Source organism: Dendropsophus ebraccatus, chromosome 2 (genome assembly GCF_027789765.1).
Source record: "Dendropsophus ebraccatus isolate aDenEbr1 chromosome 2, aDenEbr1.pat, whole genome shotgun sequence".
NCBI classification, from domain to species: domain Eukaryota; kingdom Metazoa; phylum Chordata; class Amphibia; order Anura; family Hylidae; genus Dendropsophus; species Dendropsophus ebraccatus.
In genome coordinates this window covers 202,655,832-202,719,716 of record NC_091455.1, presented here as the reverse complement: position 1 = coordinate 202,719,716, position 63,885 = coordinate 202,655,832, and the positions used below count along the sequence as shown (strand labels likewise).

Here is a 63,885-nt window from a genome sequence, read left to right as displayed (position 1 = left end):
TGTATACATATAAAGTATACCTTTATCTGTGTGTGTGTGTGTGTAAATCTGTGTCTGTGTATATGATTTGTACTGCACCTGTGTGTATGTATGTGTTGTGCACTGTACCTGTGTGTATGTATATAATGTATACCTTTCTGTATATGATTTGTACTATACCTTTGTGTATGTATGTATGTATGCATTGTGTACTGTACCTGTGTGTATGTGTATGTATATATATATATATATATATATATATACATACTATACCTGTTTCTGTGTATATGATTTGTACTGCACCTGTGTGTATGTATGTGTTGTGCACTACACATACATACCTTTCTGTATATTATTTGTACTGTACCTGTGTGTGTGTGTGTGTGTGTGTGTATATATATATAATACCTTTTTCTGTGTATATGATTTGTACTGCATTGTGCACTATACCTGTGTGTATGTATATAATGTACACTTGTGTCTATGCATATTATTTGTACTGTACCTGTGTGTATGTATGCGTTGTGTACTGCCCCTGTGTGTATGTATGCGTTGTGTACTGCCCCTGTGTGTATGTATGCGTTGTGTACTGTACCTGTGTGTATGTATGCATTGTGTACTGTACCTGTATGTATGTGTTATACACTATATACCTGTGTGTATATATAATGTATACAGCCAGTGTGCTCTCCTCCTCGGCGATGTTACACCCCGGGGTCACATACATTATGATACATGAATCCCTCCATTAACTTCTCCTTATCTTTCGGCTACAGATCCCTCATCCCGTTTGTCCCTCGTCTGTTGTTAATTGGTCGGTAAATAAGAAGCTCAGCGGCCGCGGCCGGATCATCTCCGTCCTCCACATGAAAGTGTCTCCTCCGCCCTCCAGGAAATGAGATTCCACTGAAGCCTCGAAAAGTCAAATCCATCAACCTCCTAAGAACGACTGATAGAAAGTGCGGAAATCATCATAAATGGAACTGAGGAACGTTCTGGGATGAGGCAAGAGGATAACGCAGCTCACACTCTAAGGCCCTGTTCACACCACAAAATCTGCATCAAATTCAATGACAAGTCCCAAGCACATGACTGGAGTGTCTGCACCCGGCTCACATGCTATGGAGAACGTCCGTACAGATGTGGTGCTAATCTGATGAGGAGAATCTTCTGCAAAACCACAACGCCCAGCAGGCCCTTAAAGATGCACTGTTTTAAAACTACAACTCCCAGCATACCCGAACAGGTACTTTGTTGCAAAACTCTAACCCCAGCATGTCTGGACAGCCTGCCTGCTGGAGTTGTGGTTTTGCCTCTGGTTGAAGGTGGTTGCACTGTAATCTGTGTAATATCACATTCTGACACTAGATGGCGCAACATCTGCATGTGAAAAAACCCCAGGACATGAAAGATCTGACTCCGCTGCTACACTGTACCAAACCCTCCGTCCACAGGAGACTTAGAACACAGCATACAGGATAGCACAGGCTGCGGCTTGCTGTATGGGCCATCGCCTCAGTATTCAGAGTAAATTTCATGAGGTTTTTATAAGTTGCATTTAAGATTTCTCTTTGTCTGAGAAATATAGTTCTGACCCTGGAGAAGACCACACCTGACCCTGGAGACGGGAGACGACCACACCTGACCCTGGAGACGGGAGACGACCACACCTGACCCTGGAGACGGGAGACGACCACACCTGACCCTGGAGACGGGAGACGACCACACCTGACCCTGGAGACGGGAGACGACCACACCTGACCCTGGAGACGATTACATCTGACCCTGGAGACAACCACATCTGTCCCTGGAGACGGGCGCCAATCACATCTGACCCTGGAGACAGGTGCTGATCACATCTGACCTTTGAGACGACCACATCTGTGCCTGGAGACGGGCACCGTTCACATGTGTCCCTGGAGACAGGCACCGATCACATCTGTCCCTGGAGACGGGCACCGATCACATGTGTCCCTGGAGACGGGCACCGTTCACATGTGTCCCTGGAGACAGGCACCGATCACATCTGTCCCTGGAGACGGGAACCGATCACATGTGTCCCTGGAGACGAGTGCTGATCACATCTGTCCCTGGAGACGAGTGCTGATCACATCTGTCCCTGGAGACGGGCACCGATCACATCTGTCCCTGGAGACGGGTGCCGACCACATCTGTCCCTGGAGACGGGTGCCGACCACATCTGACCCTGGAGACGGGCACCAATCACATCTGACCCTGGAGACAGGCACCGGTCACATCTGTCCCTGGAGACGAGTGCTGATCACATCTGTCCCTGGAGACGGGCACCGATCACATATGACCCTGGACACGACCACATCTGACCCTGGAGACAGGCACCCATCACATATGACCCTGGAGAAGGGCACCGATCAGATCTTACTCTGGAGACGGGCACCGATCACATCTGTCCCTGAAGACGGGCACCGATCACATCTGACCCTGGAGACGGGCACCGATCACATATGACCCTGGACACGACCACATCTGACCCTGGAGACAGGCAGCCATCACATATGACCCTGGAGAAGGGCACCGATCAGATCTTACTCTGGAGACGATCACATCTGACCCTGGAGACGGACGTCGACCACATCTGAACCTGGAGACGAGTGCCGATCACATCTGACCCTGAAGACGATCGCCGATCACATCTGACCCTGAAGACGAGCACCGATCACGTGTCCCTGGAGATGATCACATCTGACCCTGGAGACGGTCGTCGATCACATCTGACCCTGGAGACGAGCGCTGATCACATCTGTCCCTGGAGACGACCACATCTGACCCTGGAGACGGACGCCGATCACATCTGACCCCGGAGACAGCCACCGATCACATCTGATCACTGTTTAGAACGCATCCTTCCCCTGTGCACATTCAGCGGTACCGCACAAGAAGGATACAGCGTGAGGGGCGAGGATCACATCTGACCCTGAAGACAATCACATCTGTCCCTGGAGACAGGCGCCAATCACATCTGACCCTGGAGACAGGTGCTGATCACATCTGACCTTTGAGACAACCACATCTGTGCCTGGAGAAGGGCACCGATCACATATGACCCTGGAGACGACCACATCTGACCCTTGAGACGGGCACCAATCACATCTGACCCGGGAGACAGGCACCGATCACATCTGTCCCTGGAGACGGGCACCGATCACATATGACCCTGGAGAAGGGCACCGATCAGATCTTACTCTGGAGACGATCACATCTGACCCTGGAGACGGACGTCGACCACATCTGAACCTGGAGACGAGTGCCGATCACATCTGACCCTGAAGACGATCGCCAATCACATCTGACCCTGAAGACGAGCACCGATCACGTGTCCCTGGAGATGATCACATCTGACCCTGGAGACGGACGTCGATCACATCTGACCCTGGAGACGAGCGCTGATCACATCTGTCCCTGGAAACTACCACATCTGACCCTGGAGACGGGCACCGATCACATCTGTCCCTGTAAAAATGAGCGCTGATCACATCTGACCCTGGAGACAGACGCCGATCACATCTGACCCCGGAGACAGCCACCGATCACATCTGATCACTGTTTAGAACGCATCCTTCCCCTGTGCACATTCAGTGGTACCGCACAAGGAGGATACAGCGTGAGGGGCGAGGATCACATCTGACCCTGAAGACGACCACATCTGTCCCTGGAGACGGGCGCCAATCACATCTGACCCTGGAGACAGGTGCTGATCACATCTGACCTTTGAGACGACCACATCTGTGCCTGGAGACGGGCACCGATCACATATGACCCTGGACACGACCACATCTGACCCTGGAGACGGGCACCGATCACATCTGTCCCTGGAGACGGGCACCGCTCACATGTGTCCCTGGAGACGAGTGCTGATCACATCTGTCCCTGGAGACGGGCACCGATCACATCTGACCCTGGAGACGGGCACCGATCACATCTGTCCCTGGAGACGGGCGCCGACCACATCTGACCCTTGAGACGGGCACCGATCACATCTGACCCGGGAGACAGGCACCGATCACATCTGTCCCTGCAGACGGGCACTGATCACATCTGTCCCTGGAGACGGGCACCGATCACATCTGTCCCTGGAGACGGGCACCGATCACATCTGTCCCTGGAGACGGGCGCCGACCACATCTGACCCTGGAGACGGGCACCGATCACATCTGACCCGGGAGACAGGCACCGATCACATCTGTCCCTGCAGACGGGCACTGATCACATCTGTCCCTGGAGACGGGCACCGATCACATCTGTCCCTGGAGAGGGGCACCGATCACATCTGTCCCTGGAGACGGGCGCCGACCACATCTGACCCTGGAGACGGGCACCGATCACATCTGACCCGGGAGACAGGCACCGATCACATCTGTCCCTGGAGACGGGCACCGATCACATATGACCCTGGACACGACCACATCTGACCCTGGAGACAGGCACCCATCACATATGACCCTGGAGAAGGGCACCGATCAGATCTTACTCTGGAGACGATCACATCTGACCCTGGAGACGATCGCCGATCACATCTGACCCTGAAGACGAGCACCGATCACATGTGTCCGTGGAGATGATCACATCTGACCCTGGAGACGGTCGTCGATCACATCTGACCCTGGAGACGAGCGCTGATCACATCTGTCCCTGGAAATGAGCGCTGATCACATCTGACCCTGGAGACGATCACATCTGACCCTGGAGACGGACGCCGATCACATCTGACCCCGGAGACAGCCACCGATCACATCTGATCACTGTTTAGAACGCATCCTTCCCCTGTGCACATTCAGCGGTACCGCACAAGGAGCATACAGCGTGAGGGGCGAGGATCACATCTGACCCTGAAGACAATCACATCTGGCCGGTCACCCTCATATGTCTATGTTGCCATGAGACGTATCGCCTACATACATGTGACAGATGGGAGGGGCGCTGTTCACACTTGGCAGATTTGTTGCAGAAATGTATACAACTGTAATACCTATCCATTCATCAGGAGACATTTCCCCATGTGTGACCTCTCCTCTATGGACCCCTGACCCCTGGCCTCCTGCAGGTCACAGTCACTGGCCCCCATAGCTGAGGGGGATCTGTAGGGAAGACAGAGGGGAAAGTGACAGGTTAATATTCCAGGGCTCGGTGTCACCTGGCTCCCCGCCCGCCGCCGCTGGTGCAGAGGAGGAATGTGAGCGCTGCACCCTGGGAGCCGCCACAACTTCCTGCTGTACAGGGGGAGCAGCCCAGAAGTTGTGGAGACTTGTCGCACCTCACGGAGAGCCACACAGAGGAGCTGATGGGGGAGGAGGTGAGTCCTGGGGAATGTATACAGTGTATACTGTGTTATACAGGTGTATCTACTAGGTATTAGATAGATGTAGGTCTACTATATACTATATGTAATACAGGTGTATGTGCAGAATCTGCTATACATTATATTGGTGTATGTACAGTATATTCTATGGCACAGGTACAGTATAAGCTATGTTATATACAGTAAGTGTATGCTATGTATTATATAGGTGTTTGTACTGTATATGTTATGTTATAGGGGTGTATGTGTTATAGGTGTATATACTATGTTCTAGAGGTGTATGTACAGTATATACTATATGTAATACAGGTGAATGTACAATATTAAACAGTTGTATGTACATTATATACTATATGTAATACAGGTAAATATACAATATCATACAGGTGTATGTACTATATGTAATACAGGTAAATATACAATATCATACAGGTGTATGTACTATATGTAATACAGGTGAATATACAATATCATACAGGTGTATGTACTATATGTAATACAGGTGAATATACAATATCATACAGGTGTATGTACTATATGTAATACAGGTGAATGTAAGATATTATACAGGTGTATATACTATATATTATACAGGTGAATATACAATATTATACAGTTGTATATACAGTATATACTATATGTAATCCAGGTGAATATACACTATTATACAGGTGTATATACTATATATTATACAGGTATACAGTATTATATATTTTCACTACCAGTCATAGGTTTTAGCTCCATTTTTCCAGTCATTTTTACATTACTTGGTTCTATTCCAGCAAATAACTTAAAATGGTTCAAACTTAATTTAAGAACATAAAAATAATTTGTTGTTTTGTTTTTGTTTGTTTTTTTTAACCTCGAATTTGTGATTAAACCAGGAAGACCTGAAGGAGCGCTGCTCTGCAGCACAGAAAGCAAATAATAGTTTAACATTGGATGCAGACTGTTTCTTCAGGTGTCTGTGACTGTGAGCCAGTTTCACTTTACACCATGTTTGATAAATCTCCTCCATAGTGTTCTAGCTTCCTCCTCCAATGCAGAAGGTGGACAGGGTCTTTCTTCAACGGGTTATCCAGCCATACAAAAACATGGCCACTTTCTTCCAGAGAAAGCACCAATCTTGTCTCCAGTTCAGGTGTGTTTTGCAAGTAAGCTCTAGTCACTTCAATGTTGCAAAACCTCCACCTGAACTGGAGACAAGAGCGGTGCTGTCTCCGGAAGAAAGTGGCCATGTTTTTGTAGCGCTGGACAACCCCTTTTAGGACGGAGCACCTCACTGTCGTAATGGATAGAGAAAGCCAATGATACAAGACCAAGAAAGCCGAGGTGGCTCTCAGTGGTTTCCTATATCCAGAAAAGTCACTTGGTAACAGGAAGAGATCTGGAGACCAAAGGCCGATACACAGGTGGAAGATCTAGAAGAACGCTGCTGCTAAAGGCCCTATTCCACGGGCCGACAGGAAGAGCAAATGAGGGATGTCAGCGCTTGTTTGCTCCTTGTTCCCCGCTCACTGCCGCCACTATTCCACGCGTCTGCAGTGAGACGGTGAGTATGAGGGGGGGGCAGCAGATCGTTGCTGTATGAGTCGTTTGTTTTTCAGCATGTTGAAAGACAAACAACTACAACGATCAGCTGACATGAACGATGTTGGCTGATCGATGCACTCTATTCCACGGGTGATATCTGCCAAATACGGTCGATAATCGTTCTGTGAAATAGGGCCTTTAGAGTCGTCTATGGCCGGGGTCACTCATGCAGTTTTCGTTGCTGTACACATCACTGTAGAGAGTCCTCGTCCGTGTCTCTGCTGCAGTACCGCACTGATGTACCTACTACGTCATTTAGCTATTTGGTCGCCCGTCCGTGCAATGACGGCTATTGGTACATTATTCTAGGTCAGTCGGACTGATCGCCCTTTGGGTGCGTCGTTAATTGAAAAGTCCATCGAATTTAATAGTAAAAACAGTGAAAAAAGAAAAACTGAGTGTGTAAAACTAAAAAATAACGTCCGGTGTTTGCAATAGACGTCCAAAAATAAGTGATCATTTTGACGTCCGTGCAGACAGTGTCCGTTATTTAATACACTGTAGGGGAGATTTATCAAACATGGCGTAAAGTGAAACTGGCTCAGTTGCCCCTAGCAACCAATCAGATTCCACCTTTCATTTTCCAAAGAGTCTGTGAGGAATGAAAGGTGGAATCTGATTGGTTGCTAGGGGCGACTGAGCCTGTTTCACTTTACACCATGTTTGATAAATCTCCCCCTGTGTGCGTAGACGTCCGTCATCCTATTCACATGCATTGCATTGAAGTGCGTTAAATTGCGGCAAAAACGGACGACTTTTTGAATAGAAAAAGCAAACACCTTTTAACATTGTGTGAACATAGCCAATCAATTGCTGACACCTCTCTCTACTGGATGGGAGGCGGCTCTATGGATTTATTATATTATATTCAGTATAAACTGCTGTACCAGGGATTCTGCTCACATTGGGATCTGATTACAGGCGGGTGAATTATTGATACCGCTGTGGCTGGGTATGTGATGGACTTCTACTAAGGTGTCACCAAGGGACTGTCCTGGCCGATATCCATGATCCGGGACACAGGAGTCCTATACAGTATATAGTATATACATTGAGGGACAGTTACTGGTTATGTATTAGCCATTGTATAAATGACACATTGAGATCTTACATTTATTGTTTTCTCTATGTTGATCACGTTATTCTAGTTTTCGGTCCCAAAAATCTGATGTTTTCTTTCTTTTCTTGTGCCGCCACCTTAGTGTAGATATTCTTAGGATCAGTGGTGGATTCTGGGAATACTGTTGGACCAACACTGCAGATATCCTAAGTCTCCCGCGGTTTATCCTATACAACCTGTAAGTGATAATGTTAAAAAAAATATTTAACGGGAAAAACAGCAAATGCCATAACATAGACTAAGTGTACAAAACACCACCTGACCGAGAGGAACGGCTGAGAAGAGAAAGTCTCCGACGTTATATTGACAGCAAACATGGCTGACACCTTTCCCTGCCCTGAGGCTGCACATTCTGGAAACGAGACGACAAAGTCATATCTGATATAAAGTACTGATAGATTAGATATGTCATCTATAAAGTACATACACAACCAGTTATACTGCACTATACACAAACCTACTGCTAATGGCCTATGTTCACTGATGTAACTACTATAATACTGCTCCTATATACAGGAATATAACTCCCATAATACTTCTCCTATATACAAGAACATAACTACTATAATACTGCTCCTATATACAAGAATATAACTACTATAATACTGCCCCCTATATACAGGGATATAACTACTATAATACTGCTCCTATATACAAGAATATAACTACTATAATACTGCTCCGATATACAAGAATATAACTACTATAATACTGCCCCCTATATACAAGAATATAACTACTATAATACTGCTCCTATATACAAGAATATAACTACTATAATACTGCTCCTATATACAGGAATATAACTCCCATAATACTTCTCCTATATACAAGAATATAACTACTATAATACTGCTCCTATATACAAGAATATAACTACTATAATACTGCCCCCTATATACAAGAATATAACTACTATAATACTGCTCCTATATACAAGAATATAACTACTATAATACTTCTTCTATACACAAGAATATAACTACTATAATACTGTTCCTATATACAGGAATATAACTACTATAATACTGCTCCTATATACAAGAATATAACTACTATAATACTGCTCCTATATACAAGAATATAACTACTATAATACTGCCCCCTATATACAGGGATATAACTACTATAATACTGCTCCTATATACAAGAATATAACTACTATAATACTGCTCCGATATACAAGAATATAACTACTATAATACTGCCCCCTATATACAGGAATATAACTACTATAATACTGCCCCCTATATACAGGAATATAACTACTATAATACTGCTCCTATATACAAGAATATAACTCCTATAATACTGCTCCTATATACAAGAACATAACTACTATAATACTGCTCCTATATACAAGAATATAACTACTATAATACTGCCCCCTGTATACAAGAATATAACTACTATAATACTGCTGCTATATACAAGAATATAACTACTATAATAGTGCTCCCTATATACAAGAATATAACTACTATAATACTGCTCCTATATACAAGAATATAACTACTATAATACGAATTGGAGAGAATGGAACCGCTGCACATCCCATCTATGGCTGATACTAATGCCGCTAGGCCTATATTAAAAATCAACACCAGAGTGTCTGTATATGAATTGATCAAGCCATATTGCCCCGTGTACCACCGCGCAGGTCCTCTGGTCCACACGGGTCCCTACGCTAACTCCACACCGTGTCGGTCAGCGACCGCCAACCCCGCAAAGCGTGCACGTGCAGGAAAGGGAGGCCATGGAACATCCCTGCAACCCCAATGTCACAGGACCAGACCCAAAAAGCCCCACCAAAGCCCAGCCAGCACCACCGGCGGGGAAGGCTGCCCCCAAACGACACAAGTATGGATATGGTATTACACTTACCATTGCTGCTCTCACAGAATGGGGAAGACATAAGGTCCAGACATGTGAGCACAGGCATATCCTGCTAATTTTGGTCATGTGGGTCTTATAAAGGAATGCTAGCTGTTCAGAGAGGGAGTGCACATGGTTTTAATCCCTCCTGTTTTTTCCCATTCTGTTTGCTGCAGCTATGGTGAGTGTAATACCTTATCCAGACTTGTGCTGCTTGGGGGCGACCTTCTCCACCGGCGGTGCTGGCCGGGTTCTGGTGTGGTGTTTTTGGGTCTGGTCCTGTGGCACGGGGGTCGCAGGGCCGTCCCATGGCCCCCGTTCCCTGGCTGTGCACGCCTGCAGGGTTGGCGGCCACTGACTGGCACGGTGTGGACTTAGTGTAGGGACCCATGTGTATCAGATACCGGCACGAGGTACATGGGGCATTATGGCTTGATCAATTCATACACAAAATTCTGATGTGTTTTTTATTTAGCCTAGCGGCACTAGTATCAGCCATAGGTGTGAGGTGCAGCACTCTTTTTCTTCCCTGAACCGCATAACTACTATAATACTGCTCCTATATACACGAATATAACTACTATAATACTGCTCCTATATACAAGAATATTACTACTATCATACTGCTCCTATATACAAGAATATAACTGCTATAATACTGCTCCTATATACAAGAATATAACTACTATAATACTGCTCCCTATATACAAGAATATAACTACTATAATACAACTTCTATATACAGGAATATAACTACTATAATACTGCTCCTATATATAAGAATATAACTACTATAATATTGCCTCCTATATACAAGAATATAACTACTATAATACTGCTCCTATATACAAGAATATAACTACTATAATACTGCTCCTATATACAAGAATATAACTACTATAATACTGCTCCTATATACAAGAATATAATTACTATAATACTGCTCCTATATACAAGAATATAACAAAATATTAGTATTATAGTAACTATCACCATTTTACCCCCCTCTTGTCTCAGGTGTATAGTAGTTGTAGTGGGATGATATTATTAGGATGGCGGTATTATTTCCTGGTATGCTCTTCTCGCTTCTATAACTTGTTCTACCGGTGTTTTCTACAACGAATATAATGACGATTGTTTCCAGTTTCCCCCATTGTTGCTCATCCTGATCAGTGACTATATTATAGCTATTACTATGTTGTTGTTTTTGTTTGTTTTGGTTTCTTCCTTTGCTTTCATTTTGGATACATTTGTTTTATAGTAACGCTCTATGGTGTATTCTTGGACTTCTGCAGCTGCTCATTCACTCCGTCCTGTGTGGAGGCGGCTAGACAGCAGCGTGATAAGGGATTAGTGCGGTTTTACTTCCTGATAAAATTAACATCTAATAAAAATAACAATAATAACACTGTCACATCTGATAACAACAACAATTAGTAATAATAAAGCTTGTAGATGATGGTTACAGTGAGATCGCAGTTGTGTAGCAGGTTAGTCATGTATGTACACCCAGGCCTGTATTTAGAGTTCATGCTGCCCTAGGCACTGGCTGGTTACATGCATGGTATATACCCTGGCACTTGGGTGCCGCTCTTCTTGTTGCCCGCTCTTCTCATCAAACAGACGTGATGGAGGAAGGAAGGAGGCCGGGACGTCTTAGTTTGGGGACCGGTTCTGTCCACTGTCGGACTGGGGTACCTGGGGCCCACCAGAGGAAATGATCCTTGGGGCCCACCAATATAGAACCAGTAAGACACAACACGCTGACCCCGTCCTCTCCTGGATTCATCTGTATCTGTGACGAATCCCTACATTTATACAGCCCTCGGGGTATGATGGGAGTTGTAGTCTCTGAGAGGACAACCCTGTAATAAATCACTTTGTGCAGAGGCTCCTGGTGGCTGCAATCTGTGGGTGACAACCATCAGCCCTGAAGGTCCAGCAATACATCTGTCTACACTGCACTACAACTCCCAGCATATCCTGAGGGCTGCAGACTGTCAGTACATGCTGGGAGTTGTAGTGCCTGCAGCTGTTGTAGTTGGGTCCTATACACTGGATGCTTTGTGGCATATAAGAATACATAGATCTGTGGGGGCTCAGTGCAGGGAAGTGACCCCAGAATATCACTAATAGGGGATAGGGGGAGATGTTTTTGTTCTATCCCCTATTAGTGCTGTTCTGGGGTCACTTCCCTGCACTGAGCCCCCACAGATCTATGTATTCTGATATGTCACAAAGCATCCAGTGTATAATGCACCTAGGACCCAACTACAACAGCTGCAGGCACTACAACTCCCAGCATGTACTAAGTCTGCAGCCCTCAGGATATACTTGTATTGGTTTCTAGTTTAAAAGTTTGCGCTATTGCACTGTAGAGCAGCTGGGGTGGCAGGGGGAATAGATGGGGGCAGGGGGAGCAGCTGGGGTGACAGGCAGGGGGTGGGGCAGCTGGGGTGACGGGGAGAAGCTGGGGTGGCAGGGGGAATAGATGGGGGCTGGGGTGACAGGCAGGGGGAGCAGCTGGGGTGACAGGCAGGGGGGGGCAGCTAGGGTGACAGGCAGGGGGGGGCAGCTGGGGTGATGGGGAGAAGCTGGGGTGGCAGGGGGAGAAGATGGGGAGCAGCTGGCGTTACAGGGGCAGTGGAGCAGCTGGGGTGGCAGGGGGAGCAGCTGGGGTGGAAGGGGGAGAAGATGGGGTGAAAGGGGCAGGGGGAGTAGCTGGGGTGGCAGGGGAGAAGATGGGGTGGCAGGGGAGAAGATGGGGTGGCAGAGGGAGAATATGGGGGAGGGGGAGCAGCTGGGGGGCAAAGGGAGAAGCTGGGGTGACAGGGGGAGCAGCTGGGGGGGCAGAGGGAGAAGCTGGGGTGGCAGTGGGAGCAGCTGGGGGAGGGGGAGCTGCTGGGGTGGTAGAGGGAGAAGATTGGGGGAGGGGGAGCAGTTGGGGTGACGGGAAGGGGGAGCAGCTGGGGTGACAGGGGGAGCAGCTGGGGTGGCAGGGGGAGAAGATGGGGGAGCAGGGGGAGAAGACGGGGCAAGGGGAGTAGATGGGGGGCAGGAGGAGCAGCTAGGGTGACAGGCAGGGGGAGCAGATGGGGGGCAGCTAGGATGGCAGAGAGAAGATGGGGGCAGCTGGGGTGAAGATGGAGGGAGGGGGAGCAGCTGGGGTAACGGGCAGGGGGAGAAACTGGTGGGGCAGGGGAGAAACTAGGGGGTGCAGGGGGATAGACTGGGAGGTGCAGGGGGAGAAGCTGGGAGGTGCAGGGGAGAGGGAGCAGCCAGGGGACAGAGGCAGGCTGGGCAAGTCCCCCACCAATGCAGCTTTGGGTCCGGGGTGAGCTTCCGGCACAGACAGCCTACATGACAGGCCGCAAGCTCACGGCTGCAGCCCCACGGTCCTGAACCTCTCTCCTGGTTGGCAGCACAAATGTGACGTCATTGCGCCGAGCAGGAGAGAAGTTCAGGCACCGCAGGGCTGCAGCCGTGAGCTTGCGGCCTGTCATGCAGGCTGTCTGTGCCGGAAGCTGCACCCCGGACCAGGATGAGTAATGTAATGTATGTACACAGTGATCCCACCAGCAGAATAGTGAGTGCAGCTCTGGAGTACAATACAATATTTGCATATAATTATCAAATTTAAGAACATGGAAATTATCATCTGATCCTTTACATTATATTGTTGGATGTTTTGCAGTGTAACGTCCGGCCTCATTTCACAATCCCGGTGACGGACGATCAGCTGACGCAATCATTTGTGATGAGTTTTTTCCCCAAATTTGTAAAGAGCAAAAATCTAAGGTCATCAATAAATCTCATAAATGTCATTAGGAAATACACATAATAACATGTATATAATGATATGGAGCATGCTGGTATAACCTGGGTATCCACTGTATATAGTAATGTGGAGCATGCTGGTATAACCTGGGTATCTCCTGTATATAGTTATATATGTACAGCTGGTATAACCTGGGTATCTCCTGTATATAAATATATATGTACAGCTGGTATAACCTGGGTATATACTGTGTATAATTATATATGTACAGCTGGTATAACCTGGGTATCTCCTGTATATAATGATATATGTACAGCTGTTATATCCTGGGTATCTCTTGTATATAATTATATATGTACAGCTGGTATAACCTGGGGATCTCCTGTATATAATTATTTATATGTATAGCTGGTATAACCTGGGTATCTCCTGTATACAGTAATATATGTACAGCTGGTATAACCTGGGTATCTCCTGTATATAATTATTTATATGTATAGCTGGTATAACCTGGGTATCTCCTGTATACAGTAATATATGTACAGCTGGTATAACCTGGGGATCTCCTGGGTATCTCCTGTATATAATTATATATGTACAGCTGGTATAACCTGGGGATCTCCTGTATATAATTATATATATATGTATAGCTGGTATAACCTGGGTATCTCCTGTATACAGTGATATATGTACAGCTGGTATAACCTGGGTATCTCCTGTATATAATTATATATGTACAGCTGGTATAACATGGGTATCTCCTGTATATAATTATATATGTACAGCTGGTATAACCTGGGGATCTCCTGTATATAATGATATATGTACAGCTGGAATAACCTGGGTATCTCCTGTATATAATTATATATATGTACAACTGGTATAACCTGGGTATCTCCTGTATATAGTGATATGCAACATGCCGGTATAACCTGGGTATTTCCTGTATGTGTATTATGTGCCGTAACTTTACATTATATTATTCTATTACAAACATGAACAGGAAAAGAGGAAGATGCATTAGGTTCAGTTACAACTGTTATTACAGGGGATTTTCCTCTGCAGTAATCTGACTCCTCTGCCAAGTTAAAGGGCTATTCTCGTGTCAGCTAACATAGTTATACTTGTATAGACATGGCATTACCATTCTGCTGCTCACCTCTAGGGGGAGCTCAGGTGCTTACTGCAGACTGTCTACACAGGGAGCTCAATCACAACACTGTATACATGGAGCTCCCCCTAGTGGTGGCTGCAGGCAGACAGCATGTTATCATGTACTTGTATGTCTCTGCAGAGGATTTGGAGCTCTGTGTCAGGCAGATAGCGTTAAGCTATAATAATATCCCACAGGATGCTGGACCTCCAGGTCTATATAGTGATTCAGTATTAAGGCCCTAGTTATAATAACCAGTTACATTCACCCTTTGCCACTATTATCAGCGCTCTCGCCCGGTGTAAGGGTTAATGCCCCCCCCCATCCAGTTTATTTTGTGGTGTACACTTGTCGCTATTATTTAGTAAACAATGATGCTGTGGGCGTCTCTATGTTGGGGGGAGGACGCGGGGGCTTTGTCGGAGACAGGCGTCCTTTGTACCATCGTCATGGTTTGAGCCTCTGGGAATCTAATTCTGGACGACAGGGATGAGTGCTCGCTGCTACTTGTGTGAACGGCTCAATATAGTCCGTGGGGGGGCAAAATATGGAGCTGGGGGCAGATAATAGAGCCACACACAACCAGATATCACCACTAAGGAGAATTCTGGGAAAGTCTTTACTAACTTCCAGGATCATAATTCCAGTACAGACAGTACAGACCGACACACAGAGCACAGACCGACACACAGAGCACAGACCGACACACAGAGCACAGACTGACACACAAAGCACAGACCGACACACAGAGCACAGACTGACACACAAAGCACAGACCGACACACAGAGCACAGACTGACACACAGAGCACAGACCGACTCACAGGAGGCAGACCGACACATAGAGCACAGACCGACACACAGAACACAGACCGACATACAGAGCACAGACCGACACACAGAACACAGACCGACATACAGAGCACAGACCGACACACAGAGCACAGACTGACACACAGAGCACAGACCGACACAGAAAGCACAGACCGACTCACAGGTGGCAGACCGACACACAAAGCACAGACCGACTCACAGGTGGCAGACCGACACACAGAGCACAGACCGATTCACAGGAGGCAGACAACACACAGAGCACAGACCGACTCACAGGAGGCAGACAACACACAGAGCACAGACCGACTCACAGAGCACAGACCGACTCACAGGTGGCAGACCAACACACAGAGCACAGACCGACTCACAGGTGGCAGACCGACTCACAGAGCACAGACCGACTCACAGAGCACAGACCGACTCACAGGTGGCAGACCAACACACAGAGCACAGACCGACTCACAGGTGGCAGACCGACTCACAGAGCACAGACCGACTCACAGGTGGCAGACCGACACACAGAGCTCAGACCGACTCACAGAGCACAGACCGACTCACAGGTGGCAGACCGACACACAGAGCACAGACCAACTCACAGGAGGCAGACAACACACAGAGCACAGACCGACTCACAGAGCACAGATCGACTCACAGGTGGCAGACCGACACACAGAGCACAGACCGACTCACAGGTGGCAGACCGACACACAGAGCACAGACCGACTCACAGAATACAGACCGACTCACAGGTGGCTGACCGACACGCAGAGAACAGACAGACTCACAGGTGGCAGACCGACACACAGTGAACAGACCAACACACAGAGCACAGACCGACACACAGTGAACAGACCAACACACAGAGCACAGACCGACTCACAGGTGGCAGACCGACACACAGTGAACAGACCAACACACAGAGCACAGACCGACACACAGTGAACAGACCGACACACAGAGCACAGACCGACTCACAGGAGGCAGACCGACACACAGAGCACCTAACAAACCACTACAGGCTGACACACAGAGACTGAAAATACACTGACACACACTACAGTACTACACACTGACACACTCTACAGTACTACACACTGACACACACACACACTACAGTACTATACACTGACACACACTACAGTACTACACACTGACACACACACCACAGTACTACACACTGACACACACTACAATACTACACACTGACACACACACTATAGTACTACACACTGACACACACACCACAGTACTACACACTGACACACACTCTCTACAGTACTACACACTGGCACACACACACACACACTACAGTACTACACACTGACACACACTCTCTACAGTACTACACACTGACACACACACACACTACAGTACTACACACTGACACACACTCTCTACAGTACTACACACTGACACACACACACCACAGTACTACACACTGACACACATTACAGTACTACACACTGACACACACTACAGTACTATACACTGACACACATTACAGTACTACACACTGACACACACTACAGTACTACACACTGACACACACTGTAGTACTACACACTGGCACACACTACAGTACTACACACTGACACACACACTACAGTACTACACACTGACACACACTGTAGTACTACACACTGGCACACACTACAGTACTACACACTGACACACACTACAGTACTACACAATGACACACACTGTAGTACTACACACTGGCACACACTACAGTACTACACACTGACACACATACACTACAGTACTACACACTGACACACACACCACAGTACTACACACTGACACACACTGTAGTACTACACACTGGCACACACTACAGTACTACACACTGACACACACACCACAGTACTACACACTGACACACACTACAGTACTACACACTGACACACACTGTAGTACTACACACTGGCACACACTACAGTACTACACACTGACACACACACACTACAGTACTACACACTGACACACACTGTAGTACTACACACTGACACACACACACTACAGTACTACACACTGACACACACTGTAGTACTACACACTGACACACACACCCTGACCTCTGCTCACCCAGTGTTAGCTGGTGTATGAAGGAAATGTCCCAGTCCCAGTGAGGACTGACACAGGAGGGCTGTGATACAATGTGTGTACAGTGAGTGATGATGAGAGTTATTCCTCTATCATGTTAGGTTACTTCTCTATCCTCCCAGATCACAGGGGATGGGGGCTGCTCTTGCTGGGAACACTGGGAAGGTGAAGTAACATGGAGCCACAAGTGTCAGCCTGAGCCCCTCCTCCCCCCATACACAACATGTGCAGGAGACATCAGATACTGAGCTGCACTGCACCCTGGCCCCCAGGGGCCCCTCCTCATCCCGGGCAGCAGAAGCCGCCGGCACACACAGGGTTACACAGCCGCCCGGCTCTGGCTCCTAATTCCTGCCGGGAGGAGGAGGAGGAGGGTGCGGGGAGAGCGGAGGAGAGAGGCCGGGAGCACGGGAGAGCCTGGGGGAGTAAGTGGCATTACAGTCTATCAGGGTGGTGGTTGTTACAGTGTATCAGGGTGGTGCTGTGAGTGCTACATTGTATCAGTGGTGTGGTGGTTGTTACTGTGTATCAGGGTGGTGGTGGTTGTTACTGTGTATAAGTGTTGTGGTTGTTACAGTGTATCAGTGTTGTGGTTGTTACAGTGTATCAGGGTGGTGGTTGTTACAGTGTATCAGTGTTGTGGTTGTTACAGTGTATCAGTGTTGTGGTTGTTACAGTGTATCAGTGTGGTGGTTGTTACAGTGTATCAGTGTTGTGGTTGTTACAGTGTATCAGTGTGGTGGTTGTTACTGTGTATAAGTGTTGTGGTTGTTACAGTGTATCAGGGTGGTGGTTGTTACAGTGTATCAGTGTTGTGGTTGTTACAGTGTATCAGTGTTGTGGTTGTTACAGTGTATCAGTGTGGTGGTTGTTACAGTGTATCAGTGTTGTGGTTGTTACAGTGTATCAGTGTTGTGGTTGTTACAGTGTATCAGTGTGGTGGTTGTTACAGTGTATCAGTGTTGTGGTTGTTACAGTGTATCAGTGTGGTGGTTGTTACAGTGTATCAGTGTGGTGGTTGTTACAGTGTATCAGTGTTGTGGTTGTTACAGTGTATCAGTGTTGTGGTGTTACAGTGTATCCATGGTGTGGTTGTTACAGTGTATCAGTGTTGTGGTTGTTACAGTGTATCAGTGTTGTGGTTGTTACAGTGTATCAGTGTGGTGGTTGTTACAGTGTATCAGTGTTGTGGTTGTTACAGTGTATCAGTGTGGTGGTTGTTACAGTGTATCAGTGTTGTGGTTGTTACAGTGTATCAGTGTTGTGGTGTTATAGTGTATCCATGGTGTGGTTGTTACAGTGTATCAGTGTTGTGGTTGTTACAGTGTATCAGTGTTGTGGTTGTTACAGTGTATCAGTGTTGTGGTGTTACAGTGTATCCATGGTGTGGTTGTTACAGTGTATCAGTGTTGTGGTTGTTACAGTGTATCAGTGTTGTGGTTGTTACAGTGTATCAGTGTTGTGGTTGTTACAGTGTATCAGTGTTGTGGTGTTAGAGTGTATCAGTGTTGTGGTGTTACAGTGTATCAGTGTTGTGGTTGTTACAGTGTATCAGTGTTGTGGTTGTTACAGTGTATCAGTGTTGTGGTTGTTACAGTGTATCAGTGTTGTGGTTGTTACAGTGTATCAGTGTTGTGGTGTTAGAGTGTATCAGTGTTGTGGTTGTTACAGTGTATCAGTGTTGTGGTTGTTACAGTGTATCAGTGTTGTGGTTGTTACAGTGTATCAGTGTTGTGGTTGTTAAAGTGTATCAGTGTTGTGGTTGTTACAGTGCATCAGTGTTGTGGTTGTTACAGTGTATCAGTGTTGTGGTTGTTACAGTGTATCAGTGTTGTGGTTGTTACAGTGTATCAGTGTTGTGGTTGTTACAGTGTATCAGTGTTGTGGTTGTTACAGTGTATCAGTGTTGTGGTTGTTACAGTGTATCAGTGTTGTGGTTGTTACAGTGCATCAGTGTTGTGGTTGTTACAGTGTATCAGTGTTGTGGTTGTTACAGTGTATCAGTGTTGTGGTTATTTCAGTGTATCAGTGTTGTGGTTGTTACAGTGTATCAGTGTTGTGGTTGTTACAGTGTATCAGTGTTGTGGTTGTTACAGTGCATCAGTGTTGTGGTTGTTACAGTGTATCAGTGTTGTGGTTATTTCAGTGTATCAGTGTTGTGGTTATTTCAGTGTATCAGTGTTGTGGTTGTTACAGTGTATCAGTGTTGTGGTTATTTCAGTGTATCAGTGTTGTGGTTATTTCAGTGTATCAGTGTTGTGGTTGTTACAGTGTATCAGTGTTGTGGTTGTTACAGTGTATCAGTGTTGTGGTTGTTACAGTGTATCAGTGTTGTGGTTGTTACAGTGTATCAGTGTTGTGGTTATTTCAGTGTATCAGTGTTGTGGTTGTTACAGTGTATCAGTGTTGTGGTTGTTACAGTGTATCAGTGTTGTGGTTATTTCAGTGTATCAGTGTTGTGGTTGTTACAGTGTATCAGTGTTGTGGTTGTTACAGTGTATCAGACCTGATAAGTCCTGGAAGACTTGAGATTTTTAAGTAGAAGTAAACTATAAATCTATATAGCTTTCTGACACCAGGTGATTTGGCTGCTTTTATCTTCTTTGGTATGGTGGATCTCTATACGCAGGTTGATTAGCACTCTGTTTATTTGATCCTGTGCTGCCCGCCTGCCATTCTGTCGCAGTACACTGTGATGTCATCAGAGACCCCCCAGGTTTGGCTTCTGTCCCAGGAGAGTGGGCGCCTCAATGGCCATAAATCAGGGACTGGCATTCTAGTATAGATATTAGGGGGTCAGACTCCTGAGAAACAGAATATCCCCCATCCTACAGTGTTCCTTATCACTAATCCCCGCCCTCTGCGTACACCTTCCTCTGAGTGTAAGCTCTGCAGTACCAGCTGCCCCTTACTGACCCTGATTCTGGGGTAAACTAGGGTTTATTGGTATCAGCCATGTCAGGCTGGGGGGAGAGGTGACTGTAGGACAGGTATATACTATCTATTACTCTCTGGTATCAGCCATGTCAGGCTGGGGGGGGGGGTGACTGTAGAACAGGTATATACAATCTATTACTCTCTGGTATCAGCCATGTCAGGCTGGGAGAGGTGACTGTAGGACAGGTATATACAATCTATTACTCTCTGGTATCAGCCTTGTCAGGCTGGGAGAGGTGACTGTAGGACAGGTATATACAGTCTATTACTCTCTGGTATCAGCCATGTCAGGCTGGGGGGGGGGAGAGGTGACTGTAGGACAGGTATATACAATCTATTACTCTCTGGTATCAGCCATGTCAGGCTGGAAGAGGTGACCATAGGACAGGTACAGTATATACTATCTATTACTCTCTGGTATCAGCCATGTCAGGATGGGGGGGAGAGTTGACTGTAGGACAGGTATATACATCTATTACTCTCTGGTATCAGCCATTCCAGGTTGAAGCCCTTTAAATAGAACCCAGCAATAGTATATGTAGGAAGTCATAGACTGGGTTTCTCTTGGCACTACAAGTCTCAGTATGTTTTGTGGCCGATGTTCAGACCTGTTCCTGTTCACACTGTATCACTTCCCTCCTCCTGTGCGGGCATCATTGCACATTGTGGAAGTGTGAGGGGAAGCAACAGAGCCAGATCTGAGAGGTTGCAGCTCCACTGGCTTCTGGGAAAGCTGAGTGACAATGTACTGTGCTATATAGCGTATATACTCCACCACCCAGATCCTGCAGTGGACACCAACCTCTGTTATATACCGCATGACTGGGATGGGGTCCTGGCTCAGGTTCCTCCGCACCAGACTCCCCTATACAGTATGCCTTTATGAGCCTGACTGTGTTCACAGATAAATAGGAGATAGATAGATAGATAGATAGATAGATAGATAGGAGATAGATAGATAGATAGATAGATAGATAGATAGATAGATAGATAGATAGGAGATAGATAGGAGATAGATAGATAGACAGATAGGAGATAGATAGATAGATAGATAGATAGATAGATAGATAGATAGATAGATAGGAGATAGATAGACAGATAGGAGACAGATAGATAGATAGATAGATAGATAGATAGATAGATAGATAGATAGACAGATAGGAGATAGATAGACAGATAGATAGACAGATAGATAGATAGATAGATAGATAGATAGATAGATAGGAGATAGATAGATAGATAGATAGATAGACAGATAGATAGATAGATAGACAGATAGATAGATAGGGGATAGACAGATAGATAGACAGATACTCTGGTTACGTCAGCCATCGGGGGTGAAACATTTCCTCACAGTCTTCATTGCCAAATTTCCTGTCTTTAGGTTTCTCTCCAGTATCTTCTCCCTGTCAGTCACATCTGTCATGTTGCGGTCGGTCAGCAGGTAAGTTCTTCCATTACTGTTATATGATATTTGATAATGTTACATGATTCCCTTTATGTATAACAGTGGGGGGGGGGGGGGGGGTCTGTTATATTGGGGTTTGTAGACTGTTATATGCTGGGGATCAGTAGACTTATATACTAAGTCTGCCATTCTGTTATATGCTGGTTATAGCCCTCTGAAAATACTGTTCGTAGAGCTGTCAGGACCCCATGGTCTCACCAGATCCCTTCCCTGCTGGTCTGGTCTCGAGCACCTGTATCACTACTACTAGCATCACCATCACCACTACTAGCATCATTATCACCTCTACTAGCATCAAAATCACTACTACTAGCATCAAAATCACTACTACTAGCATCACTATCACCTCTACTAGCATCACCATCACCGCTACTAGCATCACCATCACCACTAGTAGCAACACCATCACTACTACTAGCATCACCATCACTACTACTAGCATCACCATCACCACTACTAGCAAAACCATCACTACTACTAGCATCACCATCACCACTACTAGCATCACCATCACCACTACTAGCATCACCATCACCACTACTAGCATCACCATCACTACTACTAGCAACACCATCACTACTACTAGCATCACCATCACCACTACTAGCAACACCATCACCACTACTAGCATCACCATCACTACTACTAGCATCACCATCACCACTACTAGCATCACCATCACCACTACTAGCATCACCATCACCACTACTAGCATCACCATCACCACTACTAGCATCACCATCACCACTACTAGCAACACCATCACCACTACTAGCATCACCATCACCACTACTAGCATCACCATCACTACTACTAGCATCACCATCACTACTACTAGCATCACCATCACCACTACTAGCATCACCATCACCACTACTAGCATCACCATCACTACTACTAGCATCACCATCACTACTACTAGCAGCACCATCACTACTACTAGCATCACCATCACCACTACTAGCATCACCATCACCACTACTAGCATCACCATCACCACTACTAGCATCAACATCACCACTACTAGCATCACCATCACTACTACTAGCAACACCATCACTACTACTAGCATCACCATCCCCACTGCCAATACCACCAGCATTACCACCATCAGTATTACCAGCACCAAACACCAGTATCAAGAGCACCATCACTTCTTCCAGTACCACCAGTATCACCGGCACCACCACCACTAGCATCACTACTACTACAAGCATCACCATCACTACTTCCAGTACCACCAGTATCACCGGCACCACCACCACTAGCATCACTACTACAAGCATCACCATCACTACTTCCAGTACCACCAGTATCACCGGCACCACCACCACTAGCATCACTACTACTACAAGCATCACCATCACTACTTCCAGTACCACCAGTATCACCGGCACCACCACCACTAGCATCACTAGTACTACAAGCATCACCATCACTACTTCTAGTACCACCAGTATCACCGGCACCACCACCACTAGCATCACTACTACTACAAGCATCACCATCACTTCTTCCAGTACCACCAGTATCACTGGCACCACCACCACTAGCATCACTAGTACTACAAGAATCACCATCACTATTTCCAGTACCACCAGTATCACAGACACCACCAGCAGCCGCATCACTGGCATCATCACCGCTGCATCTCTAGTAACCAGTTGTTTCTCACCTCAAGGTCCCTACAATTATTCAGCAATTGGTTGATCTTTGGCGCCGATCCCTGACAAGGGTGGAGAAAATAATGTTATAGCAGCTCAGGCGTGTTCCTGCAGATCACAGGGTGTAGGTGCGGTGGTGGGACAGATGCCAGCTGTAGTCTAATTAGACCCCATCGCTGCACCACACATTTAATTTCAGATTTGGTGCAGATATTGTATCTTCATATTACAGGGGAGTCTTTTTATAGTCTGGTAATTTTACAGTGGTGGGTTATATTACAGGCAGGGTCATATTACAGTATGATCGTATCACAGGGGGGTAAAATTACAGTATGATCATATTACGGGGGTCATATAATGGGGAGTCATATTACAGCATGATCATATTACAGGGAGTTATATTACAGTGGGGTCAAATTACAGGGGGTTATATTACAGTGTGATCATATTACAGTATGGACATATTACCGGTGGAGTCATATTACAGAGGGGTTATATTACAGTGTGATCATATTACAGTATGGACATATGGGGGAGTCATATTACAGGGGGGTCATATTACAGGGGGGTTATATTACAGTGTGATCATATTACAGTATGGACATATTACGGGTGGGGTCATATTACAGAGGGGTTATATTACAGTGTGATCATATTACAGTATGGACATATTACGGGTGGAGTCATATTACAGAGGGGTTATATTACAGTGTGATCATATTACAGTATGGACATATGGGGGAGACATATTACAGAGGGGTTTTATTACAGTGTGATCATATTACAGTATGGACATATGGGGGAGTCATATTACAGGGGGGTCATATTACAGGGGGGTTATATTACAGTGTGATCATATTACAGTATGGACATATTACGGGTGGAGCCATATTACAGGGGGGTCATATTACCGGAAGGTCACATAACAGAGGTCATATTACAATATAATCATATAACAGGGGTCATATTACAGTATGACCATATTACAGGGGGCCATATCACGGGGAGTCATATTACAGTGGGGTCAAATTACAGTAGGGTAATATTACAGCAAGGTCACATAACAGAGAGATCATATTAAAATATCTTCATATTACGGGGGTCATATTACAGTATGATAATATTACAGTGTGATCATATTACAAGGGGTCATATTACAGTATAACATCATCACTGGGAGTCATATTACAGTGGAACATATTACAGGGGGTCACATTACAGTATAATCATATCACGGGGGTTATATTACAGTATAATCATATTATGGGGGGTCATGTTACAGGATAATCATTTCACTGGGGGGGTCATATTACAGAGGGGTTATATTAAAGTGTGATCATATTACAGTATGGACATATTATGGGTGGAGTCATATTACAGTATGATCATATCACAGGGGTGTTATATTACAATATAATCATATCACAGGGGGAGGGTCATAGTACAGTATGATCATATTACGGGGGTGTTATATTTCAGGAAAGTCTTATTACAGTATGACCATATTACAGTGCAGTCATTATACAGGCGGATTGTATCCTTCTTTATGAGGAGTGATATTACCAATCTGCCCTACAATAAACAGTCAGCAGGAAATCGCTTACATCACCCATCGCTCTGACATTGCCCGCTCTTTTTCAGAAATCCTGTAGATGTGGAAATAAAGTTGCAAAGCTCATGTTAGGGTCCTTTCACACCTGGCAATCTGCGGCTGAAAACAAGCGCCGATCAGCGAGATCACCTTTACACAGTACAACTAATCGAGCGGCGGGCAGCATAAAACAATCTCTGTATTGTTCGTTCGGCCATTTGAATACATTGCTATTGGCTGTTTACACAGGAAGATGTGCAGGCTGCTCCTTGGCTGATTACTGCCACGTTTACAAGGGCCGATTACCAATCAAATAGGCGTTTCTAGCAACCCATTGCCGATACTCGGCCCATGTAAAAAGGCCCCTTAAAGCGGTGGCGGACATCTCTACAGGGTCACAACTCATGCTGGGAAGGGCAGGCAGATTTATGGTGCTGTCTAAGGCCCCGTTCCCACTGAGCATAGGTAGCGGAATTCCGCTACCTTTGCTCAGTGGGAACGGGGCCTTACAGTAAGAATATCTATTGTCAGCAATAGCAACCTATCGAAGATCCAATTACAACCAATCACAGCTGAGCTTTCAAATATTAAGAAGCTCAGGTAAAGTAAAAGCTGAGCTGTGACTGGTTGCTATGGGAGCTGTGACTGGTTGCTATGGGAGAAGTGATTGGTTGCTCTGAAAGCTGCGATTGGCTGCTATGGGCAACAAAGACAGAGCTACTATTTGACAGCACCATAACTCTCCCTCGAAGTTTGTAGTATATTTTGAGCCATTGTTTCTGTAGTGACGCCTTCTCTGTGATTTCAGGGCAGGTTCTCAGTGTCTCCCCCTGCTGTACATTATGACCAGTGACTGCAGCTCAGCTGTGATTTCTATAGACATTTATGGGGGTCTTCTGCCTCGTCCCAGACTGTTTCCTATGCTTTACACTGCAGCGACCCTCCCATAGGCCTCAGGTATGGTCACCTCCATCTTAGCTGCATCGATCCTTGGAGTTTTTAGCTATTTTGCGCTCTGTCTACTTCACCATTGTTAATAATATATGAGATTCCAGACACCTATTTCTGGCCTGTATTTCACCTGCGTCATCACCGGGTCTGTCTCTGGTATCCGGCAGTGCGGTCACTCTGGAGTGATTGTGGTACACATGTCTGGATGTGGAATATGTGTGTATGAGGAAATATTAAAGGTTTCCTACTTCTATATAATGACTGGAGTCTTGGGATATACATTGCCCGGCTTCTGTACTGTGACCTGCGGTCGCTGTATCGTAGTCTGCTGCCTCTGTATAGTGACCCGCTGCCTCTATATAGTGGCCTGCTGCCTCCGTATCATGGCCTTCTGTCTCCATATAGTGGCCTGCTGTCTCCATATAGTGGCCTTCTGTCTCCATATAGTGGCCTGCTGCCTCCGTATCATGGCCTTCTGTCTCCATATAGTGGCCTGCTGTCTCCATATAGTGGTCTGCTGCCTCCATATAGTGGCCTGCTGCCTCCGTATAGTGGCCTGCTGCCTCCGTATCATGGCCTGCTGCCTCCATATAGTGGCCTGCTGCCTCCGTATAGTGGACTTCTGCCTTCATATCGTGACTTGCTGCCTCTGTATAGTGGCTTGCTGCCTCCATATCGTGACTTGCTGCCTCTGTATAGTGGCCTGCTGCCTCCATATAGTGGCCTTCTGTCTCTGTATTTTGGCCTTCTGTCTCTGTATCGTAGCCTGCGGCCTCTGTATTGTGGCCTGCTGCCTCTGTATAATGACCTGCTACCTATAGCATGCGGCTTATGCCTGTATCCATGCTTTCCAGGACTCCCTCGGGCGGCATTTATTGTCGCCAGACGTTGGAAGTTGAATGCTGTGTGTTTGGTTACGTGGCCAAACCCAGACTTTTTTCCAATGTTAGGGTATGTGCAAACTACAAAATCCCGGCAGATCATCCCCGCTCGTGGACGCTGGTGGCTGCGCGCATCTCCGCTGCTGCCATAGGTTTCATTCTGTGATTTGCCAGATTCAGCTGTCCGCCTGAAGAATGAGCCATCAGTGGGGAGAGTGCGCGGAGAATGATCTCGGAGGGATAAAGCTTTCTACCTACGTATGTGCATAGGCTCAGCCCCACATTGCAGCTACTGTATGTAAGAGAAGACCCCACCATGTGCAGCAGCCAATAGTGATGAGACTGTTCTACTAGCAAAACCCTGCAGCCATTGGTCCTCACATTGGCCAATATCGCATCCATGTGCAGTAGCTGCAACCACAGACTGTATAATGGTATAATGATGATAAGATGGGTTCCAGTCTGATCGAGGTTGTGTTTAATTTGGACTGTACCACCTGAAATCACTCAGGGACATGGCACAATCCATACTCTGATACTATTACCTGGCGTGGTTGATTCCAGCAGTGCAGGGATTATCATCATAATCTATGGGGGAGGGGGGGCACAAGCTGTTTGGGGGATGTGCTGCGCCCAATCCTATTGATCGGCAATCATGGGATTGGTGGTGTATACTCTGTGCTTTACATAGCAGACCAGCTGCAGGAAAGTCACATCATATTCTTAGATTTTTTTTAAATTATTTTTCTCAATATAAGAAAAAAGGAATTTGCTATTTTTACAATGATGAGTGATGTAGATTCTCAGTAGGGAAGTAGAGGAGTATGGAAATACCAGCGCTCAGCACCCATCATCGTTAGATTCACATCCTCCACCACCGCCAAGGGCAGCACATTGCTACCACCTCCCTTCCGGGACATGATACGGTATAATAACACTGACCATGAATGGAGCAGTATAGGACCGGGACTTGTGCTTTGTATCCGCCTTTATAGATGTAGTATTACTTGTCGCCCAGCGGCTGGAAGACTAGTCATATAAGCGCTAAATAAATTTCCTACCCCTGGTATACATGGCCGCCGCTGGTACACTGTTGTGTTTGCAACAATAAACTGGCAGTGTTCTGACATTGATAACAGGACAATGGGGTTTCTTCTTCTGTCTTCCTGAAGGTCACTAATATATGACCCATGGTGAACACCGCGACCAGACACCACCAGCCATGTCCATGCCCAGCAGGACCTCGATCCCCAGGAGGCTGGCCCGCCGCAACTTAAGTGGGAAAGATGCCAAGAGGCCGATAGATGAGTCTACCATTAAGGTAAGGAGACATAGTACAGACTCTATAGAGAGTCTGTGCTCAGGAGCCCAGATATGGTGTATGAGTCAGCACCGACCAGGGCCACGCACTGCATATACAGCTTCTCAGATATGGTGTATGAGCAGGGGTCAATCACCGGGCCGAGCTAAGATCTGTGACTACAGCTCAGATACAGTGTGTACAGGAAGTCACAGGTAGTCTGAGACACGCCCCCTGCTTCATCATTGGTTTAGACTACTGCCCTGCCCCGCCCTCTGCAGCTCTGACTCCTCTGATTGGCTGCTGTGTATAACAATTCCGTACAGGGAGGCCGAATTTTTATCCTAATAAAGACAGAAAGATGACACTGGAACCATACATCATAATCAGGATATAGTGTATATATATATGGTATATAGAGTGGCTTCCGTTCCATTGGTTGTTCATCTTGACGTAATATAATAATCTGCTTCTCCACAGAATTTGATCCTGACAGAAACCGAGAACCTCCTGAAATCCGAGGAAGATTTCTTATCCTCACTGTCACAGATTAACACAATCGTCCTTAACAAGTTATTACAGGTCCCAGGTAAACTGTAACCTGTTACTGCTGATAACCAGCCTGTATATCATATATGACATGTGATCAGACAGGAGATCCACACACCTTACTACCGAAACAGTTATTCATCTATTACTGCTGACAACCAGCCTGTATATCACGTCTGAGAGGTAGTCACAGCCCCGCCCCCTGTATGACATCACTGATTAATTATAATGCACGAAAGTAGAGATCACCGGCACTACTCTCTATTAGTGGCTTATTTGTAGTATGCCGCCATTCCCTGAGGACTGTGGCTAAAATGCCTATTGGGTGCGCCTCATAAGTAGATATGTGCACAATCCAAATAAAAGAGAAAAAGATGAGGGCACTCACCCATTCGTGGCAACGTACTTCTTTATTCACAAGATGTGCAGTTTAAAAGTCCATAAAGACATCTATCATGCGGGCAGACAACATACCACCTTTACAGCGTTAACATGATGGCCATTTCGCGCGCAAAATGGCCATCATGTTAACGCCGTGAAGGTGGTATGGCGTCTGCCCACATGATAGATGTCTTTATGCACATCTTGTGAATAAAGAAGTACATTGCCACGAATGGGTGAGTGCCCTCATCTTTTTCTCTTTTATTTTGATTAATTATAATGACATCACTATTTGTCTATTACTGATACATGGTCACAGTTCCACCATTTTTCCCCAGATGTTCCGGATCCTTTAGGGAACGATTATCTGACGCTGTTAAAGCTTCTGAACGATCGGTTCCATGGGGTCTGGGATCTGACCGACGGATGTTTCCAAACACTAAAGCAAAGCTTCGAGGAGCCGGAGGTGGACTCTCAGGATCTCTACCTTGTGACGGAGAACAGTCGGCTCCTCCAAGTCTACACAGAGTGAGTATTGAGGACGGGAGCCCTGATCTGTACGGGGGACCGCTCCGGCCCTGCTGCTTTCTTCCCCATTCTGTGGCTCTCCACTGTTGCAAAACTACAACTCCCATCACACCCTGACAACACTGTTGCAAAAGTTCAGTGTTGCAAAACTTTTACAACTTTTATAAACTTTGCAAAACTTTTTACAACCTTTACAATTGTTGCAAAACTACAACTCCCATGATGCCGGCTGTCAGGGTATAATAGGTGTTGTAGTAACATAAAGATCCCCAGGTTGGGGGACACTGCTCTCCCCTCTCTGGAGGCCTTTCGCCTACTCCTAGAGGTTCCCCTATAAATAGCTCTGCTATTCCTGGCACATAGTGCAGCTGCCTCAGCTGTGACACAGCACTGGGTCACATGGTCAGACCTCTGTGTTAGTCATCGGCAGGGATCCCTGCTGCTGGGGGACAACTATTGAGGAACAATATTATTAACCCTTTAGAGTTGTCACCTGACTTTCTCACACAACAGATTGTATTGACATCAGACTGGTAACCTTCCATCTCATTGGCAGCCCCACAGCAGCACAGAGTATTTAGAGAGGGTTATGTGTAACCGTCCTCTCTGTTTCCCGTAGATACGTTTCTGCATATACAACATTTCTGGTGATGAAAGGATTCGAAAAATCGGCCAAACAATCGAGGTGAGAGGGCAAGAAAATGGGACAACCCTTTTGCAGAATGGTCCGATCACTTGTCGGGACTGTTTTGCTGTGTGCAAACAATCCCCAACCAGACTCCTGTGCTCTGGACTGTAGAGACGCTGGGTGCTGCCCGTCCCGGTCGCCATGATTGTTCTATTTTCTATCCCTGCAGCAGCTACTGGAAGGGGAATAAGAAACTTCTCCTGCAGCTGATCGGGGACCAACCAGAGACCCCTGTCCATGTGATGCTACAGAGGGTCCTCATTGAGCCGCTAAGGAACCACGTACAGCAATACTCACTAATACTGTCCCGGCTGAACACAACACTCTCACAGGTACAGCGCATAATGTAGAGACAGATATTATATGATACATTACACACATTATATTACACTACACTAAATTATGGAAACTTCTAAAAAAAGAAGATAATGGATCACCGAAGAAGCAACAATTTGATGGAGCCAAACCAATATGGCTTCACTGCAGGTGGACTGATCTCAGTGATTTCTTTGTCACAAAAATACTGGATGAAGGTGGAGCAGTATATATTGCTTATCTGGACTTCAGCAAAGCCTTTGATACAGTTCCCCATAAAGAACTGAAAAGTTAGTGAGAATTGGACTTAATCCCTGGATAGTTCAGTGAATTTGTGGTTGGCTGAAGGAGAGATAGCAAAGGGTTGTTGTTAATGGTGTATATTCCGAGCAGAGATTGGTTACAGGTGGTGGCCACAAGGGTCTGTTCTAGGTCCTAGTCTTTTTAATATGTTTGTAAGAAACATAGGAGAAGGTTTGGTAGGGAAGGATAGTGATATAGGAGAAGGTTTGGTAGGTAAGCATAGTGACATAGGAGAAGGTTTGGTGGGTAAGGATAGTGATATTGGAGAAGGTTTGGTGGGTAAGGATAGTGATATTGGAGAAGGTTTGGTGGGTAAGGATAGTGATATAGGAGAAGGTTTGGTGGGTAAGGATAGTGATATAGGAGAAGGTTTGGTGGGTAAGGATAGTGATATTGGAGAAGGTTTGGTGGGTAAGGATAGTGATATAGGAGAAGGTTTGGTGGGTAAGGATAGTGATATAGGAGAAGGTTTGGTAAGTAAGGATAGTGATATAGGAGAAGGTTTGGTAGGTAAGGATAGTGATATAGGAGAAGGATTGGTAAGTAAGGATAGTGATATAGGAGAAGGTTTGGTAGGTAAGGATAGTGATATAGGAGAAGGTTTGGTGGGTAAGGATAGTGATATAGGAGAAGGTTTGGTGGGTAAGGATAGTGATATTGGAGAAGGTTTGGTGGGTAAGGATAGTGATATAGGAGAAGGTTTGGTGGGTAAGGATAGTGATATAGGAGAAGGTTTGGTAAGTAAGGATAGTGATATAGGAGAAGGTTTGGTAGGTAAGGATAGTGATATAGGAGAAGGATTGGTAAGTAAGGATAGTGATATAGGAGAAGGTTTGGTAGGTAAGGACAGTGACATAGGAGAAGGTTTGGTAGGTAAGGATAGTGATATAGGAGAAGGATTGGTAAGTAAGGATAGTGATATAGGAGAAGGTTTGGTGGGTAAGGATAGTGATATAGGAGAAGGTTTGGTGGGTAAGGATAGTGATATAGGAGAAGGTTTGGTGGGTAAGGATAGTGATATAGGAGAAGGTTTGGTAGGTAAGGGTAGTGGCATAGGAGAAGGTTTGGTAGGTAAGGATAGTGATATAGGAGAAGGTTTGGTAGGTAAGCATAGTGACATAGGAGAAGGGTTGGTAGGTAAGGATAGTGACATAGGAGAAGGTTTGGTAGGTAAGCATAGTGACCTAGGAGAAGGGTTGGTAGGTAAGGACAGTGACATAGGAGAAGGGTTGGTAGGTAAGGATAGTGACATAGGAGAAGGTTTGGTAGGTAAGGATAGTGATATGAGAAGGGTTGGTAGGTAAGGATAGTGACATAGGAGAAGGTTTGGTAGGTAAGTATAGTGACATAGGAGAAGGGTTGGTAGGTAAGGATAGTGACATAGGAGAAGGTTATGTGGGTAAGGATAGTGACATAGGAGAAGGTTTGGTAGGTAAGTATAGTGACATAGGAGAAGGGTTGGTAGGTAAGGATAGTGACATAGGAGAAGGTTATGTGGGTAAGGATAGTGACATAGGAGAAGGTTATGTGGGTAAGGATAGTGACATAGGAGAAGGTTATGTGGGTAAGGATAGTGACATAGGAGAAGGTTTGGTAGGTAAGGATAGTGACATAGGAGAAGGTTTGGTAGGTAAGGTTTGTCTGTTGCTAATGACACAACAGGGTTGATATTCCTGGAGGTGTCAGTAATATGGTAAATTATTTAGCATTACTAGATAAGTGATCCAAACATTGAAACTGCAGTTCAATATTTCCAAATGTAAAATAATGCACTTGGGGAGGAGGAATCCTCTATCCGAGTAGAATATCGGCATCTATCATGGTATGCTGGGCTGTATATATATATATAATGGTATGCTGGGCTATATATATAATGGTATGCTGGGCTGTATATATATATATATATATATATATATATATATATATATATATATATATATAATGGTATGCTGGGCTGTATATATATATATATATATATATATATATAATGGTATGCTGGGCTGTATATACAATGGTATGCTGGGCTGTGTATATATAATGATATGCCGTGCTGTACATATATAATGGTGTGGCAGGCTGAATATATATAATGATATGCTGGGCTGTGTATATAATGGTATGCTGATCTGTATATATAATGGTATGCTGGGCTGTATATATATAATGGTATGCTGGCAGACTAGATGGTCGACTTTTTCTGCCGACAATCTTCTATGTTTCACAATATAATATAGCACACACATAATATAGCACACACATTATATTACACTATACATTATAGCACACACATTATATTACACTATACATTATAGCACACACATTATATTACACTATACATTATGGCACACACATTATATTACACTATATATAACAGTACAGACATTAGGACACTATACTATATTACATAGATTATATTACACTATATATAAGAGTACAGACATTATATGACACTATATTATATTAGAGTACACACATTACACACACAGTATAATACCCGTCTGGTTTCTCTTGTACAGGACGCATCACTCGTAGATTCCATTGCTGCATTTGTGAGGTTACAGACATTTATCAGCCAGGCGCTGGATGAGGCCTCCCAGACCAAACTACTTTGGAGCTCCGTCTCCAGCAAATTGGTGGTAAGTGGGAGTGCCATGTACCGGGGGCCGGGATGTCATAAGTGTATAATGTATGTATAGTATGTGTGTACTTTGTGTGTATGGTATATATATATATATATATATATATATATATATATAAAATATGCACGTTAGTGTATGGTGTGTGTATTTGGTACCTGTGTACTGTGTGTATGGTAAGTAAATATTTCTGTGTGTACTGTGTGTATGGTAAGTATGTATTTTTGTGTGTACTGTGTGTATGGTAAGTATGTATTTGTGTGTGCTGTGTGTATGGAAAGTATATATTTCTGTGTGTACTGTGTCTATGGTAAGTATGTATTTCTGTGTGTGCTGTGTGTACGGTAAGTATGTATTTCTGTGTGTACTGTGTGTATTATTGCTGTGTACTATTGGGCACAGTTATCAATGTGCGCTCCTCACATACAGCATGGAAAAGGCCCTCTCCATGATGTATACTCCACTTGTCTGATGGACATCAGATGGGGGGGGGGCTGCAGGGAGGAGGCACGGCCTAATTTATTATGGTTTGCACCTGGAAACAGGCGTAAACCATGGCAGAGGTCTACACCTGCTCCTTGTGGTGCAGGTCCGGCATAGGAGTGGACTTTATGTAAGATATGGCACACTCGTACCATGGTCTTAATAAATCCCCCCCACCCATGTTTTTGGTACATGTGTACCATGTGTTCTCTGTGTGTATATAGTAGATATGCACTGTGTGTAAGGTAGGTATGCATGTTGGTGTATGGTCTGTATATGGTACCTGTATGGTAGGTATGTATTTCTGTGTGTTTAGTAGGTGTGTAATGTGTGTTTGGTGCATGTATACCATGTGTGTATGGCAGTGTGTATTGCTGTGTGTATGGTAGGTGTGTATTGCTGTGTGTTTGGTAGTATGTATTGCTTTGTGTTTGGTAGTTGTGTACTGTGTGTATTAATGTTAGTGGGCGATACATTGTGCCCTTTGTACTTCACCACAGGTCGCTCTTTGTACCCCGGACCGTCGACTACAAGAAGACAGCAAGAATGTTCCGGTGACGGTGACGCCCGGCAGATACGACAGAGTCCTGTTGTTTAATGATGCGCTGGTTTTCCTGCAGGTAACAACACTGAGCACGCCCACATTAATACGGCCCATGCAACAATATCATCCTGGTTATTACAGACACAGATAGCCTACGTGCAGCATCCGGCCCTGAGACACCAGCCAGGTCATATATTAAAGTTATCTGAAGGTTTAATTATTGCTAAGGTCTCTAGGTGGTGCTGCATTGTATGAACATGGCGCCACCTACTGGCTGCAACAATACACAGCACTGACAATCCTGGCACATATATTATTATGGCACCTGCTAAACAAGCAGAGTCAGCACCAATCACATGACTGAGGCCACAGAGGATCATGGGAAGTCCAGTCACAATCTGATTAACACTTTCTTGTCTTTATTTTAAAGGGGAATGAACCTCATATCTGTGACCTGCACACAGTCTGGGTGGACGCAACCGTGAAGCAAAAATCTGATCTGAGCAGGTAAGAGAGTTGTTATTAAAGGGACATCGCTCAGGCAGGGTCTCTGCTCTCTATCTGGCGTGCAGCTATACAGTCTATTACTCTCAGGTATCAGCCATGTCAGGCTGGGGAGAGGTGACTGTAGGAAAGGTATATACAACATATTACTCTCTGCTATCAGCCATGTCAGGCTGGGGGGGGGGGGGGTGACTGTAGGACGGGTATATACAATCTATTACTCTCTGGTATCAGCCATGTCAGGCTGACAGTCACTATTTCCTTCGGGATCGGTAGCCATCGCTTTGTGTATGTCCATGGGCTGACTGGCAGTCGTCTGGAGTGATGGTCATCATGGTGATGGGACAGACGCTTCTCCTTTGTTGCAGCCACACGTTTCGCATTGTGACCCCAGAGGAGGAGCTTTTCCTGTCCACAAGGGAGCAGCCACATCAGGTGAGGCACTTTGTGTGTTGGTTCCATATTCAGGATCTTTTTTTTGCTTTCAGTAATTGAGAATATTCATATCCGAAGCTGAGGGTTTGTTACAGTTGTGTCCAGTTAGAAGAGTCCTCTATGTCCTCTAGCGTAGACTCCAGACTGATACATTGTAACAAACTACCAGGATCTGTGCTGCTGTTGCGTATTAGATTTGATTCCTCATGTGATTATATAAAACCACTGCCTGCTGTCAGTGAATGGCTAACTCAGCCTAGAGGCATAAACCATGCCCGGCCATAGTCCAGCTCATAGGTGAGGGGTTGTTACTATATCCATGTCAGTATGTCAGGTCAGAGGACAGATGTTTCCATCCAGAGATCCCATCATCACTCTTCTATCTGCCGCTCTGGGTTCTAGGTGCTCTGGTCCTGGAAAATAAACCAGCTGATACGGCAGAGTCTGGAGAGGAGACGGGACTTTCCTTTATGGGGGAAAACGGGAGAATCCAGCGACCCGCCGACGGCCCGCCTGTGCAGATACACGTACAGGAGCGAAGGCAGATTTAAGAACGCTGACTACGAGGGTGACATGTCCTGGGGGAAACCGCACGGCAAGTGAGTGACCCCTCCAGTCTATGGGGACGCTGGGTGACAACTAACCTGACCGCCAGTAAAGCTCCGACACCCATTCCCACTCCGATTCCCAAACCCCTAATGGTAAATCTATGGAGTGGTGCTTAGATACAGATCCCGGGAGGCAATTCTGTAGAGTTGTCATTCTGGGGTCAGAGAGTGACCACCCCTTGGGAGCAGCAATAGCGCCACCTTGGTTATCACCCTGACTTAATGTCTCACAGACGTCAATATATTGGGGACTTTCTTGGCATCTGTTCACACTGAGTATTATCAGCATATTCCACCTTAAAGCTCTATTGATTTCAATGGAAAATCTGCAAGTGTGTCCGTTATTGAGGCGAGATCGGCCATTGTGCAGCCACCAGGAGTTTTCTCCATTATTTCCTCAATAAATGTAACTTTTCCATTTATTCCGTGTGAAGATAAAGTAGTATAAGTAATAATAATGATAAAAAATAACAAAGCTCACAGAAACACCTCTCCCTGCAGGGGGACACTGAAATGGGCGAATGGACGCAATCATGTCGGCGATTTTAAATTTGGACAAGAAGACGGGTAAGAAGCTGCGATATGGGCCAAGTATGAAACTTGTTCCTATTCCTACTCACTATGGGGGAGATTTATCAAACATGGTGTAAAGTGAAACGGGCTCAGTTGCCCCTAGCAACCAATCAGATTCCACCTCTCATTTTCCAAAGAGTCTGTGAGGAATGAAAGGTGGGATCTGATTGGTTGCTAGGGGCAACTGAGCCAGTTTCACTTTACACCATCTTTGATAAATCTCCCCCAATGTTATTATACAGTTATAATCTCCAGGTAACTCTGAGCCATTGCCTTTCAGCTTTGGAATCTGTCTGATCCCGGACGCCTCACGTGACAGATTCGACTGTTATAAATGTCACTGGAGAAGTGGCGCCATACAGGGATATGGAATCTGTGAGTAAGTAACACTGGGAGGGCGGCGGAGCCCTCCATTGGTGATGGGACCCCCAATGGGCTCTTGTGGCTAGTTGTTGCTTGTTGTCAGTGAATTGGAAGATCCTTGTGTAAATTCAGAGACTGAATCTCGCGCCTCACCTGTACTTTGCAGGTACGCAGATGAGTCGGTCTATAAAGGTTACTTTAAGGATAACATGCGGCAGGGGTTTGGCGTCTTGGAGCAGCAGGCGTCCACCACAACCTCCTGGAAATACACCGGAAACTGGGAGAAGGATAAGAGGTCTGGATACGGAGTCTGGGAAACCTCGGACAAGTAGGTGATCGGTCACAGCAGGCCCATGCTTATGTTATGTCTATTATTTTCTGTTCTGTGCGGAGTGTCATCCAGAGCCTCCTGGTTCATACATAGAATTTCAGGGCCACAATGAAGACTGACACTCTCAGAAATAACGGAAAGGAATCCTTATGTCAGTCACAGTTTGTGCAGTTACTGCACCAGCAGGGGGTGCTGGGGACATGTGAAGTCCTGCAGCCCCAGAGCTGATACCGGCAGAATACTGACCACAGCTCTGGGGGCGACTGGAGAACAATAACCAGCGTTGTACTTTGTTGTTCCAGCAGTGAGAGATACATCGGGATGTGGCAGGAGAACCAGAGACACGGTCTCGGCATTGTCCTCCTAAACACAGGCTCCTGCTATCAGGGGTTCTTTAACGCTAACAAACTGGTGGTAAGTAACTGGGATCTTACCTATATGCCTAACCTCCACTGACAAACATCTCTGTCTACACAGTCCTCCGCTGTCACACACCTCCACACACCTCTGCTGTCACATACAGTCACACACCGCTGCTGTCACACACCTCCACACACCTCTGCTGTCACATACAGTCACACACCGCTGCTGTCACACACCTCCACACACCTCTGCTGTCGCACACCTCCACTGTCGCACACCTTCACACACCTCTGCTGTCACCCACCCCCACACACCTCTGCTGTCACACACCTTCACACACCTCTGCTGTCACACACCTTCACACACCCCCACACACCTCTGCTGTCGCACACCTTCACACACCTCTGCTGTCACCCACCTTCACACACCTCTGCTGTCACCCACCTTCACACACCTCTGCTGTCACCCACCCCCACACACCTCTGCTGTCACACACCTTCACACACCTCTGCTGTCACACACCTTCACACACCTCTGCTGTCACACACCTTCACACACCTCTGCTGTCACACACCGTCACACACCTCTGCTGTCACACACCTTCACACACCTCTGCTGTTACACACTGTCACACACCTTCACACACCTCCGTTGTCACACACTGTCACACACCTTCACAGACCTCTGCTATCACACACTACACACCTCTGCTGTCACACACCTCTGCTGTCACACACTGTCACACACCTCTGCTGTCACACACTGTCGCACACCTCTGCTGTCACACACCTCTGCTGTCACACACCTCTGCTGTCACACACTGTCACACACCGCTGCTGTCACACACCTTCACACACCTCCACACACCTCTGCTGTCACCCACCCCCACACACCTCTGCTGTCACACACCTTCACACACCTCTGCTGTCACACACCTTCACACACCTCTGCTGTCACACACTGTCACCCACCCCCACACACCTCTGCTGTCACACACCTTCACACACCTCTGCTGTCACACACCTTCACACACCCCCACACACCTCTGCTGTTGCACACCTTCACACACCTCTGCCGTCGCACACCTTCACACACCTCTGCTGTCACACACCTCTGCTGTCACACACCTCTGCTGTCACACACCTTCACACACCTCTGCTGTCACACACTGTCACACACCTCTGCTGTCACACACCTTCACACACCTCCACACACCTCTGCTGTTGCACACCTTCACACACCTCTGCTGTCACACACCTCCACACACCTCTGCTGTCACACACCTTCACACACCTCTGCTGTCACACACCTTCACACACCTCTGCTGTCACCCACCTTCACACACCTCTGCTGTCACACACTGTCACACACCTCTGCTGTCACACACCTTCACACACCTCCACACACCTCTGCTGTCGCACACCTTCACACACCTCTGCTGTCACCCACCCCCACACACCTCCGCTGTCACACACCTTCACACACCTCTGCTGTCACACACCTTCACACACCTCTGCTGTCACACACCGTCACACACCTCTGCTGTCACACACCTTCACACACCTCTGCTGTCACACACCTCCACACACCTCTGCTGTCACACACCTTCACACACCTCTGCTGTTACACACTGTCATACACCTTCACACACCTCCGCTGTCACACACCTTCACACACCTCCGTTGTCACACACTGTCACACACCTTCACAGACCTCTGCTGTCACACACTACACACCTCTGCTGTCACACACCTCTGCTGTCACACACTACACACCTCTGCTGTCACACACCTCTGCTGTCACACACTGTCACACACCTCTGCTGTCACACACCTCTGCTGTCACACACTGTCACACACCTCTGCTGTCACACACCTCTGCTGTCACACACTGTCACACACCTCTGCTGTCACACACTGTCACACACCTCTGCTGTCACACACTGTTGCACACCTCTGCTGTCACACACTGTCACACACCTCTATCACCAAAATGTTTGCTATCACAGACTTCCACAGACACAAATCTCTGTTCTCACTGTTCTCACAAACCTGAACCATCACAAACTTAGCAAACACAAAGTACTAATAATTGACAATGTTTCTAGGGTCCTGGTGTCTTGATAACAGAGGACAACAGCATGTATGAGGGTGAATTCACTGAGGAATGCCTCTTATCTGGGAAGGTTGGTGTCACACGGCTGCATCCTATTGCTTCTACTTAACTCCGCCCCCGCGGATCCACTAAAGTTCTTTTCCGCTAGAAAGCCGCCATAACTGCATGAAGGGTGTATTAAGCTGATCTGATTCTCTCCATATATTTCGTCTGTGTCAGTCTCTACTATAGTTTTGGCAATTCTTTCAATATTGTGTGCTCAGCTCCTCGTACACAGCTTCCCCTCCCCCGTGCAATATTTTACTTATACTAGATTATTCATAGGGAAAACTTACATTTGCCAATGGATTCACCCTGGTGGGAACGTTCAATAAAAGGGCGGACAGCGGTCTGCAGACACACGGAGTCCTCAGCACGGCCAGCGGATTCCAGGATGAAATCCTCAAGAAAAAATAGTGAGTAACAATCAGGGTAAAGGGAGACGTATCTCAGCACAGGGTGAAGGTTTATCAGGTATAAATTCTACAAGAAATTCCATGTGGTCTGTGTACAAAAAAAAAAAAAAAGTATTTAGTAGATATTACCCATAGAGTGAAGTAAAATGATGCCATCTAGTGGCCAAATGGAGAAGACAATAAGATTATAGGATCACTCATAAAACAGCGCCTTCTAGAGGTCATATAATTAAAACATGAAGATCAGGATATTATCTATAAACTTGAATTAAACAGTACCATCTAAAGGTCAGGTCATAAACACACTGGGATCAGGATATTACGCACATAGAGGCCATCTAGAGGTCATTAAGATCAGGATATTAGTTAACAGTGTTACCCTGTCCTCAGGTTCAAACTTGGCTCTATTTACTTCAGTGGAAGTGAGCTAAAATTCCACATACAAACTTAGGACAAGGGTTCAGCTGTTTTTGGAATAAAGCAGCCATGTTTTTCCTAATCCTACATAACAGTTTTAAAACATGAAGATCATAACATTATTTATGGACTTCAACAAAACAGAGTCATCTAAGGTTCAAATCAGCCACACATAAAGATAAAACCAGCACCATCTAGTGGTCAGATCAATGGGACATGAAAGTCTGATCAACCACACATAAATATGAGGTCTGTACCTGTAAAATGTTGTGAAATAGCTCCATCTAGTGGTGAGCTGAGCCTGAATATTACTTATAAATCTCAATGAAACAGCTCCATCTAGTGGTCAGATCATTAAGCTGTGAAGATCAGTAGATACTACCCACAGTATTCAATGAAACAGCCACATATATTGGTCAGATCATTAAAACATGAATCAGAACACTGCTCAGACTTTAATAAAAGAGTGCCATCTAGTGGTTACATCAATGGGACATAAAAATAAGGGTAATATGAGTAAACTGTAATAAAACAATGACACCTAGAGGCCAGGTCAGCAACACATAATTATCACAATACTACCTATAAACTTAGTGCCATCTAGTGGTCAGATGCATTATGTTGTGAAGATTGGGAGCTATTGTCTGTAGTCTTCAATATAACAGCGCTATCTAGGGGTCAGATCTTGAAGACATGAAAATCAGACTATAACTTATAGACTTGAATAAAACATTGCCATCTAGTGGTCAGATAATGAGAAGGCACCATCTAGGGGCCTACTCAGCCACCTGTAGGTATCAGACTATAATAGCCTTTGATGAAACGGCGCCACCTAGGGGCTGCTCAGCCAGACATAGGCATCAGATTATAACCCACAGCCTTGCATGAAACAGCGGCCTCTATAGCTCTAATCTGTGACTTTATCCCTGACGATAACCTCTGTAGACGATCGCTCTCTTATATCCTCTGCACTTTCTTCTCGCCCCGCAGTCAGTTCGGCGCTGGATCATTCCCAGTGGAGGAGCGCTGGCCGGGAATATTCAAACAGTTCCAGAAATTTCTAGAATCCGGATGCAAAAGGGAAATGGAGGAATCGTTCCTGGGTTTTCACGTCAGGTCCAGTAAGAAGATGCAGAAGTCTCAGGAGTATTTGTACTGTCAGAGGTGAGATGGGGGGAGTTGTAGTTTTGCCATACCCATATAGGTTTTATAGCACGTGTAAAGTTGTAAAAGTTTTGTCAGGGCATGCTAGGAGTTGTAGTTTTGCCACAGCCGAAGAGCTGCAGGTTAGGATGATGGAGAGTTCCTTATAGTACATTACGGGCCATTGACAGCAGTGCAGAGTGTTTCAGGAAGTGATCATTTTATGCCTCTGTTCTCAGGGACAGCGAGACAGACTCGGGTCACATTGAGGACATCATGAAGGAGCTGAGTCTGGAGTCGGAGTCCTTACAGAGTTACCTGGAGAAGGTAAGAGGCCGCCATCTGTTTGGCATTGGTTACATGCAAGAGTGAGAGTGTGTCTGGTAGAGCAGCTGGTGGGGCTTATTGTACCTTGCTCTGTCTTTATGGCATTAACTTCATCCTGTCACATTTCAGGCCTTTAACACTTCCCACCACCCCCTGAAGAAGGTGATGAAGCTGCTCCACGTGGTGTTTCAGGCCACATACTCCGGTCTTGGCGCCAACCTCCATCTTCTGAGCATGGCGCAGGAGGAGATCAAGTACTATGCAAAGAAGCTTTGGGAGTTCTTCAGGTCTGTTATCTCCTCTACTCGTGTTACCTGTCCCTCCTTCTACTGGTTATACCTCTAGCTATACAGCCCAGCATACCATTATATATATATATACAGCCCAGCATACCATTATATATGTATGTATGTATGTATGTATGTATGTATGTATGTATGTATATATATATATATATATATATATATATATATATATATATATATATAGATATATATATATATATATATATATAAAATACAGCCCAGCATGCAATTTGCTTTCCCCACCGCCTGGTTCCACTGGTGACTCATTTTAAGCCTGTCAGAAATCACTACCCCTAAATCCTTCTCTTCTGAAGTAATTTTCCAATACAGAACTGCTGATGTGATACTCGGACAGAGGATTCCTCCTCCCCATGTGCATTATTTTACATTTGGAAACATTGAACTTCAATTTGCAATGTTTGGACCACTTATCTAGCAAAGCTAATAGTTAGTCCCTTCCTTAAACAGCACAGAACATACTCCTCTTTGCTGTACCAGGACGTACTGCAGGACTGAACAAACTGCACTGTGCTAAGCAGATGGTTAGGCTAGGTTCACACGGCGTTTTCAGCATCCGTTTAACAGATCCGTTTTTTTTTAATGGTCAAAAAAGTAGTGTCAACAGTACTTTATTGTGCATCAGAAAAACGCATCCGTTTTGATCCGTTTTTTTTTTTATAATGGAAGTCAATGGAAAAACGGATCAAAAAAAGATGCACACAAATGCATCCGTTTTTTGCAAAAAATGGATCCGTTAAACGGATGCTGAAAACGCAGTGTGAACCTAGCCTTACATAGTACACTCCATGTGAGCAAAAATGAAAGAAACAACAGCAGCAGCAAGGAAACAAAGCGGTAAAACTGACTAATGAACTGCTGCAGGTGATGATGATGAGAAGCTAAAGGGGTGAGGTAGTGGGGGATTACATTCAAGAGGCAGTACTGTGAACATACACCAGACAGGACATCTGCCCTGAGTGATCAAAGATGAGAGATGCCTTGATTTATATTTCAGACAAAAAAACAGAAGGTGCAACAGCAACCCACAGGTGCAAGGGCTTATCGTATATACTCCTCCCAGCGTACACACGGTAAACACCTGCTCTGTAGATATTAAAAAGTGAGGATCTTAGCAAACTATTTGATCAAACAGAGTGTACTATGTCGCCACGTTAAGGCGTCCTCGAGACATGGTCCCTACTCTAGTATTTTTACACTAGCAATGGCCTCTACTGGGCTAAATAAGCCTACAACTGGGCAGATAGGAGCCAAATGATCTCTTTTATAGCACCCTTGGGACATGGGTGGAGTGCAAGCCAACAGGGGGTAGCCACACCCCCACATCAACAGAAAAAAGAAGAGGGAAAATTGCGAGCACATCTATGACTCTGTTCACACTGCAGGTTACACGCTGCTTGTGGCTTAAGTACAGACAAAAAAACAGAAGGTGCAACAGCAACCCACAGGTGCAAGGGCTTACCGTATATACTCCTCCCAGCGTACACACGGTAAACACCTGCTCTGTAGATATTAAAAAGTGAGGATCTTAGCAAACTATTTCATCAAACAGAGTGATTTATATTTCATTCATGGGGCAGACAGGCTCATAGATTGCAGGTACGCAGTGCAGACTCTCTCTCTATTGCATACGGCACTATCTAGGCTTATATATAGTATCTAGGCACTATCTCATGTGTTTCTTCTTGGTCTCTGTTACTAGAAACAGATTTTCCTTAACAACCGGCAGTGGGCAGCAGATTACTGGAAATGGAGATGTAGTGTTTCAGTACCGGTACCATTAGAAGGCCTATTCCACGGAGAGATAATCGGCTGAATTGGCCCGATTCGGCCAATTATTGCCCCGTGGAATAGAGACAATGATCAACTGATCATCGCGTCATCGTCTGATTATTTATTTAGGTTCAAACCTAAAATCATCGGGCACCAACGATTTCACAAGCACCATACATTACCTAAGCAGGTTGCAGCGTTCCTGACCTGAGGGCCAGGGCCTTGTCAGAAATCACAGATTACAGATTCTTATGAGAGACTTCCTCATAACCAGTATATATCCCAAAGGTGGGGTAATGGTCACCTGGGAAAAACCTAGCCTATGTCTGGGATAACCTATTCTACAGTTAGTCAGGACTATCCAGAACAGGGATTAGTCTGCAGTGGAGCAAAGTGTGTAAGCCGACGTACTCCACTGAAACCTACTTGACCTACTCAGGGAACCTTGAGGGGTTAACTACACCCAGTCGTCTAATGCTGGGACTCGTAGAACAAGACCTGACACTCCTATTCTGGTTAAGTGGACCTGCATCGGCCCCCACACACACAGTGCTACCTTTACAAAGCATAGTGTTAGTATACTCTGTAATGCACATCACCACCCCTGGCCAACGTGACAAGTGTTCAATCAAAACACCACCACCTATCCCCCTGCTGTTTCCACCCAGCAACCCCAGGTCACTGCAGAGACACCTTATAAAAGCAATACAAATGTGGTGCACACATGGGTAGTGGCGCTGTAATGGGGTCATATTGGAATATCATACATACAGTCAGTGTTATTCCCGGTGTCCGGTGGTTCAACAGTTAAAGGGGGTTAATAATGTCCCCTATTCTCTATTATGTGTTTTCAGAGCCTTACTCGCCATGGCAGAAGATAAAGGAGGCCGGGGGCCACATAAGGATGAGATGAGGTAAGCACTCTTCCCAGAATCCCTCGGGAGCTGTGGGGTGTTACTGATGTAATGAATATACAAGCTTTACTGTATATGTGGATTCCTTGATTTTTCATTTATTTGGATATTTTTGGTTTCATTATATATAATTATCTTCTATTTTTAGTGAGGAGCTGAACCCGTACACCGTGATCCTTCCCGCAATCCTCCCACGCTTCCACCCTGACCTGTTCATGCTGTATATGCTGTATCAGCAGCAGGAGGACGCCCTCTACTGGCAGGGTATTGTACGTCTGGGTCACCTGAATGACACAAAACTGCTGGAATTTTTAGATGTACAGAGGTGAGTGTATAAAGAGGGGAGACACCCTAAACCCTATCCCCTCTTCCAGACTCCTCTGCCCTGCTCCAGACTCCTTTGTCTCCTCCAGACCGCTCTGTCCTCCTCCACACTCCTCTGTACCCTACACTCCTCTATCCTCCTTCACACTCCTCTGTACCCTACACTCCTCTATCCTCCTCCACACTCCTCTGTACTCCTCTGTCCTTCTCCAGACTCCTCTGTCCTTCTCCAGACCCCAGTATCCCTTTTATCATCTGCCAACTCCGGGCTCTATTAAATTACCCAATAGTCAGCAATTCTGTGCCATGAAGTGGCTGATAACAGGGAGCAATAGATTGAAGTCTCTTATAAGAATATTTTTATTATTCATTTCTATCCATTCTTCCCATAGGCAGCTGTGGCCTCTAAAGGACGTGAAGCTGACAGCCAATCAGGTAAGAGATGGCGCCAGGTCACAGGAATAGAATGGAGCACTTGCATGTTCCCAAGACTCTCAACCTGAGATGCATGATACAATGTGTGTGAATCCTGTGCTCAGGGTATATACACTATATATCACTATTTCTGTGATAGATGCCAGACTAGACTTGTTCTCCCCAATATCAGTATGGTCACACAGTTCTCTGACCATAGAGATAAGTGCAGGGAGGGGATAGAGAGGACTGTGCAGCTGTACCTGTTACTGTAACACCACAGAGTTCTCTCTATGATAATAGAAATGAGTGCAGGGAGGGGATAGAGAGGACTGGGCAGCTGTAACTGTAAGACCCCACAGTTCTCTCTATGATCATAGAGATGAGTACAGAGAGGAGATAGAGAGGACTGGGCAGCTGTAACTGTAAGACCACACAGTTCTCTCTATGATCATAGAGATGAGTGCAGGGAGGGGATAGAGTGGACTGTGCAGGTGTAACTGTATGGTCACTCAGACCTTCAGGGCAGAGAATACAGAGGATGATACTATAAACCCTGAATCAAGAAACCTTAGGAGACCTGCATGAAAGCCGAGGACCCCATATAACTCTTCTGGGTCCCTCTCCCAGTGCAGGTTCAGCCAGCTACAAAGCCTGCCCACTTGTGCTCTGTTGAACATCCCCCCCCCCCCCACACTCCATACACACACACACACACACACACACACTCTCTCTGTCAGTGACATTGGGCCTGTTCCTCAGTCTCTTGTCTCCATCACTGTGGGGCCTATAGATAAATCAGCTCTCACCTCTGTAGCTGCATGTGCTGCCTCCTTAGCACTGACCCGCCATGACAGCATGTTCTTCCCGCTTGGATCCCAGCACGTTACCACTTGCCACATTGTTGTAACAAAGTAAAACACTATTGGCCCCATCCTGGTTCTCCCCATACCCAGGCCCTGCCGCTGACCAGGAATCCAGCTAACCCCAACAATACTCAGCCCACACCCTACCCGAGGATAAAGGTGAGATGGAAGGGAAGGGGGGGGGGGGGTGCAGAGTCAGCGGTCACATGACAAAGGGGGCACTAACTATTGGGAGATCCGAGAAAATATCCGAGATCATTGCTTCTGTCCCAATATGCCCTTATCTCCTATTCCCTGTAGTCATCCCAATATGAAGGGCAAATAAGTCATGATGTAATAGCAGAGTTCAGCTCTGGAGGATAAGATATGATATAGCAGCAGGATAGTAAGTGCAGCTCTGGAGGATAAGATATGATGTAATAGCTGAATAGTGAGTGCAGCTCTGAAGGATAAGACATGATATAACAGCAGTATATGGAGTACAGCTCTGAAGAATAAGACATGATGCAACAGCAGTATAGTGAGTGAAGCTCTGGAGAATAAGATGTGATATAACAGCAGAATAGTGAGTTCAGCTCTGGAGGTGGCAGGGATATAAAATATGATGGAATGGCAGAATAGTGAGCGCAGCTCTGGAGGGTAAGACATGATATAACAGCAGAATAGTGAGTGCAGCTCTATAGGATACGACATGATGTAACAGTAGAATAGTGAGTGCAGCTCTATAGGATACGACATGATGTAACAGTAGAATAGTGAGTGCAGCTCCAGAGGTGGCAGGGATATAAAATTAGAAGTAATAGCAGAATAGTGAATGCAGCTCTGGAGGTGACTGGAGGATAAGATATGATATAAGAGCAGAATAGTGAGTGCAGCTCTGGAGGTGACTGGTGTATGACACTGAGTATAGTGACTCTGCATTGCCTGAGACGGTTCAGTGACATCATTACAATTTTCTTCTATTTTTAGAGATATTCCATTGTGAGACACAAGTGTTTCCAGTCTGCAACCGAGTGTCTGCAGAAGATCATGTAAGTCCCGGAGGCTGAAGAAGATAGGGGGTAATCTATGTGTAGTGTTAGAGGTGAATTCTGGGATCAGTGTGGACTCTTACCACCTCTCGTGTAACCACTAGGCCACCTTGTCTCTTATGGTGTCTTCATCTACTTGTGTCTTTTACACAAATCTGATTACTACTACTGGAAGCTGCTGTGTGTGATCCGCCATGGCCTCTGCCCCTTCAGTGTAGACCTGACAGGGCGGGCTGCCCGATACCCTATAGAATAATACATATCACAATGTATCCACAGTAACTAGTCAGAGAGCTGCAGTGTGTGATCGCCATGGCCTCTGCCCCTTCAGACCTGACAGGACGGGCTGCCCGATACCCTATAGAATAGTACATATCACAATGTATCCACAGTAACTAGTCAGGGAGCTGCAGTGTGTGATCGCCATGGCCTCTGCCCCTTCAGACCTGACAGGACGGGCTGCCCGATACCCTATAGAATAGTACATATCACAATGTATCCACAGTAACTAGTCAGGGAGCTGCAGTGTGTGATCCGCCATGGCCTCTGCCCCTTCAGACCTCACAGGACGGGCTGCCCGATAACCTATAGAATAATACATATCACAATGTATCCACAGTAACTAGTCAGGGAGCTGCAGTGTGTGTGATCCACCATGGCCTCTGCCCCTTCAGTGTAGACCTGACAGGAGAAGCTGCACGGTAACCTCTACCTAAGCCAACAGAATCATCAGAATTATGAGTTACAACCAATATGGCTGGAAATCTCATTGTAAGTCTGTCAGTAAAAGAAATACAGTAATGGGGCTTTGGCTTCATCTCTGACTGATCAGGTTGCCCGCATCCTCCACCAATAGCTGGAGGAGGCACAATTTCCCTCCCGGACCGTCCTGACGTTTTTAGTACGACTAATGGAATTACCTTCCATGGGGCACGACCGTAGAGCAACCAATACTAACATACATCACAGGTTGCCACCTTGCCACCTCCTTTACCTTTAACCCCCAAATCCGTGCAGTGGAAGCGTGACCCAGGACTGATCTCTTCCCTCACAACATATTATAACTGTGCTGAGCCCTTCTTATCATCAGCATTGCTCACTGTCGCCCCCTACATGGCCTAGGCAGAAATTTCTCACATCTGTGGATACAAATTCCTACTTGTTTTATGTCATCTCTTCCTCAGCACAACAGTCGACCCGAAGGAGAAGCTGGAAATCATCCTGAAGACGTATCAGGAGATCGAGAATACCGTGTCCCGGGTACTCAGTAAGGACTATAAGCTGCCCATGGATGACCTGCTGCCCCTTCTCATATATGTGGTGTCTCGGGCAGGGTAAGAATCCACATTGTACCACGTCTTCTTACTGCTTCCTTGTTGAGCAGTTGCTCAGTACTACAATCCCCAGAATGCATAGTTTTTTCCACAACTTTTGAAAGGCTATTGTGATAGGCTGGGGGTGATCACATGTCATGAAGGGTCACAGGAAAGCTGAAACAAAATGTCCATACACTGACTGATGTTCCACTTATATACACTCTCCAGTATACAACACCTGGGGGCAGAGATCCACTTCATTCAGGACTTGATGGATCCCAATAACCGAGGAGGGATCAATGACTTCCTGCTGACAGCTCTGGAGGTAAGTGAGGATGACTGCCAAAAAACAGTGAAGAGGGCGGGGCTGTGACTACCTCTCACACACAATATACAGGCTGGTTGTCAGCAGTAATAGAAGAATAGCTGTTCCTGTAGTATAAGGTGTGTGGATCACATGTCATTATATTATATCCGTGATGTCATACAGGGGGCGGGGCTGTGACTACCTCTCACACACAATATACAGGCTGGTTGTCAGCAGTAATAGATGAATAACCGTTCCTGTAGTATAAGGTGTGTGGATCTCCTGTCTGATTAAATATCAGTGATGTCATACAGGGGGCGGGGCTGTGACTACCTCTCATACATGATATACAGGCTGGTTGTCAGCAGAAATAGAAGAATAGCTGTTCCTGAAGTGTAAGGTGTGTGGATCTCATGTATGATCATGTCATTATATTATATATCAGTGATGTCATACAGGGGGCGGGGCTTTGACACCCATGAAGCAGACACATCATTTGCTCTTTCATTTCTCCTGCAGTCTTGCTATGAGCACATTCAGAAGGACGAGGTTCGGCTTTTCAAGTGACAAGAGTTGCAGATTCCAGATCATAACCACGTACGACTACGGCACTGACATTGAACAGAGGTGTTTTTTCTCCATCCCCTTTAATTCTGAGCTTGTCTTATCTCTCCGTAATGACTTTGGATCGTACAGGACGTGGAGTGGATTGGACGTTCCTCCCATGCTAGTCGCACAGATCTTTCATTACATAGATACATTTCATAGATAAGACGTGTGCAGAGACGCAAAGCACAGAAATCAGGAGAAAACGCTGAGTATATATCAACCCTGCTTCTAAATAGGAGTAAAAGGGTCAAATTTAGAGCTTACCAGTGCCACCTAGTGCTGCAGAATGGAACTGGAGATATCTTCATGCACCACCCACTGACCAGAAGTGGAACTGCAGCAAAATCGGAGATCTCTAGCACCACCTGCAGGCCAGAACTGGAAGTAGAAAAAAAACAGTTTTTAACAAATCAGATTTTATAGATATTTATTATGAATAATAATTTTAACTGTATGACAGAGAAAAAAAAATTGGTGCACTCCACACATTAAAATGAAATGCCTAAATCACCCCCTGCTGGCCAGGAGATGAACTGCAGTGTAAAGAATCAGGAAGAACCTGACCGATCATGAGGCGAATGGCAATCCATACTGTATGCGCAGTATAGAAACACGAAAGCAGATCTGAAACTAACCCTTAGATGTCACTACAACTACTTGATAAGTTATTGTGTTGGATGATGTGATTTTACATTTACTGTAATTGCACAAAAGCCGTGGATCAAACCCATTGCTGCCATAAACCTCCCTTAAAGGGGTAGTGCTTGACCTCCAGCCACTTCCACTCGCTTAGCCGTTTCTGGTCACTATGTACGATTATGGGATTGTAGTGATGTAGAGATGGCGCAACTGAGCGGACGGAAGCGGCTGAGGATAAAACTATTTATTATGTAGATATATATTTATATTGTGCTATGAGTCTGTATGTATATAGGACGGGGGGGGGGGGTTACACTACAGGGAATGTTTGCTGCAGATAACTAACAATAATTTCATAGCGTGAGCTGGATTGTAAAGGGTTAAATTGTAAACCTTGCATTTTCTTATTAAAGCTTCTCATTGATTTACAGTCAGCAGGGGGCGCTCCGTCCTTCATGGAGTCGGTATCAGCTTGTTTCGTGTCACTTTCTGTATTCACACCCACAGCTGCTTTCTAAATTCTGCTGGTTGTCAATATTCTGTGCATCTCCACTTCAGATGTATGATGTAACAATGCAGCTCTGACAGAACACATAGTGCCATGTAGTGCACATGTACCGCCAAGCAGTAACCACACCACATAGTGTTACAGGGCCTACGCTGTGCCATATGGTATTATATAGTACCCACAAAACCATACGAGACCTACATAGAGCCATATGGTATTATATAGTACCCACAATGCCATACAGGACTTACATAGAGCCATATGGTATTATATAGTACCCACAATGCCATACAGGACTTACATAGAGCCATACGGTATTACAGAGTACCCACAATGCCATACAGGGCCTTCATAGAGCCATATGGTATTACAGAGTACCCATAATGCCATACAGGACTTACATAGAGCCATATGGTATTATATAGTACCCACAATGCCATACAGGACTTACATAGAGCCATATGGTATTATATAGTACCCACAATGCCATACAGGACTTACATAGAGCCATATGGTATTACAGAGTACCCACAATGCCATACAGGGCCTTCATAGAGCCATATGGTATTATATAGTACCCACAATGCCATACAGGACTTACATAGAGCCATATGGTATTATAAAGTACCCACAATGCCATACAGGACTTACATAGAGCCATATGGTATTACAGAGTACCCATAATGCCATACAGGACTTATATAGAGCAGTCAAACTCCACATGTGATGTGAACTGCCCCCCACTCTCATCTATAACTGGGCCGGATGGTTTGGGCCCTGTACACATCAGTCTGGAAACTAGAGTCAAAGAGGATGTCATGGGATCCAGGACCATACAGGTTTGATGTGCCTCACAGCTATCTGATAAGAGGCTGTAACTGGACGTGTTGTGACATTACCAGAAGATGTTGTTGGAATGGACTGAAGCTTTCTATGTGTGATGTAATCATGATCTGGGTGTGATGATGAAACAGTGATGATTACAACATTAGAGGAAAGGAGAGGTTAATAAGGAAAAACTGCACACCATGACCAGTGTTACCAATAATAACACTATACAAGGGACAAATAATGCTGCCACACCATGACCAGTGTTCCCAATAATACTAGTATACAAGGGCAAATAATACCGCCACACCATGACCAGTATTACCAATAATACCAGTATAAAAGAGACAAATAATACAGCTACACCATGACCAGTGTTCCCAATAATGCTAGTATACGGGAGAAAAATAATACTGCCATGTCATGACCAGTATTACCAATAATAACACTATACAAGAGACAAATAATACTGTCACACTATGACCAGCATTCCCAATAATACTAGTATATAAGAGACATATAATACTGCCATGTTATGACCAGTATTATTAATAATACTAGTATACAAGGGCAAATAATACCGCCACATCATGATCAGTATGACCAATAATACAAGGGCACCAGTCTTACCATTAATACCAGTATACGTGGGACAAATAATACTGCCAAACCATAACCAGTATTCCCAATAATACTAGTATATAAGAGACAAATAATACTACCAGGTCATGACCACTATTATTAATAATACTAGTATACAAGGGCAAATCATACCATCGCACCAGGACCAGTATTACCAATAATACCAGTATAGAAGAGACGAATAATACCACCACACCATGCCCAGTATTACCAATAATACCAGTATAGAAGAGACTAATAATACCACCACACCATATCAATAACACTAGAATACAAGGAACAAATAATACTGTCACACCATAACCACTATTAACACTATACAGTTACTGTATACCAACACCAGAATTACCTATATAACCAGTACATAAGGGACAAATAATACCGCCACACCATTATCACTGCGATTACTACAACACTGTTACTGAATCAAATCCTATACTGTATTCTCCATACAGGGACCACATAGTGATAGATCCCAGCTCTACACAGGCTCTGCACTGCAGGGTGGTGATTGGCAGGGCGGGGAGCATTTACCTGGCAGGGCGGGGAGCATTTACCTGGCAGCCCTCATCAGGAGCCCTTACAGTTAAGGGGCAGCATACAGAGAGTGGTGGACACTCACCCTGGAGACAGAGCTGTAGGAGGAGTTTTGCAGCAATCTGACATTTCTATGGGAACAGGATGATGGATCAGCACTGACATTACTAGCTGTGATCATAGGACCCAGGGCTGCCCATAACAAATATGGCGGCACGCAGTCACTGAAAGTGCGGATCATGTGACCGTATAGCTCCTCCTCTTCCTGACCTCCGCCGGAAGTGAATGTCCGACGCTCTGTGGGGTCCGGACCCGGGAAATCTGAGTGAGTGATGCTGCTGGGAGTAACGGGGATAGTGCAGCTTCTCCACAGCCCGGGGGCGGGAAGGAGCGGCCGCTATGATGGCTCTTCAGAGCCGGGGACTATGTCCCATGAGGATAAGCATGGCGACCAATCAGATGACTTACATTTACCTCTCTGCTGAGTTAGATAAGAGCTGGCGTCTGATTGGTTGCTATGATTAGTTCTTCCTCTGGTTGTTATGGCAGCGAGTAGAGTGTATATCGGGGGCATATGCTACACAGTTACCTTCTATGTAGTCATGTGACTATACGCCCCACAGTTGCTATGGGTTACCCTCTTGATGATCATGTGACTGCCCCTAACCGTAGCTTAGCCTTCATGGGGGAGAGCTGCAGTGTACAGTTAGAAAACTACATTTCCCATCATGCCTGGGCAGCCTTTGTCTGTCCAGGCATGATGGGAATTGTAGTTTTGCTACAGCTAGAGTGCCTGAGACCTATTGTCACATGACCTAGATGTATCCTGTATTACTGGTGTCCTATCCAACTGTTTAACCCTTCTTGTCCCTTACAGGATAAACCAGCCGCCATGTTTGGCTCCTCCAGGGGCGGCGCCCGCGGGGGCCAGGACCAGTTCAACTGGGAAGATGTGAAGACGGATAAACAGCGGGAGAACTATCTGGGTAATGGACAGGGAGAGTTTTGCTCATCCTGAGCCTCCTGGTTCATGTATAGAATGCGAGTTGGGCAGTGAGGACTGACGCTTCGGGTGGGGATGTTTGGGGTGATGGCGACCGTCATGGTTCCGGTCTCTCCTTTCTCTGTGCAGGGAACTCGCTGATGGCTCCGGTCGGCCGCTGGCAGAAGGGGCGGGATCTGACCTGGTACGCAAAGGGGAAGCGGCCTGGTGAGGCGCTGAGCAGAGAGCAGGAGCTGGCGGCGGTGAAGCAGGCGGAGGAGGAGGCCATGCTGGCCGCCCTGTGAGTCTCTGGTGCCCATTGGTGTGGGTTGGGCTGTGAGGGAGGGTGTGGCTAAGTGATGAGAATGAGGCGGAGCCTGACCTATTACTTCTCACAGCTTTGTTACAGTTGTATCTGGTGTAGAGAAAACACTAGGATGTAAACAGCCTGATCTCTAGACCTGCACTGATACATTGTAACAAACCCTGCCGGGCCAGTCAGATACACCGCCCATTGACAGCACAAATCTTGCTGAATGATTTCCATGTAAGAAATTGTCCAGACTGCTGGGGCTGCGGGCCGGGCCTGGTACTCACCGCGCTGCTTTTATTGTTTCAGAGGGTACAAGACAGTGAAGCGTCAGCCCAAAGGTCTCAGCAAGGAGGTAAGAACCCCGGACACTGAGAGGAGGTGAGAGCAGCTGACTAACACAGCACTGATCCTCACTGTATAGATCACTACTGCTCCCATCATCACAGCACTGAGCACTACTGCTCCCATCATCACAGCACTGAGCACTACTGCTCCCATCATCACAGCACTGAGCACTACTGCTCCTATCATCACAGCACTGAGCACTACTGCTCCTATCATCACAGCACTGAGCACTACTGCTCCCATCATCACAGCACTGAGCACTACTGCTCCCATCATCACAGCACTGACCACTACGGCTCCCATCATCACAGCACTGAGCACTACTGCTCCCATCATCACAGCACTGAGCACTACTGCTCCCATCATCACAGCACTGAGCACTACTGCTCCCATCATCACAGCACTGAGCACTACTGCTCCCATCATCACAGCACTGAGCACTACTGCTCCCATCATCACAGCACTGAGCACTACTGCTCCCATCATCACAGCACTGAGCACTACTGCTCCCATCATCACAGCACTGAGCACTACTGCTCCCATCATCACAGCACTGAGCACTACTGCTCCCATCATCACAGCACTGAGCACTACTGCTCCCATCATCACAGCACTGAGCACTACTGCTCCCATCATCACAGCACTGAGCACTACTGCTCCCATCATCACAGCACTGAGCACTACTGCTCCCATCATCACAGCACTGAGCACTACTGCTCCCATCATCACAGCACTGAGCACTACTGCTCCCATCATCACAGTACTGATCACTACTGCTCCCATCATCACAGCACTGATCACTACTGCTCCCATCATCACAGCAATGATCACTACTGCTCCCGTCATCACAGCAATGATCACTACTGCTCCCGTCATCACAGCACTGAGCACTACTGCTGCTCCCGTCATCACAGCACTGATCACTACTGCTCCCGTCATCACAACAATGATCACTACTGCTCCCATCATCACAGCACTGATCACTACTGCTCCCATCATCACAGCAATGATCACTACTGCTCCTGTCATCACAGCACTGATCACTACTGCTCCCTTCATCACAGCACTGATCACTACTGCTCCCATCATCACAGCAATGATCACTACTGCTCCTGTCATCACAGTACTGTCTCTTCACTGCCAGTAAATCCATTTGCTGAAATGCTCATTATGAGGTTAGTCTCTGCATTTGAAGGAATAGTATAGAACAACCTCTAGTTAGTGCATACCGGGGGGCATACTGGGGGGGGTGTCATCATCTGCCAATGGGCCCCCCTCTCTCAGCACATGGGGGGGCACCCCTCTCTCTCAGCACATGGGGGGGCACCCCTCTCTCTCAGCACATGGGGGGGCACCCCTCTCTCTCAGCACATGGGGGGCACCCCTCTCTCTCAGCACATGGGGGGCACCCCTCTCTCTCGGCACATGGCAGGCACCCCTCTCTCTGGGCACATGGTGGCCACCCCTCTCTCAGCACATGGCTGGCACCCCTCTCTCGGCACGTCGCGGGCCCCCCTCTCTCTCGGCACATGGCGGGCCCCCCTCTCTCTCGGCACATGGCGGGCCCCCCTCTCTCTCGGCACATGGCGGGCCCCCCTCTCTCTCTCGGCACATGGCGGGCCCCCCTCTCTCTCGGCACATGGCGGGCCCCCCTTTCTCTTGGCACATGGCGGGCCCCCCTTTCTCTTGGCACATGGCGGGCCCCCCTTTCTCTTGGCACATGGCGGGCCCCCCTTTCTCTTGGCACATGGCGGGCCCCCCTCTCTCTTGGCACATGGCGGGCCCCCCTCTCTCTTGGCACATGGCGGGCCCCCCTCTCTCTTGGCACATGGCGGGCCCCCCTCTCTCTTGGCACATGGGGGTTACCCTCTTCTCAGTACTGTCTGTTGCCTGACACTTGAGCTTCTCCCATTAGGGTCGGGGCTCCCAGTTTCCTTGCAGTCACATGATCACATATGCTTCCTGTGTTATTAGGAGTTTGCTGAGGCATGTAAGCGGGAAGGATCCGACCGGGATGAGCATGGTGTGGATCGGGTGCTGGGCCTGGGGACCTCCAGGTAAGATGTAGGATCCTAGAGCCCCTAATTGCTGCTAATCCTGTGTTACGGGGTATTCCGGACTTGTCTCATTGCTCGTGCTTTTCACCCCTCAGTGTCACTGCTGCCCGGATGAACCTTTCCAAAGAAGACAAGGAGGCGGCAAAGATGGGCTTCTCCATCTTTACGGTAAGTCTGGTGTTAGGTGTTAGGGGGCGCTCTATAGATATCACTGACCTGTAGAGGTGTCTTACCCCAGTGTGAGAGGCATCACATATCTGTGACATCTTATATCCAGTGACCAGTCATGTGACTTACATCCTGTACGTGGCACACAGTAATATGTACAGATCCATAATGGTGTTATACACCACAGATTATTATACACAGATATGGAGTGGTTGTATATGGCACACATTGTTATATACAGATCTGGAGTGGTAGTATACAGAGAAATCTATACCGCCCACCTCTACCTTCCTCTTGTAGCATCAGAAAACTGGAGAGCGACAGAATCTTCCTACTGAGAAGCCGCCGCCGGAGAAGAGCGAAGAGGAGAAGACATCAAGGTGATTTCAGACACCATTGTTGATCATGTGATTTTGTACTGGTTTGTGCAGTATGCTGCTCCACCATAGGGGGCGCAGTGTTCCTATAAGTGTCTGGACATCTCTGCGTTACAGGTCAGAGAGCAGGAAGAAAGCCAAGAAAGAGAAAAAGAAGAAGAAAAAGAAAGACAAGAAACACAAGAAGGAGAAGCGTCGGAGGACAGACTCCTCGTCAGATGACTCCACAGAGGGGGAGAGGTGAGTCTGACCACCAATCCTGCGATACTGTCCTGCTCTCCCCAACTAGATGGGGGCTCTGGTACAGCCTCTGCCCACTAGGGGGGGGGGGGGGGCTCTGGTACAGCCTCTGCCCACTAGGGGGGGGGCCTCTGGTACAGCCTCTGCCCACTAGGGGGGGGGGGGGGGGCTCTGGTACAGCCTCTGCCCACTAGGGGGGGGGGGGCTCTAGTACAGCCTCTGCCCACTAGGGGGGGGGGGCTCTGGTACAGCCTCTGCCCACTAGGGGGGGGCTCTGGTACAGCCTCTGCCCACTAGGGGGGGGGGGGGCTCTGGTACAGCCTCTGCCCACTAGGGGGGGGGGGGCTCTGGTACAGCCTCTGACCACTAGGAGGGGGGGGGGCTCCGGTGCTGCCTCTGACCATTGTGGGTAAAATGTATGCAGCGTGTGATAGCAGATAACATAGTCATTGATCCATTATATAATACCATATATCTATGCATTGTAATATATTGTGACACTACACTATGTGGTAGAATATAAAGTGGTATAATATATATTGTGATAAGTAGACTGTGATATAATGTAATGTGATACGATTAGAGATGAGCGAACCTTGAGCATGCTCGAGTTCATTTGAACCCGATCGATCGGCATTTGATTAGCTGGGGCTGCTGAAGTTGGATAAAGCCCTAAGGCTATGTGGAAATCATGGATACAGCCAATGACTATATCCATGTTTTCCAGACAACCTTAGAGCTTTGTCCAACTTCAGTAGCCCCCGCTAATCAAATGCCGAACGATCGGGTTCGAATGAACTCGAGCATGCTTAAGGTTCGCTCATCTCTAGATACGATATATACTATGGAGCGGTTGTCTTCAGCCTGTGGCTCTCCAGCTATCCAGGGATGCTGGGAGTTGGAGTTTTGCAGCAGCAGAAGCCCACCGATATCCTGCAATGTAATGCGATGGAATATGTAATATAATGTGATGGGATCTATCAGGCCGCTCTTGGTCTTGTCCTCATCTGTTGGCCGCACTCTCAGCTCTGCACTTTTCCCCTCTTTGTGCTGAGTTGTGTTTGTTGTCTGATGTGACAGCTCTGACCTGTTCTCCTCTATTGTAAGGCGGAAGAGGCCGGGCCCCTCCCAGCGTCATCCATCATCGTCTCGTCCCCTTGGAGCCGGCAGAGCTGACAGCCATTCATCGGAGCAGAGCCGCTCGCCGGGGCCCCGCAGTACACAGCGCCCCGACACCCATTCTTCCAGTGACAGTTCCCCTCACCGGCTGGCACGGCCCCCCACCAAGGAGAGGAGAAGGAGGAGGTCGCAGTCTCCGCGTGGGGCCAAACGCCGGCATGACAGACTCTGAGGATTGATGGAGGAGGGGAACATGTGGTAGGGTGATCCGCAGGGAGCCTCCTGTGTCACTCAGGGACAGCGCCGGCCTCAAGTGACTGATGTGCCGGAACGGTCAGTGGGGTCAGCGTCTCCGGGCTGACAACGCGTTCTGCGGGCAGCGTGTGATTCGGGGGCCGCTCAGACTATATATACGTTCATTCATCGAGGTATAAATATGGTCACAGTTTTATTTTAATAAAAAACTTCTAGTCTTCCTTGACTCCTCCCCCATAGTGTTTAAACTCCTCCCCTTCACAGGGTTTCCCCCATCACCTAGTCATACTCCGCCCCCTTATAGCTTCCATTGCCAGGCCTGACCGATCAAAGGTAGATCTACAAGAGGAGGATGGCGGAGGGGTAATGTGCGATCATAGGAGCTGTAAACGCAAAACGGGTAAATTTATAATGGAGTAATGGACATTGATAGCATTGGCCATACTGACTGTACGGTACTGTCATAGGGTGCCACCTCAATCACAGAATGGTATACCACCTGTGACATCACACCAGCCTAGGATCAGTATGCACAGCGCCAGGTGGAAGCTAGGGTGGTGTAAAGCATGTAGTGACTGGACTGTGTGTATACAGGGATACAGTCTCTGCTCGGGTTTGGTCATCTTTTCCAACATCAAATGCTGGATTATCAGATTTTCACTATTTCTTCAATTCGATACAACGCTCTCCATATAAGAGCCCCTGGTGTGGTGTAGCCAAGCTGCATTATAAGAGGCGGCGGTGGAAACATTATAATTACCGGCCCGATCATCTGTCTCCAGACGTGTAATTGGTTTCTATAAAATTTTGCAGCATCAGCCTCCAGATAACAGCATCTTCCTGTGTGGCCAGACGGGTTTCCCACAGGAAGGAACAGAAGAGTCGACTTCATAAAACCCAAGCTTTGTCTGAGCACAGTGTGTCACCGGGGGTGAGGCTGTAATAAGGGGGGAGGAGAGAACCCCCACATAACCCCGCACTGCTGCAACACTCCCTGACATGAGGGTCATATATATAGTGTATATGATCCTGTATATGGTGATATAGGGCATGATGGCATAACCTGGGGATATCCTGTATATAGTTATATATGTACAGCTGGTATAACCTGGGTATCTCCTGGATATAATTATATATGTACAGCTGGTATTACCTGTGGATATCCTGTATATAATTATATATGTACAGCTGGTATAACCTGGGTATCTCCTGTATATAATTATATATGTACAGCTGGTATTACCTGTGGATATCCTGTATATAATTATATATGTACAGCTGGTATAACCTGGGTATCTCCTGTATATAATTATATATGTACAGCTGGTATTACCTGTGGATATCCTGTATATAATTATATATGTACAGCTGGTATTACCTGTGGATATCCTGTATATAATTACATATGTACAGCTGGTATAACATGGGGATCTCCTGTATGTAGTAATATATGTACAGCTGGTATAACATGGGGATCTCCTGTATGTAGTAATATATGTAAAGCTGGTATAACCTGTGGGCTCCTGTATATATTTATATATGTACAAACTGGTATAACCAGGGTATCTCCTGTATATAATTATATATGTACATATGGTATAACCTGGGTATCTACTGTATATAATATACATGTACAGCTGGTATAACCTGGGTATCTCCTGTATATAATTATACATGTACAGCTAGTATAACCTGGGTATATCCTGTATATAATTATATATGTACAGCTAGTATAACCTGGGGATCTCCTGTATATAATTATATATGTACAGCTGGTATATCCTGGGTATCCCCTCTATATAATTTTATATGTACAGCTGGTATAACCTGGATATATACTGTATATAATGGTATATGTACAGCTGGTATAACCTAGGTATCTATATACTACCACCTGGCTTTGGCACTTCCCTCTCTGGTGGACATTTGCCTCTGGGCCCCCCTTTGTGGGTGTCTGAGAATTATTGGGGCCCTTGGACGTATGTGATAAATATGGTGACTGCGGGGGGCTCTTGCTTCTTCTCCTGTGTTCAGGGCTGATTTTCTGGTTGTCTCCTTCGGCCTCGGCTGTTTTTGTGACACTATGAATGGTCAATTAAAACCCCAGTGAGCGGCTTCGCTGCTTTCATGGTGGCGGGCGGGGGAGGAGGCAAATATTTTAGCAATTAATTCTATTGTGGGGCTGGGAGAGAATGGCAAAGACCCGTCCGGAGGAGACTGCTAGGGGGGGGGACTGCCCCAAGATGAATTGACCTGTGCTCAGCATGATGTCGGCCTCAACCAGGAGGCAAGTGAGGTGGGAAGTCACCAGAGAGAGCAGCGGCCACAGGGCATGGAGAGGCATTAAGACTGAGACTAGAAATTTCTCTATACAGCCGAGCCTGCTCATCCTGTATATAACCAGTAGCTGTAGGACTACAAGTCCCAGAGCTCGCAGCTACAGCAGTAGCAATAGTAGAGCTATTTATTCCAAGGATGCTGTACCTGTTTATCTGGTCCTAGCATGTGCTGTGCTATTTAAACCTATGTGATACTGTCTGCTCAACCTGTGTATCTTAGGCTGCGTTTACACGGAACGATTATCGTGCGAATTTGCGCGATAAGGATCGAATTCGAATGATCGTACGTGTAAACGCAGCGAACTATCAAACGACGAGCGAGAAATCGTTCATTTTGATCTTTGAACATGTTCTCAAATCATCGTTGATCGTTCGAAAAAAATTCGCAGATCGTTCCGTGTGACCAGCCGTTCGCCGATTTAAGCAATGTGTGAGATAGGCTTAAGCGATCGCAAAACGAATTTTCCGTAAGATATATCGCACCGTCTAAATGCTGATCGTTATGAAAAAAAAAAATCGTTACTCCGACATCGTTAATCGTACGATCGGGCCAATTATCGTTTCGTGTAAACACAGCATAAGCCTATTATGTAGTTGACAGTTCAGGTGGAGATCTCAATAAGGCAGCACCTGGGGCCCCATGCAGCTCCTTACTACTATCCATCTCTGTATGAAGTTCCGCACTTGTCCTGCAGGGGCCAGCATCGCTCCTCGTGTAACCAAACTTTCTCAGCAACAATTTCAAACTTGAAAAAAGTTTCAATAAATGATGAGAGACCAAGGCTACTCGTAACTCACCACAACATGGCCACCGCCACCGTAATGAGCACTGTAAAGTGCAATCAATCCTCTGCGGAACGAATGTGTAACAGCAATAATGGGAGCCAGAATGGGATACAAGGTGGTATCAGCAATCTGAAAGTGCATGGCTAAGGAGTCACTCTGTAATAAGGCACAGTGTACACCAGGGGTGTAAAAAAAAAAAAAACAGGATCTCTTCCAAAAGGAAGAGTCGCACAGCTGTAGACAGCTGGTTTAGGGTCCTTGACCCTTGTTGCAGAAGATCATACTGTATGGGCAGAGAGAGGACTGTGGCTGGCCATACAGTCAGCAGATTGCTAATACAATCGGTTGCCCAAAGTGCATATACAATGGTGCCTTGGATTACGAGGACAATTTGTTCCAGGATTGTGCTTCTAATTCAAATCCACTCTTAAACCAAAGAAAATTTTCCCATAAGAAATTACTGAAATGCAGATAATTGGTTCCACATCCCAAAAATAATGATTTTATATTCTGAATAACAGGTAAAACAAATAAAACAATAAACATTTAGAAACAGCTGAATATGTACAGTATAGCAATCAGCATGTGGAGTATAATGTATAGTAATGGCATAAACCTGAAAAAACAGCAGCAGTTTGTAGATACAGGATGGAGATCCTCATAATCCAGTAGTGTAGTACAACAGGCTAAAATAGAGAAGCAGGGCTGCTGTCAGAGGTCTGTGTGGTCAAATGACAGCAATGGGGAAGGGGGGTGTTAAGCATGGACCAATCAGGAAGGGAGAATACTTTTCTATACAGCAGTGTATATAGCTGAGTGTAAGTGCAGGCAAATTATACCAGCAGTGTGGATAGCTGAGTGTAAGTACAGGCACATTATAGGGGGTGAGAGTACAGTTCTGTAGACTATGCCTCTCCCCCACTTCCCCTATCACCCAGTACAGGGAGCTCTTATACCAAGCTACAATTTTGAAAAACAGCTCTTCTTGCAAAGCGCTCTCTATCCAATTTGCTCTTAAAGGGGTATTCCCCCCAAAATTATTTTTGCATTAATAAATTGCTCACCCATAAAAACACAGAAGATCGTTGGTAGAAAAAGTCCACTGGGTCCATCTAGTCCGCCCTTTTGGTATTTCCATTCTTATTATCTTAGGAAAAATATATGTATATACCAGGCAGGTTTAAATTCTGTTATTGTAGATTTACCAACCACATCTGCTGGAAGTTTGTTTCAAGTATCTACGAGTCTACT

At 46.2% G+C, this 63,885-nt stretch overlaps 2 protein-coding genes across 8 annotated transcripts; both read left to right on the top strand.

Annotated features, from left to right (window-relative positions):
- The first annotated feature begins 5,208 nt into the window (after positions 1–5,208).
- Positions 5,209–51,572, top strand: ALS2CL (ALS2 C-terminal like). 7 transcript variants are annotated; one of them, XM_069959157.1, is made up of 29 exons: positions 5,232–5,308; positions 22,091–22,150; positions 28,434–28,582; positions 29,042–29,150; positions 29,830–30,019; positions 30,639–30,704; positions 30,877–31,039; positions 33,842–33,961; positions 34,945–35,064; positions 35,419–35,495; positions 35,861–35,927; positions 36,330–36,526; positions 37,037–37,102; positions 37,389–37,487; positions 37,638–37,799; positions 38,105–38,216; positions 40,273–40,350; positions 40,605–40,735; positions 42,143–42,316; positions 42,535–42,622; positions 42,752–42,909; positions 45,573–45,632; positions 45,781–45,957; positions 46,349–46,391; positions 47,327–47,395; positions 48,206–48,267; positions 49,452–49,601; positions 49,812–49,908; positions 50,410–51,572. In XM_069959157.1, the coding sequence occupies exons 3-29, from the start codon at positions 28,445–28,447 to the stop codon at positions 50,455–50,457; spliced, it is 3,021 nt and encodes a 1,006-aa protein (XP_069815258.1). In that variant the 5' UTR covers positions 5,232–5,308; positions 22,091–22,150; positions 28,434–28,444; the 3' UTR covers positions 50,458–51,572. The 7 variants fall into 7 exon arrangements, with proteins under 7 accessions (XP_069815261.1, XP_069815262.1, XP_069815257.1 ...); XM_069959158.1 differs by lacking the exon at positions 5,232–5,308 and adding an exon at positions 18,170–18,194; XM_069959160.1 differs by lacking the exon at positions 22,091–22,150 and having other exon boundaries at positions 5,209–5,308; positions 30,880–31,039.
- Positions 51,573–53,894: 2,322 nt separating this feature from the next.
- Positions 53,895–59,735, top strand: C2H1orf35 (chromosome 2 C1orf35 homolog). The gene is made up of 9 exons (XM_069959163.1): positions 53,895–53,978; positions 54,531–54,639; positions 54,786–54,936; positions 55,255–55,300; positions 57,268–57,350; positions 57,446–57,518; positions 57,819–57,898; positions 58,013–58,135; positions 59,243–59,735. Exons 2-9 carry the CDS (start codon positions 54,546–54,548, stop codon positions 59,484–59,486), a joined length of 894 nt encoding a protein of 297 aa, XP_069815264.1. The 5' UTR covers positions 53,895–53,978; positions 54,531–54,545; the 3' UTR covers positions 59,487–59,735.
- The last annotated feature ends 4,150 nt before the right edge of the window (positions 59,736–63,885 follow it).

Excerpts from the sequence above, each read along its gene's own strand:
- ALS2CL (XM_069959156.1), top strand. The coding sequence starts at position 28,445 with ATGACCCATGGTGAACACCGCGACCAGACACCACCAGCCATGTCCATG. Across the intron at positions 29,151-29,829 it reads CAAGTTATTACAGGTCCCAG|ATGTTCCGGATCCTTTAGGG; the intron begins GTAAACTGTAAC and ends ATTTTTCCCCAG. Across the intron at positions 42,910-45,572 it reads AAGCTTTGGGAGTTCTTCAG|AGCCTTACTCGCCATGGCAG; the intron begins GTCTGTTATCTC and ends ATGTGTTTTCAG.
- C2H1orf35 (XM_069959163.1), top strand. The coding sequence starts at position 54,546 with ATGTTTGGCTCCTCCAGGGGCGGCGCCCGCGGGGGCCAGGACCAGTTC. Across the intron at positions 55,301-57,267 it reads CCAAAGGTCTCAGCAAGGAG|GAGTTTGCTGAGGCATGTAA; the intron begins GTAAGAACCCCG and ends CTGTGTTATTAG. Across the intron at positions 57,899-58,012 it reads GAAGAGGAGAAGACATCAAG|GTCAGAGAGCAGGAAGAAAG; the intron begins GTGATTTCAGAC and ends TCTGCGTTACAG.